The sequence below is a fragment of the Mustela lutreola genome, chromosome 8 (assembly GCF_030435805.1).
Source record: "Mustela lutreola isolate mMusLut2 chromosome 8, mMusLut2.pri, whole genome shotgun sequence".
NCBI lineage: Eukaryota > Metazoa > Chordata > Mammalia > Carnivora > Mustelidae > Mustela > Mustela lutreola.
The window spans coordinates 103,537,056-103,603,066 of NC_081297.1; the positions used below are offsets into that span (position 1 = coordinate 103,537,056).

At 41.9% G+C, this 66,011-nt stretch overlaps 2 pseudogenes; both read left to right on the plus strand.

The window, feature by feature from the left end:
- Nucleotides 1-11,179: 11,179 nt before the first annotated feature.
- Nucleotides 11,180-11,911, plus strand: LOC131839815 (cell division cycle-associated protein 3-like; annotated as a pseudogene).
- A 32,217-nt stretch (nucleotides 11,912-44,128) lies between these two features.
- On the plus strand, nucleotides 44,129-58,990 carry LOC131839816 (mitochondrial import inner membrane translocase subunit TIM14-like; annotated as a pseudogene).
- The last annotated feature ends 7,021 nt before the right edge of the window (nucleotides 58,991-66,011 follow it).

Genomic DNA, 66,011 nt, shown 5'->3' on the forward strand with positions numbered 1-66,011 from the left:
TCTGCTTTTCCCTTCTGCATTAAAAATGCACCTGGATTGGGGCACCTGGGTGACTCAGTCAGCTGGGCGTCACACTCTTGATTATGGGGTGGTGAGTTCAAGCCCCATGTTGAGCTCCACACTGGCCATAGAGCTTTCTACTTAAAAAAAAAAAAAAAAAAGAAAAGCAGCACATGGATAAAGAAAAGCTACCCAATAGGGTCCTGAGTGCTTTACAGATTCTCTCAAATCACCATTAAAACTCTATGAGGTAACCCTAGTCAAACCCACCAAACCTAGACTGGGTTTCATTCTATAGGATACCGAGCCGCCCTCCTCAAAACAGTCAAAAGTCATGAGAAAAAAGATCAAGGAATGGTCGCAGACCAGAGGAGACTGGGGAGACAAGACAAAGGTATGTGGTGGGGTTTCCTGGATAGATCCTGGAACACAAGGAGGCGGATGGACAAAAACGGGGAAATCTAGATGGAGCCTGGAGTTTCATGGTAACTACCAATGTCAGTTTGTTACTTGATGAATGTACCAGGAGAAAAATGTAATGGAGGAAAGTGGGAGAGGGGTATTCAGGAAAACTTTGCACTATCATTGCAAGGTTTTTGTGAGTCTAAAATTACTCAAAGTTCATTAGGAACGTAGGTCCTGGGACTGTGTTACAGGGAACAGTCAAGTAGATTACCTCACTCACCGTGCGGCAGCTCTGAGTCATCCCAAATGACCCCTAGGACAATTTAAAGAGGATCCCATGTGATTTGCTTAATCTCTTAGAACTCTGTATTCTTTAATCTTCAAAACTTTGGCAGTATTATTACATTTTATAGACCAGGAACTTAAGGCTTGGGCAGCCATTCCACAGCGCGCCCAGAAAACCAGTAACTTCATGCTCAGAGCAACTATTCCCAGCCTCTCCTCAAGTTCTGTTTGCTCACTTTCCTGATGGAGCCAAGATTTTCATGGTTTTTACTGTGAGGGTCAGTACAGCTCTGGTGCAATAAGCTGGACACTAGTCTCTCCTGTGCATCTCAAATACCAATAATAATAATAATAAATAATAATAATAATAATAAATACCCATTGGGTCAAAGAAATCAAAGAATACGTATTGTTTGTATTTGTCGCTGAAACAAAGCCCATAATTTCAAGTTCCAGGAGGAGTTTGTAAAACATGCAGTTGCAACTTTTTTTTTTTTTTTTAAACTTTAGCAGCCCTGTGTTTAGAGAGGAAAGATTTTGTCGTTCCAAAGTTCTTTGTAATTCTTTATGAATTTTTAAAAAGATTTTATTTGAGAGAGAGAGATGTACATGCATGTGCACAAACAGGGGTTGCGGCAGCAGATTGAGAAGGAGAATCAGGCTCTCTGCTGAGCAGGGAGCCAGCCCCATGTGTGGCTCCATCCCAGCACCCCGGGGTCATGACCTGAGCTGATGGCAGACATTTAACAGACCGAACCATCCAGGCGCCCCTCTTTGTAATTTTTTTAAACTCAAGGTGCTTATAAACTTGACTTTTCTTAAACACATTTGTCTGCCTTCTATTAGCTGTATACAGAATAAACATTCCAGAGGCTCACTTCTTTTGCTCTTCAAATTCAAATTCTAATTTCTATGGAAACTTCAGAGAACTGTTGTTTTTTTCCCATCGCAGAAAACCATTCACAGCCACAGCAATACTTCTTTGAAGTTCAAGTTAAGAGCTAGTGTTTACTTTCTCCAGCCACCAAGTGAAACAAACCACCATTAGTTCTTGGTCAAGAGACTTGAAAGGTTTAAATGTGACCACTTGAGGCCACCAAGAGAACAAAGCAGTAAACTTTGACCTTCTCTCCTCTAGGTCCACTAGTCTGTCCCAGGGCTGCACCCATAAAACATCTCTTCCCTGCAACAGCTTACCTGCGGCCAAGGTGAAACGAGCGGGTCTACTCTGCCACCAGGTGAGCAGCATGAGCTGAAAAGCAGAAATACATCCTAGAGGCTCCCTGGGAAACACCAAGGCCTCTACTCAAAGATTAAGGTTTTCTTTCTTTGAAAGAAAGGTTATTTTTCAATAGTCCTGATGGTAACCCTAGAAGCAGCTAATGTGTCTAAGACACCTACAGATGTGCCAAGCTTTTGCTAAATGGTTTCATTCAGATGATCTAATTAATCCCAAGGACTACGATCTATATTTTACAGGGGGAAGAAATAGCCAATGATCTTGAAGCTTCATTCCTTGGGGCTCCCTCGATATGGGAGGTGGGGACCCCAGAGCTGGGGAAAAGCAGGAAACCCTAGGAAGGAGAAGCCAAGCTCCAGGACCCCCACTCCTAACTTATGCAGAGTGCTTCTCCTTTCTCTATTCTGCTTTGTAAGCATAAGTGGAAACTGCCCTTTAAAGAAAGAGTTCCGAGATCGGATAGGTAGTTTTATGGGTCAACTTGGCTGGGCTCTAGCTATTTAATCAAACACTAATCACACGCAGGTATGGGTATGCAGGGAGAGAGAGAGGGAGAGAGAGAGAGAGTGTGTGTGTGTGTATGGTTACTATCTATAATCGCTTGATGTAAGATTACCTTCAATAATGTGGGTGGGCCTCAAGTAATCAGTTGAAAGGCCTTAAAGGCAAAAAACTAAGGTTTCTTGACAAAGAAATTCTGCCTCCAGCCTTTTTGTCCTGCAGACTTTGGACTTGCCCACCCACACAATCACATGAACCAGTTCCTTAAAATAAATATCACCTTCTCAACACACACACACACACACACACACACACACACACATTCTTATGCGTATGTATCTGTATCTACTTCATTCTGTCTCCAGAAAACCCTGACTGGTCCACATGGCTTAAGTCCCTACAGCCTTGCTACTCGAAGGGTGCTCTGTGAGCCAGCAGCATCAGCCTCAGCTGGGAGCTTGTTAGAAATGCACGGTCTCAGGCTACACCAGATTTACTCCATCAGAAACTGCATTTTAACAAGATCCCCTGAAGAACCATATGCATGCCACATTCTAGAGTTTATGACAACATAAAGACCATAAAACACAATGCATTTTCCTGAATAAAATCTTCAAATATTTCGGCCTTGAAGGAGATGCACTCTGCACTTCTGAAAAGGAGTAAGAACATTGGCTTGTCTCTTTTGGGCTAGCTACCCCACTACTGTCTTGTGTCAATGTCATGGACTGAATGAACTTGCCAGTAAGCCTTCAGGCTACCAAGGGGTCATCAGCCCAGAAATAGGTCTATTTGCTTTAATCAAAGATACTGTCCTGGCTCTTATTGTATTCACATCCCATTTCTCATCCTCCCCCAAGGAAACTAAGCATTTCCTTATGCCTTTTAATTACTGGGAAAATAAATCCAAGTCTGAGAAAACTGCTGATATTCATTTTCTTCTAAAAAAAGATGCAAAACTAAAAGACAAAGACGTTGTGCAGGCTCAACCTCAGATGAAACCCATAAGATTTAATTTAGTTTTTTTTTAATTAAAATTCTGCCTGCCTCTTATCAAGCTTTGCACTCAATTACCAGGTGCTGGAGAAAAGGAGGAGATCATTTAACTGTTGTTGCTTAGCCCATTTTTCAGCCCTGGGATCCAACACACCTGACAAGTCCTTTCTGTCATTCTCTGCAGCTGGGTTTTACATTATCAGCAGGCAAACAAGTCACCACCTGCACCGTATAATATAACTCCGAATTATTTAAATCATCCCCTGCTTCTGCTAGAACTATTTTCCTAATTTACTTAGTATTCTAAATAGACGTGTGGGGTGCCATTTCACATTTTAAGAGCTGAAACAAATGATTTAATCTGGTAAGAGACAGTGAACACCTTTATCCTCAGGCAACACAGCAGCTCCTCACAGAGATTAGAACATTCTTAAAACTCCCTCTGATGCGCATAGGGCATCCTGCTTTCTGTTCTGTGTCCTGCCAGCTGTGGTTCTTTGGATGCCAGGAGACCAGGAGGAAAACCAAACCTAACCTACATTGAATGCTGAGTTCCTGTGGGTAAACCTTCTTCCTCTAGGAACCTGGTGGCTAGGTGGAAGCTAGGGAATTCCATTTTACATTGTCCTAAACATTAATGGTTCTCAACTGGAGAATATATAGCAGAATGGGTACTAAATGTTTTCTGAAATTGCAACAATATCTGGAAATTTTGGTTCAGTAGACCTGGTCAGGCATACGCATGTATGGCAGGAAGCTCTCCACAGGTAATTCTGATAGGTCCTCACCTTGGTTGGGTCCCTGACTTTACACAAGGATGCCACCTTGGCTACTAAAGGTTCTACATCTCATTCTGATGTTGAGGGGAGGGGGCTGGTAAGGAGATTTCTCCACATCCACAGGAGAATTCTATGACACCAACTGGGAGTCCTACAATTCAACTCAATTCTGACGTACTTGGAGATGATATCCTAACCCTCAGGTTAGAAAGTCAGTCCTTCAAGGTGGTCCTCCTCCCCAACCCCCACCCCCACCCGGCATCAGATGCCAGTCAGAAGTCTAGGTGGTTACCCGTACTTCTGACCAGCTGGCTCTAAACCAGATTCCCACAACCTCCTCTTCATGTTAATCCATCTGCTAGAGCAGCTCGCAAAACTCAGAAAAACATTGTACTTACCACATTACTGGTTTATTATGAAAAAATATAACTCAGAGACAGTCGGGTGGAAGAGATGCATAGGGCGAGAACAGGGAAAGCGCCCAGAGCTTCCATGCTCTCTGAGTGTACCACTCTCCCAGGACCTTCACACACGTTCAGCAGCCTAGAAGACCTTCACACCCTCGCCTTCTGGATTTTTATGGAGGTTTCATGACATAGCCGTGATTGATTGAATCCCTGGCCATTGGCGATTGGGGGGTGAGACTGAAAGTTCCAACCTCTGATCACATGGTTGGTTCTCCTGGCAACCAGTCTCCATCCTTAGGTGCAGGCCAAGTCACTTCATTAACAAAAACCCAGTTCAGGTGGAAAGGGGTTTGTTAGGAATAACAAGACGCATATTTTACCCTGAGGGCTCTGAACCAATTTCAGGTCAAGAGACCAAATACAACGCAAGATGCTCCCATTGCTCTTACTGCTTGAGAAATTGCAAGGGTTCTAGGAGCTGTGAGCCAGGAGCCATAGACAAGACCAAATGTATATATGAGAAACATAATTTGATGGTCTGGATAACCAAATATATATTTCTTTTAAATCACAATATCGCAGCTACACATTAGAATCATTTGGGGTGGAGATAGCAGATATTTAAAAATATTAATGATCACATTGTCCCTCAGATTAACTAAATCAGATGCCCTGGGAGTGAGCCCAGGCATGTGTATTTGTAGAGCTTCCAGGTGATTCCAGTATGCAGCCAGGGTTGACAGCCACGAGTTGAGGAATTCTTTATATCTCAGCTTCTCAGATTTGACCATGGGAAAGCTTTACCTGGAGATCTTGACACAATGCAAATTCGGATTCAGCGGGGTGTCTGGGGAGCCTGAGCGTCTGCATTTCTAGTAAGCTTCCAAGTGATGTTGATATGTTGATGTTGCTGTCCCATGGATCAAACGTTGAGTAGAAAGGCATTTCTCATAGTTGCTCATACCCACTTTGGTTTATATATATATTTTTAAAGATTTTATTTATTTATTTGACAGAGAGAGCACCCAAGCAGGGGGAGAGGCAGGGAGAGGGAGAAGGGGAAGCAGGCTGCTCACTGAGCAGGGAGCCTGATGCGGGACTTGATCCCAAGACCCTGAGATCATGATCTGAGCTGAAGGGAGACATTTAACCAACTGAGCCACCTAGGCGCCCCTATACCGAGTTTAATTTTAATTTCAGATAAACAAAGTTATTTTTTAGTATAAAGATGTCCCAGATATTGCGTGGAGTAGTCCTACACTAAAAAAATAATCCATTGTGTGTCTGAGACTCACATTTAATTCAGCATCCTATTTGTTTTGTTTTTGCTAAGTATGGCAACAGATTTCTTGATTTTTCTGTCTTGAGCGCAAAGTGTTACTTAGCCAAGAGTGACAAATGTCAAGAAGTTGATTTTACTCTATGACCGTGGTCCTTTATCTTTTCAGGATGTGGATGCCTGAGAATATGTGTTGTAGGCCATCTCTCCAGGAAGAAAGCACACATATGTTCATATTCTCAGTATTGTGCAAAGAGCTTCTGGGATTTATGGCACCTACCTAAATCTTGGGATCCACAGACCCTGGGTGAGAAAACCCATGTCCATCCTCTTGCTCAGAAAAATAAAGTTGTACATAATCACCTGTGTTTCCCAAAAAGATATCCTGTGAATTACTGGTTTCACAAAATATTTACAGATTTTGCATGAAAAACATCTTGTATGAAAAATGTTGGAAAGTGCAGAATTAAACGAAGTGAAGCAGGCTTCTTTTTTTGGAGGATCTTGCAAATGTTTAATATGCCATCGTGTTTTGGGACTCTCCCAAAAGGAGATCGTGTCTAGTATTTCCCAGATTTATACTGTATCTTATTCCTTGCAGGATATCCCCAAGCATTAGTAATATACTCATTGTGTAGTGTTGCCTAAATAAATCTGCTTCCTTGTTTCTCTTCTTAATATGAAAAGAATAAATGTTCATTATGAAAAGTTTGGTAAGTACGGAAAAATATAGTAAGAAAATGTTATTTAGAATTCGGTCATCCGGAGGTAGCCACTGTTAACATTTCAGCCTATTACCTTCTAAACTCTGAAGGTTTGCGGCTCAGAAAAGAAAGTTTTCATCAAGAAAGCAGGATTTTGGGGCGCCTGGGTGGCTCAGTGGGTTGCAAGCCGCTGCCTTCGGCTCGGGTCATGATCTCAGGGTCCTGGGATCTAGCCCCGCATTGGGCTCTGTGCTCGGCAGGGAGCCTGCTTCCTCCTCTCTCTCTGCCTGCCTCTCTGCCTACTTGTGATCTCTCTCTGTCGAATAAATAAATAAAATCTTTAAAAAAAAAAAAAAAGAAAGCAGGATTTTTTTGATGTAAGAAGGTAGTCTTGATGGGCTGGGTGAGCGAGGGTGGAGTAGAAAGAGATTTACTTATTTGAATGTTAATGGCAATAAATAGGGATCGGGAGATAATTTTCCAATTTAGTGGCTCCCACTGCAGATAAGAGACCATATAATTAGATTTTTAGATAGCTCCCCCAGTTGCTAAATTTCTGGTAAACACACTGCTGAGATCTGGCCCAGTTAGCCCAGAAATGCCTCCATAACTTCAGCTTCTAATCTATTATCATTTCTTGCATTTACCACTTACTTCATTTGATCTTGAAGGCAAACAGTATGGCTAGTTCAGGCAGTTGAATGTTTCGCTATAATTGTTAAAATGTAATTATATTCCCCATCAGTCACAAAGTCCTGATGTAATGGAACCAAATGAGAGTCCGTCTACCCCAGGGGCAGCATGCAAGCCAAAAACTGACTCTGAATGTTTGCCGTGAAGAAAGATGATTTACTGGGGGGCAGCACCCAGAACAGAAAGCTAATGAAACAATTGGGAACAAGTCGGGCTTTTTAAGCACAAAATTTGGGGCAGGGTTCTCTTGAGAAGGTGGTTGCCGCTGATTAGAGGCCAATGAGGTCATCCTAGCAGGTGCTCTGGGGCCACTCCTTTGGTCCCCCAGAGGCCTTTTGCGTCTCCAGAGACCAGGGATCTTGGGCACCTGGGTGGCTCAGTGCGTTAAGCCTCTGCCTTCAGCTCAGCTCATGGTCTCGGGGTCCTGGGATCAAGCCCCACATCGGGCTCTCTGCTCAGCGGGAAGCCTGCTTCCTTCTCTCTCTCTCTCTACCTGCCTCTCTGCCTACTTGTGATCTCTCTCTCTGTCAAATAGAAAATAAGTAAGTAAGTAAATAAATAAATACATAAAAAGAGAGACCTGGGATCTGGAAAAATCTTGATTCTTTATGTTAAGCTAGGGAGGTTGCCTTCCTTCAGGTTCCTTGGCCAGTCCAGCTGTGTCTGAAGGTGATGTGACCCCCAGGGTTCATTCTTTCCTCTGAACCGACAAGATGGACCCCAGCTTCAATAACATGCTTACATTTTTCCATCAACAATGTAAAAAACAGGTAATATCTTTACAGGCCTCCACAGCTGACAGTGTTACTAAGTGCTTTCCTGTGCTAGATACCCCTGGCATCTACTAGCTTCCCGGGGGCAGGAATGTCGGTGGGTATTGTCGCTTCTTTATTTTTTTTTTTTTTAAGATTTTTATTTATTTATTTGATAGACAGAGAGAGATCACAAGTAGGCAGAAGGCAGGCAGAGAGGGGAGGAAGCAGGCTCCCCGCTGAGCAGAGAGCCCGATGTGGGACTCGATCCCAGGACCCTGAGATCATGACCTGAGCTGAAGGCAGAGGCTTAACCCACTGAGCCACCCAGGTGCCCCCGCTTCTTTAACAGATAAAGGAGAACGTGTGATTCCTCAAGTCAGTTAGTAGTGGGGTTTGAGGGCCAAGTACCATCTCAATCCATTTCCTGTGGTGTTGCATCAAACAGCCAAGAGAACAAAATATGTGGCCTGTTTGATTGTGATAAAGACTTCAATATCTTTGTTATTAGGGAAGACAGAAGGAAAAAAATTTTTGGAGATTGGTAAGTATAGGCATTCCTTAAACATGGAATTTATTTTAAAGAGAACTTCGTGTTTCATCCTCAAGCTCAGTCTCATTCTTCTGCAGCAATCTGGGCCCCACCATGTATGAGTGTTCAACATCATGTGTTCTCAAAGCTGTAGGCACGAACTTGAACTAAATTTTAAAGCTTTGACTCGGTAGATGGTGGGCGCGTTCTGCAGGAAACACAGCCAGGCATTCTGACTGGCCGTTCTGTGCCATCAGCCACCACGCTATGGACACTCTCCAAGTATTCTTTGGAGACAAATCTTGGAGAGATTTTTTGCTTTTTGTATTTTTTGTTTGTTTGTTTGTTTGTTTCTGTTTTACTGTCTTTAAAGGAAGGATCTCCAATGAGCCTAATATTCATTCTGTCCTTTAGTCAACAAATCTTTACTGAGCACCTGCCAAGGACCTGGGGCACAGTAGGAAATAAGACAGCATGCCTGCACATAAGGACATTCTACAGAAAATAAGTAAGATAATTTCAGATAATATCTGCTGTAGAAAAAATGAAACAGGACAAAATGATGAGGTAGGTGACATGAAACAGACATGAAGCCAGGAGGCTTCTTTTTTTCTCTCCCTCCTTCTTCCTTCCTTTCTTTCTTCATTCTTTCATCCTTTCTTTCTTTCTTTTCAGGAGGCTGCTTTAAATCAGGGTTCAGGAAAGCCCTCCCAGAGATGGTATTTGAGCTGAAGATCTCAAACTTCCATAATGTTAATAGATGCTCCGGTTTGTTTCTAATTAACGCTCAACCCAAATGTTTCTACTTCATGCCATTTTTAAAAATGGCATATTTCCAAATATTTGAGATTTACTTCTCTTGGCAAAGTTTCTTTGTGAACAGTTCTGTATTATTTGATGCTTGAAAGGCAGGTTGGTAGACTTATTTTTATGAAATAGTCCTCTACTCCCCTTTTTCTTAGCATGTCTGTGTAGACAAACTGACCTTGAAAGTATGCTCGTTCCCGGTGCATGAGACTTCAGCTGGGCGTGAGAGGGCAGCAGGCATTCAGAGAAGGACATATAATTTTCCCTTTGTCTCCCCCATGTACAGTGGGAGAGAGGCTGGTCTCCACTCCTTCCCAACTCATTGGACCACCCTGCCTCTCTCTCTCTCTTTTTTTTTAAGTTTAAATTTTAATTCTAGCGAGCTAACATACAGTGTAATAACATGAGTATTAGGTCTACAATATAGTGATTTAACACTTCCATGCAACATGGATCACAACGAGCGCCCTCTATAACCCCCATCACCTATTTCACGCCCCCCCCCACTTGCCTCCCCTTGGGGAACCCTTTGTTCTCTACAGTGAAGAGCCTTGTTTCTTGGTTTGGACATTCTTTTTTCCCTTTGCTCATTCATTTTGTTTCTTAAATTCTACATGTGAGTGGAATCATGGGTATTTGTCCTTCTCTGACTTATTTCACTTAGCATGATACTCTCTAGCTCTATCCATGCTGTTGCAAAGAGTTCACTCTTTGTTACAGCTGAGTAGCTTCTGTTGGATGTACAGCACATTTTCTTTATCCATTCATCAGCCAATGGACACTTGGGCAGCTTCCATAATTTGGCTAGAGTGTCTTCAAGCAGCCCAGGAGCCTCAGAGCCCAGAGCTCTGGGTAGGAACACCTGGAAAATGCACAAATTTTGAGTATGTGTTTCTTTTTTCCTCAGGAAGATGGGAAATGTGTATATTACAATCATCTGGAGTTACCCTTTTTGATACAGACCTGTTCCATCACCACAGACTGTGTGAATGGGGAGGGACAAGGAGCCTGGGAAGGCTTTCAGGCAAACCTCATGACCCCCCCACTACTCACCCTTCTTGACAGTGCATGCAGGTAGTGGGCCAAATCCCAGTTGTAACTCATGGGTTGACTGTGATGAATTAATTATCTTTTATTCAAAAAGCGAGTCTTGAGTCAGAACACTAAACTCAGCAGTAGGGAATGGAAAAATAAATAAAACATGATTTCTGCCTTCAAGGGCACACAACTGAGTTGGCAAGGCAGTTTGGGAAACAGGTAAGTTATAATGAGGTGAGATAAGTAATTATGTAGAGTTTGGTTTCACTCAGTATCGTATTTCCTTAAAATGCGGTAAGATCTAAATGAGGATCCAAGGCGATGAGACTACTTAATAAAGGTTACATTTAAAAGGAATAAAGGTTTAATGAAGGAATAATCTGAGGAATCCTCCAAAAATGTTTAAGAAGGTAGGTGTAGACTTGGCAAGGCTCAGCTTACAGAATGTAGAAACTTCCTTATTGCTAGGAACTGTGAAAGGAGGTGGGGAAATCGTCCAGGCTGAAACCATCCATTCTAGGCGCATATTTTCCACCACAACCAAACCACTAATCCTTTACCAAATTTCATTTTTGGACATTGAAATACAACATATGGGGTTTTGAAACTCAGTGTTGGGAGTTGAAGCTCGAACTGCTGTGCACCCAAAAGAGGAACTGGGGCCCAGCCGTTCCTCCTCACCCTAGGCCAGGCCCTGCTCCACCTGAGTCCCCCTGGTTCAGATGGGCTGGGCCAAGTGTGTCCCAGTCACTCCAGTGTGACCTCTGGCTGGAGTGGTAGACCCCAGTTCACCTAGTGCCAGCGTCCTGCATGCTCCCATCCAGCCAGAGAGCTCACCAGAGCCAACCCTACAAGCAGGGTAGCAGCTGGAGGGTCCTAATTAGGCCAAGACCCAGATCCCTGCTCTCCTACCCTTGACATTGCATGGACACCTATGAAGACCAGCAGCGGAGAGCCCCCAAGCCGACTGGTGAACCGCTGGGTGAAGAATTTGAGACCAAAGCCCCCCACATGGATCTCTCCCCAGAGCCTGCTCTGCCTCTGCAGGCTACTTCACCTTCTAGGTTGGACTTGCCTCAGGCACCCAGTTTTCCTTTGAGGACCAGATGCCACCTGGGGGCCAGACTGAGCTTCCCTCCAAGCAGGTATCCTGCAAGGAGAAAGCAGGACAGCCCTCAGAAACCCCTTGGCCAGCCAGGGCTTGGATGAGCCCTTAAAAGACCCTGAGACTCCCTGATCATCACGTTCTGAGCCTAATAGGTGGATAGTGGATGGCAAGGCACTAGGGAGCTGTCCCCTCACCATAAGATAACTCCCCTGGGACTATGACACCCCCACAGGGGAAGCAGCCTTCTTCCTTGAGTGAAAATGCTAGGGAACGAAAGGAAGGGGCCATTCTGGGAACCAGATGACTTTTGAAAACTGGGGGCCAAGTATGGGAGCAGGACCAGGACTAGGAAAATCAGCACTTTCCAAGCTTGGTGGAGAACTAGAGGGCGCATAGCCCCAGCACTGGGTTCACAGGGGCCTCGTGATCTTGTGTCCTCTCAATCCCTTCTTTCCCTGGGTGACTAGAAAGCCTCGTTGTCTTCCAACCCCCAACCTCCCCCAAACTACCAACTCCAGGACTGAGCGTTTTCTTGGGCTTTCTTTGTGTCTCATGTGTTTCTGGTATATTAAAGGAGGTGGTTTTAAATGAAAAAAAGAAAAAGAAAAACAACATATAAACAGAAAAAAACTTGAATTTTATAGGAAAGTTGGCCCTATAAATTGTAGCATTGACGAGGACCTTAGAAATCTTCTTTTTATGGGTCCACTCCTTTTACTGCTAACACATCTGAAGCGCAGAGCTGAAGTGACTTGCTTAAGGTCACATAACTAGTTAGTAGCAAAGGCAGAAAGTGGGCAGTCTCCTGAATTGTCTAGTGCTACATTGCTGATGACATCTCTGAGTTAGCTGGAGATTTTTTTTTTTTTTTTTTTTTTAATTTGACAGAGAGAGAGAGTGAGAGCCATCACAAGAAAGCAGAGAGGCAGGCAGAGGGGGAGGGAGAAGGAGGCTCTGCTGAGCAGATAGCCCGATTGATTCTCGATCCCAGAACCCCGAGATCATGACCTGAGCGGAAGGCAGCCGCTTCAGCAGCCCACTGAGTCACCCAGGTGCCCCTGGAGATGTTTTGTTTTTTGTTTTTGTGTGTGTGTGTGTTTTTGGAGATGTTTTTATAGAAAGAAAAAGATAACAAAAAAATCCTTCTCAGCCCACCCATGTAGTAAGATCTAATCACATACAACAGACTGTTTAAAAAGAAAACGTGACAGACTCAGAGGTGTGCTAGAAAGTACTTGGCACCCTGTCCTGTCCACTCCCATCCCCTCCCGTCACACACGTTCCATGATCTTTGGCGGCAAGTATGCCCCTCCAGCCTGGCTATTCTTCCTTGGGATGGATGTGCTATTTATTAGTTACCTTTTTAGGGCAGCCTGGACTGACAGAGTCCCTATTCTTGGTTGCTTTTTCTATGTGGGAAGCTGTAAAGGGTCCAGTCAGAACTTGTAGACGTCACTGCAGAATCCCCCCCTTCAAAGGGGAGAGTCTTTGTTTAGGGCTTTGTGCACCAATGCATGCTGCACGTGCGCGCGTGCACACACACACACACTCTGTGCTATCCATACGAGCTGGATCAGTTTCTCACTAACCCCCTTCTCTAATTGGTTCTGGCTTGGGAGTCTGTGTGGTCCCGTCTTGTTCACCAAGGCCAGATTAGCCCCCATTCATCCTACATTCCAAAGGAAACCTCAAGCATCTCTTTTATATCCCTTCTACTCAAGGTGACATAATCATAAACAATCCTCTGTAAAATATTCCACAGGCCTACATCTGCTTTCGTTTCCTCATCTCCCAAAAGGAGGGATCATAAACAGAACTTCCAGAAATTTCTCTGGCAGCTGTTTGCATATATCACTACTTCACCAGTTCAGTCCCGAGGGTGTTTTCTACTGTCTGTTTATATTTGGGTTACCTAAGAAATAAATCCTTTTAATTTAAAAACAAATGAACAGTGAGTGCTGGTGAAGTTCTAGGCAGGACATAAATCTCACCAAATTGATTTTGTTCACTGAGAACTCACAAAAATGGCTTCAACCTCAACCATTCTGCTTATACTCTAGAACCATTTGGTAACAGCCACTAATGTTAAAGGATCTGTATATTTTTTCCCCAAGTGCCCTTATCGAAAACCAGAAAGAATTCTCTGCCTTTGCTTAACAAAGGTGAGTCTTTCCAAGGAAAATGTCTTTAAAAAGAAAGAAAGAATCCAGACAAAGGAAATCTTTTCTAATTATGAAAGGGATCTGTGACTCTGGAGATGGACTGGGCACATGCCTCAAGCCAACAAGAGTTGCTGCCCAGCGGGAGGCAATAATATGAGCTAATGAGAGCTCAGGGTGCCTGGTTCATCACAGCTTGACGGCAGTGTTGCCTGGAAGGGAGGTTCATCAAGGTGTGGTAAAAGCACTGATTCTGGATTCACACAGAGCTGGATCCCAATCCAGGTTCACCAGTCAGAGTCACTGTGAGGAAGTTGCTATCTTCCTGAAGATCAGATGGGATTACCGATATTACATTCTTCCTGGGGTCACAGTCAGGATTAACTGAGATGACTCAGGTAGCAGCACTAAAGACTGGTGAAGCAGGTCAGGGAGTGATCCTTGGAAACAAACAGAAGTCATCCGTAGGTAATGGAGAGCAGAGCCAGAATGCCCTGGGTGTGTAAAATGGCCGGGCATGCCTCACTTTTTAGCCAGCCAAAAAGTTCCTGGCTAAATTTAAGAGTTGCTCAATCAATTATAGACTTAAAGGATCATTGAGCATTCTTTGTTTCTCTTGGCAAAATCATGATTTGCAAAATCCTATTTGGCAAGAGGAATGTTCCAAAGTTTGCTCGTTCGTTCATTCGTTCTTTTTTTTTTAGAAAATTATTTTAATTGCAAAAGTTGGATTATGTGGACAACCTCTAGAGTTCCTTTCAGGTCACAGCATTCTGTGTCTGAGCATGGAGTATGTGGTAGAAGGAACGTGCTTGGGCATTGGTGCCAGATGGCCCTAGAGTAAGCCTGGGAGCCACCTCTTGTCACCTGTAACTTGGTCAAGGTTTGTCATCTCTCTGAAACTCCATTTTTTCATCTGTAATCATGGGTATAATGATACCCACCTTACAGTATGGCTGGAAGAATGAAGTGAGAATATTATACGCACAAGTGCCTGACGTAGGTAGGTAATGAATAAATAAGGACACCTCTACCCTTCCTCTCCAAAGTTACCCAGGTGGGTGGGCCAAGTCTCTATGGACATGACAAAGAGCTCTTCCTTAGGGACTGATAGCTGTGAATGAGGCTTTGCCACTTGAGCATAGTTTCTATGCAACCTATTCCTTAAGCAGTCCCTCGAAATTCTGTCAGGAGGAAGAAGGATGCGAGAAGTCAATGATAGAAACCTAGGGGCTGGGATTTTGGTCCCACTTAGCTGGCTGCCTTCAGGACAGGCCCCTACCCTATATCTGTCCAGCCACCTACCCATTCAACAAATACCGATGGTGCATCAATTCTGTGTTAGCATTGCACCTGCGCCAGGCAGACAACAGTGAAGAATCAGTGACCCCTGCCTTTAAGAGTTCACGGCCCCCTGGGAGAGACCGAGAAAGAGAAGTACACAGACAATTAACATACAGTCCCGTGTCATCAGAGCCAAGAGAGGGGAAGTATGAAACGCCATGGGCATGGCAAGAATGAGGCTGTGTGCTTCCTGGGAGGCTAACTTGACATTATTTTAAATGTATTAAGTGAGGGGCACCTGGGTGGCTCAGTGGGTTAAAGCCTCTGCCTTTGGCTCAGGTCATGATCCCAGGGTCCTGGGATCGAGCCCCACATTGGGCTCTCTGCTCAGCGGGGAGCTTGCTTCCCCCTCTCTCTCTGCCTGCCTCTCTGCCTACTTGTGATCTGTCTGTCAAATAAATAAAATAAAATAAAAATCTTTAAATATATTAAGTGAAGGGGATGGAAAAGTCGATTTTTAGACTGTTTTTTAAAAGAAGAATATAATAATGGGGTGCCTGGATGGCTCAGTGGGTTGAGCAGCTGACTTGATTTTGGCTCAGGTCAAGATCTCAAGGTCCTGGGATGGAGCCCTGCTTCCGGCTCCCTGCTCATTGGGGAGCCTGCTTAAGATTCCCCCACCCTCTCCCTCTGCCCTTTCTTCCTTCAATCTCTCTCTCTCTCTCAAATAAGTAAAATCTTTTTTAAAAATAAAAATAAGCTTTAAAAGGTATAATAAACCTGGTACATCTGTTACACCACTCAAGAAATAAAACACTACTGTGGGATGGGGGAAATGGGTTAAGGTGGTCAAAAGTTACCAACTTCCAGTTATAAGATAAATAAATAAGATAAATAAGAGAGGAAGTACAGCAGGATGACAGCAGTTAACAATACCATCTTATATATTAAAAATAGCTAAGAGGGTAGATCTTTAAAGTTCTCATCACAAGAAAAAAACTATAACTACAGAAGGTGATGCATGTGAACTAAACTGACTATGGTGATCATTATATAATACATTACCTACATCAAATCATTATGTTGTATACCTTAAGTTAACACAATATTGTATTTCAATTATATCTCATTAAAACTGGGGAAAATATCAGAAAACAACCCACTAGAAATACTGTTGAAACCTTTGTAGTCCTTCCTCCCCCATTCACATTTTTATACTTTTACTACAGAATTATGGATGTCATGATATATAGAATTCTTTAGTGAAACAAATATTAATAAAAGCTATGTTTAGGGACATTTACTTGACTTATACTAGCTGAAAGTCAAAGCAGATCAAACTTCTGAGAGATTTGGCAAAGCTTTTTATTTTTCACTTTTTTTTATAATTATTTCCCAAGTTTGCCTTTGGGTTTCTGAATCCTACATTTGGGGTGTGTGGCAGGATTGATAATTTTTAAAAATTTAGAAAACAGGATATAGGCTAAATCACCCATTCACTGTAAATATCACTATATATTATATTACTCGCTTTCAGAATTTCTCAATTTCAGAATTACTCAATTTCAGAATTTCTGCTGCCTTGACGGCTACTATAAAAATGTTCAGCAGAAATAGGTCTGTGCTAAAGAGGACAATTATTTATTTTTTAAAAAATATTCCATTCAAGGGGCACCTGGGTGGCTCAGTAGATTAAGTGTCTGCCTTCAGCTCAGGTCCTGATCCCAGGGTCCTGGGATTGAGCCCCACATCAGGCTCCCTGCTCAATGGAGAGCCTGCATCTCCCTCTTGTCTGTCCCTCTCCACCTGTATATTTTCTCTCCCTCTCGTTCATTTGCTGTCTCCCTCCTTCTCTCAAAATAAATAAAATCTTATAAAAAAATAAATAATAAAAAATTTTAAAAATAATTTTTTTAAAATTAAAAAATTAAAGTGTTCTACTCAAAAGCATTACTACAGCAGACATGCAACCAATTCCATCTCCCCAGGTATGTAACAGTTGAGTTTCCAGTACTGTTTTAGCACACACTTAGGTGGGCACCCTGGGAAGCTCTAGTTACGAGAGCACATAAGGGGGGGTTACCTTACTTGGACATAAAATTTAGGGATAGTTTTCTACCTTGCTGGATGGAAATGGAAAGGATTGATAGAAATGACCAGACCAACAGTTGGCAGTTGGAATGAGTGGGTATAGACACTCTTTCAGGCCCAACGAGAGAAGAATCAGAAGGGGGAAAGAGCATAGTATATTGGATTTGACATTCAGGATTGCCAAGGCATAGAATTGGAGGGGAATCGATAAGGTCTACACAAAAGGAGTCACACAATGCAGGAGAACCTCTGGCTGAATTTCCTACACTGCAGAATACGTTTATGGAAATTAAAAAGAGCATGCAAAAGTGCCCAATGGATAGAATTGACAAATTAATGTAGAAATCAAATGCATTAAAACTCTCAGCTTAATTTTCCCCTATTATTCCTATACAATGCCTCAAATGCACCATAATCTTCATTTAACTTCTTCCCCACTTATCTTATCCATCATTTATTTAATAATGGATCAAAACTATTAAACTAAAGAATTAAGTGTATTACATTACATCTCCTCATGATTCTTGGAAGAATGGCACTTTCGTGTCCCGTTGGACAGGAAAATGTATGTGACCTCAACTGTAACACTAAATACAACCCTGGAGAATTACGCTGTGGGAGAAGGTTGCATCTAAACAGGGATTCGAGGGTCACTGCATGGCTCAGTCGGTTAAGTGTCTGCCTTTACCTCAGGTCATGATCCCAGGGTCCTGAGATCCAGTCTCCCTCTGTCCACCCCGTTTGTGCACTTGTGTGTGTTCTCGCTCTCAAATAAAGAAATAAAATCTTTTTAAAAAATAAAATAATAATAATAATAAATATATATATCTCATATATAAATAATAAATAAATAAATAAATAAATAATTCTAGGTTAGATTGGCTAGAAGGCAAAAAATTTTAAGCAAGGGTTTGGGGTCCTCCACTTGGAACACTGGCCCTAAGGCATACCTGGATGGGGTGGGGTTGGGAGCGTGGAGAGGGAGCTGGAAAGGAGCAAGGAGGGTCACAGAGGAGGTTAGAGCCAGGCCTCCTTCCTGGGACAGAAGATCGAAAACCAAACATGGGCAAAAGATTCAGTCCAGTGTTAGACCTGCCACTCAAGTTCTGAACAGAAATTGGATCCCCAAGCAAGGGGCACGCAGACAGGCAGCAGCAGGAAGCTAGGCACCTGTTAAAAAATCACGACGGGGATTAGCCAGGTAACTCAACTATCCAAAACGAAGCAAAGGAAAAAACTGGAAATAAATCCCAGAGAGAAGCAGGTCTCTGGCAGTCCCTGGAGGTAGTGGGGGGGACAGAAGACGGCAGAGCAGAAGCCCAGGGATTATTCAGGAGACCCGGGAGGAAAGGGCTCAGCTGGGTAGAGGCTTTAATAGTATCACAGTTGTGCTGGCCGAGCTGCACTTCCCGGACCTTTGCAACAGCAGAAGCCACGTGGTCTATACACAGGGGAGAAGGTAACCTGTCTCCCAAAGTGCTTGAAAATAAACTTCCCCTCTGAGATATAAACACATTACATTAACTGTTCAGAGATATGCAGCTCAGAGAGACAAGATGGTTTTGAGGCCAGCAGGACTTGACCTGGGTGAGGGTTTTAAGAGGTCGAAACACATGTTAATACAAGGCAAAGAGCAGAGGCACTTCTTGCGTGTATGTTACACCAACTATACTTTCACGGATCACAGACACTCAGACACTCATCTCCCATGGAACAAACGTGCCCTTTCGGAGCTCAGCGGGCCAGTGGACACCAGGAACTACCACAAGGTGGCACTGCCTGCCACCCAATAATTTAGTTCCTCTGTGTCCACCCGGTTCCTCTAAAGATGGCTGAAATCACGGACCTACTGGGTTGCCTTTTTCTTATTACCCTATAAAATGAGTCACAATTGGAACTTGCCATAAAGGAGAGAATATGTTGGCAAGAAGGCTCAAATATCTAGTACCTTCTGTAGTTACACTTCCTCTGTAAAATAATAGATGATTATTCTTATTGATAATTTTCCATCTCTTGTAAAGTTTCAGTAAAATAAGGCACCACGTCTAGCTACAACCAACTGACAAGATCACACGCAAGGTCAGACCCTGGATCGGGGGAAGCCCATCAGGTAACCATTCCCCGGTCTCTTGGCAGGTTTCTGGCTTTTCCTATTTGCACCACTCTAGTTTTTAATCACTGTGTGCTTTTCCATTTGAGGTGTTTTCAAAGAATTTAAAACCACGTAGATGTACAGAGTGCAGCATTTTGAGACCCTTCGTGCCCCCCTTCATAAGGGAACAAGCGGACAGGAACATGGCTGCCAAGTCAATAGGGACCGAGTAACTGACTAGGACGTGCGTGGGCAATGAAAACAAAGGAGTAGGAGCCAAAAGTCAGCATCCGGAAGATCGAAAGCAAACACCAAAGTCAAGGAAAGGAAGAGGATCACAAGATGAAGACAACATTCGGGAATGGGACAGAGATGAGATGAGGGAAGCTGTTGGGGAGCTGATGAGGAGGACCTGAGAGGCTATTCCATCAATATAGGAGGATATTTGCACCCTACCTTAGGGAGTCGGCAGGTGTTGGGAGTATGTACCAAGCTGGCTGAAAGCTCTTGGGGCAAGAGGGGCTATTAAATTCCCGATTGACCACTTTCCCGTTGGTGGATTGGAGGGAGAGGAGCACTCTGCCAAAGCTGGCCACTGAGAGTCTGTTATGGGGCTAGGTTGAGGTCAGACACTGGCAGATGCCTGATCCTTCACTCCGGGGGGCCTGGAGGGGCCAGCTGACTTTAATTCTCCCTAAGTAGGTCGCTGTGTGCCCTTCTCTGGGTTCCAGCTGAGTAAAAGGTACAGCTGCCAGTATCATCCAGGAGCACGTCAATGTTGAAAGGCTGAACTGAGAAACAATAAAGGGAAAATTTCTAGCAGCTGTTGCTTCAGTCCACATAATGCACTCCCTCCCTCCTCTTGGGGTTACAACACCATCACCTCTTTTGTTGGGGAAATGCTGTTCCTTGATTCTAGGGGGTTTTGTGGGACTGCCAACCCTAGTCCTCTGCTGAACACCCAATTGTCCACAAGGTTGCGCATAACCAAGAATATGCCCATCTCTGTACTCACCACCTGGCCAGATGATTGGCCCAAGAAGTAGGCATTTGATTCAAGGTAGACTTTAGATCTAGATCTTTAGATTCTAGATCTTTCTCTAGAATTTGTTGGAGATCTTTTTTTTCCCCTTGGGTGGAAAGTTATAAGAATGTGACCCCAGAATGGCTGATGCTTCCATCCCCCACTGGATAGGGGCCTGGCCACAGTTTCCCTCCAGTGAAAGACTTGCCCCAGCTGTGGGGAGTGTTGTGGGACATCTTTGGTGATAGCTGGGGACATCTCTGGCTGTCAGCCTTCAGGAATTGCCTCAGCTACAGAAAACCTCCTTGCTCAAGGTCACGCCCCTTCCTGCACATTCTACCTCTGAAGACTGAGTGACCCCAGTAGTCAGGCCATCTCAATCTGATGTGGGACAATTCAGAAGGCCATTCAAACTCCACTGTTTCCTGTGGGGTCAGCTGCGGCTGCCACTGGGTCCACACCACAGGGTGGTTTTTCCCTCTGCCCAATCCTGCATCCTGCTTTTCCCTTCCCTATGTATTTATCCTGAGAGTACACCTTAATAAACATTCCGGGCATTAAACTCCCTATCAGGGTCTTCTCTCCAGCCTGCATCACTTAAGACATTGAGGAACTTGAAAGAATGAAGTCGACAAAGAGAATCTGAATTAGGGAGAGAGAACATGAGAACAGGTTGGAGGCGATCATTCAGGTGTCAGAGCTTTGACTGTGTGAGTCTGTTAATCCACATATGAGATGTTTTAAGACTGGTTTGACCTGAGGGCACCTGGGTGACTCAGTGGGTTAAGCCTCTGCCTTCGGCTCAGGTCATGATCTCAGGGTCCTGGGATCAAGCCCCGCATCAGGCTCCCTGTTCAGCAGGGAGCCTGCTTCCCCCTGCCTCTCTGCCCCTTGTGATCTCTCTCTCTCTCTTCTCTCTCTCTCTCTCTCTGTCAAATAAATAAATAAAATCTTAAAAAAAAAAAAAAAAAAGACTGGTCTAACCTGGCTTCTAATATTTGGAGCAGAAACAATCTCTGCTAATAAAAAGACCAACTGAACTAACCACACGGGTTTGCTTTTTTGTTTGTTTTTAATATTGGTTAAAAATAGATGACTTTTGGAGGGCATTTATATGATACTGTGTAAATTACTCAGCCTCTCTGGGCTTTGGTTCCTCATCTGTAAAATGAATACTATGTCTTATTTAACTGAACTATTGTGAGGATTAACTGAGTTAATACATGTAGATCACTTAGAACAATGCTGGCACATAAATCATCATAAATTGATGTGAAGAGGAGCCTTTCTCTTCCTTCTGGTACCAGGCCCATGCCAGTCCTGAACCAGGGACTCATGTAGATTCCTTTTGTGGCTGTGTATGCTGTTGTACAAGACAATGGAAATTATTTATCATGGGCCATCTGTGGTTGCAAACTCCAAAGGCTGTAATTGCAAGCCAGTAGCCCAAAAGAAGAAAGCCAGAAGAAGCTGGAATCATTAAAACTTAAACATGCTGGGGTTTCCTGGGTGGCTCGGCCTTCAGCTGAGGTCATGCCTTCAGCTCAGGTCATGATCCCAGGGTCCTGGGGTCGGGGTCAAGTCCCACATTGGGCTCCCTGCTCAGCAGGGGAGCCTGCTTCTCCCTCTGCCTACTATTCCACCTGCTTGTGTTGTTCTCTTTGATAAATAAATAAAAGAGTCTTAAAAAAAAGAAGAAGAAAAAGAAGAAAAAACTTTAAAATGTAGAAAAGGGGACATTTAACTCCTCAGACCTCTGCTGATGATGATGTCCCTGAGGAGGCATGATGAAGCCAGTCCTGCAGATGCTGGAAAACCTGCCAAAGGGATTCGACTCCTGCCAGAGAAGGGACCTACTTCTGTGGGAGCTTTCTCATGCAGGGGGGACGAGCAGAGGGCGAGTCACATTTTTTCTTCCAGCCCAGCTGTCTCCCTCTAGTTCCTCTGGAGGCAGAGCCCAGTAGCAAGCCAGCTGGCAAAGCCCAGATCAGTTTGCAAATCCCAGTGTCAGCTTCACAAGGCTGATCTAGGTTATTTGGAGCTGAAAGACTGTAACTGGCACAAATGTCAAGCTCTCATGTATGATCCCAGGTGATGTTTATGCTTTGAAGTGCTTACAAATCACTGGGAATCTGAGATGAAATTAGAAAAGCAAGCAGGGATAATGGAGGGTCATGGTAAGAAGTTTGAACTTACTCCCAGGGACAACAGAGGACCCCTGAAGAGTCTAAGCCCAGGAAACAACATACGGGATGATTTTTTTCTGGTGGCTAATCTTATCCATTGTGAATTGATTCTCTTTATTTTTTTAAGATTTATTTGTTTATTTGAGGGGGGGGGAAGAGGGACAGAGGGAGAGGGAAAGAGTCCCAAGAGGACTCCGAGTTGAGCCCAATGTGGGGCTTCATCCCATGACCCATGAGATCATGACCTGAGCCAAAACCAAGAATCAGACACCCAACTGGCTGAGCCACCCAAGTGCCCCCATTGTGAATTGCTTCTTACGCGCATCAGAAAGAAAACCACAGATCCAATATGGAGTCACTTATGTTAGGCCACATCACCAAACTAGGGCTTCCTACCTAACCTAATGGCCCTTTTAACCTCCACCAGAAATGTGGTCTCAACTGGCTAGTCAGGAATTTTCTGGTCAGCACCAGTAAGTTAACATGGGCCCTCTCTACCTACCAAAGGAAGATGAGGTAATTAATCTAATAAGACCTTTTTGTCCCCCAAGGAAGTTGACCTCACCAAAATAGCCTGTTTATGACTTCCTTCTCCTGTCTTCAAAAGCCTTTCCCTTTCTGTAGCTCTTTGAAGCTCCCCTCTACTTACTAGATGGGATGCTGCCCAATTCACGACTCCCTTAACAAAACCAATCAGATCTTCAAATTCACCCGGTTGAATTTTGTTTTTTAACAATAATTTTGCTCTCAGTATTACTTGATTCCCAATCTTGGGCATTTCCCTTAAGCCACTCTAGAACTATTATCCCTACCGGAGTTAGTGGCTCCCTTCAATGGGGGCTATATGCCTTTTTGTCATTGTTGCTGTTGTTTAAATGTTTGTATCTCCCCCTAGATTGTTAATACCTCCACAGGAATTGTGTTTTATTGATTTTTGTGTGCCTGCAGTCTAACATAATAAGTGTTCCTTAAAGGCTTAATGGAAGGATGAACTAGCAGGAAGGCAAGAAGAAAGAAAAATATAAATGTACTTGGAAACCTACACCTCCTAGATGCATAATGATTTCTCATGTGACAAAGAAATATTTTTAAACTGCAAACCATAATTATACATTTGATAATGTAGAATTAGCAGCTTAACGGTAGAACGGGTAAGTGAACCCTCTTTTTAATTACACATGGACATTTCCTAATACCTGTGTAATAAATTACTCAGATGGTGGCAACTCTAGAACATTAATATAAATTTTCTTAAATGACAAAAATACATAATAATTATGGGAAACCGCCAAAGTCACACTTAAATTAGCTCCTTGAAAGATATGTCCACCAGCGACACTCCAGGGCCCACACAGAAGTCATTCTGGGTTTTGCAGATTAAGACTAAATTGCTCCACTTGTTCACTCCTTCAACTCATTCTTTCTGACTCTTCTTACTCACAAAGTCTCCATCTCAGCCACCCCAGTCTGGCGGAAGTGTTGATTTTCCCAGCCTCCCACCTTGACTCTTTCTTTTCTTACATTACTTCTTCATAGCTCAGCCATTGTTTTTTTTAAAGATTTTATTTACTTATTGGAGAGAGAGAAAGAGCACAAGCAGGGTCCGAAGCAGAGGGAGAGGGAGAAGCAGACTCCCCGCTGAGCAGGGAGCCTCTCACGGGGGCTCAATCCCAGGACCCTGGGACCACGACTAAGCTGAAGGCAGACATTTAACTAACTGAGACACCCAGGCGCCCCCAGCTCAGCCATTCTTAACGTCCTCCTGACCTGACCCTAGCACCTCCCTTTCCCCTGCTTCCCCCCAGAGTGGCCCAGGCTCTGGGTCCCACCTGAACAGGTAACATGGCCGGTAGGTTGAGGTGTCACAGGGATAAGAACATAGTTTGGAGTTAAGTGGACTTGCGTCACAGCCTGCCTCTGCCACTTGCTTAGCTCTGTGACTTTGGGAAATTTACTCGTTACTCATTTTTGGTATTTTCTCCCCTAAAGTGGCAACCTTATTGGGTTGTTAGGAAAATTAAAATACATGTTACATGTGAAGTACCAAGCACAATGCCTGCTATCTTAGGCGGGATACTGGAAACTGGCTCTGAGCAGAGATGTGCGTGCAGCCATTTTATTAAGGAACGCCCCTGGAATCAATATGGGTGAGGGGAGAAACAGGAGTGGGCAAAGAAGAAGACTGGACTAGAGTGTGGTCACAGTAAGCCCTGGGGCTGGGAAAGTCCTTCAGAGTGGCTCTGCGTTCCACCCCATCGGCTAGTTGACATCCCGCAGGGCCGTTATGTGACCTCGCATGAGGTGACTGTCCTCTGTTGAAGGCAGTTCCCAGGGGCTGAAGGCTGTCCACTGCCAACAGCAGTCCCAGCAGCTGAGGGACCGAGCTCGGCTCAGATCTGAGTCAGGGATCTGGGCAGCGCAGCAGAGACACTGATAAAGGATGCTGCTAGAATACAGAAATGTCTGTCATCTTTGTCTCTGGCTGGATCCTGGCACGGAGCTCTTAAAGTTCTTGGCATTCCCTGAGTGATAAGATGTGTTTAATCGTTCCTAACAAGTGCTTTGATTGCACCTAAGTTTAGGCTGACAAGATGACTTAGGGTGGGACCACTAGGTCAACTTGATGGGGCTGGTCACCAGAAAGACCAAGTGATTTGAAAATTGCAACTTTGAGCTCCACCCGCCAACCCCCGCCCAGGGAAGATGATGGGGGTAGAGATTGAGCTTTATATAAAATTTCCAATGAGATTGGTGAACATGTTGAAGTGCTTGGGAGAATGGTGTGTCTGCAGAGGTCGTAGAAGCTGCAGGTGCCCCTACCCCTCACCTCATTCACATCTTTTGTCCACACGTCTCTGCCATTGGCTGCCTCTAAGTTGTAACCTTTATAATAAACCAGTAATCATAGATAAAGTGCATTCCTGAGTTCTGTGAGCAATTCTGGAGCCTGAGGAGGGAATCATGAAAATCTTTGATTTATAGCCCATTGGTCAGATGTCTGGGGGGCCCGCCATTTGCAACCGGTCATTGAAATGGGAACGATCTTGTGGGACTGGGTCCTTACCCTGGGTGGTCTGCACTAACTCTGAGCAGTCGGTGTCAGAATTGAATTGAACTGTAGGACGCTCAGTTGGAGTTGGAAAATTGACTGTCAGAAAAGAACACCAGGCAAATACTTGATCAATGGAGTTGTTCTGTAAGTCAAAAGAAAAATAAAAACAGTGCCAACACACAGTGGGCAGTCAGTAAATATTTCCCGAATGAGAGAAGGAGTGCTCACCCTTTGCCCCAAAATCTTGACTACAGTTGTTGGTTGGTGTACCCAGTTTCGATCTGCCTTTAACTATACTTGAACAGGATTCTTTAACTCACAGCTTTATGAGAATAGCAAAAGGATTAACAACTGAACCCTCAAAATGCAAAAGAGCTCTATTCTGGCACAGTTTTATGGATATGAGCTAACTTTAAAGTGTGTGTGTGTGTGTGTGTGTATGTTGTCGGAACTATAAATAACCCCCCTCAGGAAGGCATTGGTGAGATGGTTGGGGGTGGGGGGCTGGGGTGGGAAATATCAAGCAAGCCAAGGACCATGATTAACTCAACTCTACACCTGAGGCCCATGGCCTGTGAAAGGAAAACCTCTCGGTCCCTACACAATGCGGATCCTCTTCTCTGTTTAACCAGGTTGAACACCATCTGCTCACCCCCCCGGGCCTCCCTCTCTCCCTGTCAGCTTCTGAATGGCCAACTCCAGCAGCAGGGGTTTTGTGCACACAGAACGGGATTCTCAGTTTCTGCCTGTGATTTCTCAGACCTCACCCTTCAAGCGCATCATCACACTGAACAGATTTCTAGAGATTTGCATGGCTGCCGATGTCTTCCTGCAGATGCCAGCTGCTGCTGCTGTTGTGTGAAAGGCACACCCCTCTCTTGCTTGCCTCTGAGCTCTGCCTCTGGATTGCAGGGACGCTGCAGGATTTGACAGCTGCTCTGTCCTTTGGCCAGGAGGGTAGAGCTTCCTGGCGGCACACGGCCTACAAATGCTCCCCTTTGCCCCAGACTAAAAAGTTCCTAGGATCAATTCAATAGGTAACTAACAAGAAGATACAGAAAATGCAGCCCAGTGCCAAGGGCCTGGCTGGGGCTGGGTGTGATGGGCGAATGGCAGGTCATGCCTGCATTTTTATGTCTTCCTATAGCATCACCGTGGGACTCGAGACTAGGAACAGAGACTGAGAATGGACTCGGTGTTGGGAGTGACTCACTGAGCCTATCGGAAAGCCTGGGGCATTCAGACTCCATGCTGGTGAGAAATTCCAGATTGAAAGACTGCCCATGTTATTCAGGCTGAATGAAACACTTACGTATTCAGGAAAGGATCCATATCCCAAGGGAAGGACAAAGGCTTAACTAATTGGAGGTGCTAGGGATGGGGTCTATAGTGTCCAGAAGATGAATTTCAATATAAAATTATCAGGAATATAAAATAGTAATTTCATATACACATCGTATAAAAGCATGCTATATTTTTATCCATCTTTTTAAAGATTTTTTTAATTTTTTATTTTACAGATTGAGAGAGAGTGGGGGAGGGGAGCAGAGGGAGAGGAACAAGAAGACTCCCTGTGAGCACAGAGCACAGAGCGGATGCAGGGCTCAGTCTCACCACCCTGGGATCAAGACCTAAACTGAAATCTGGAGTCGGACACTCAACCAGTTGAGTCACTCAGGCACCCCTGTTTTTATCTATCTTAAATCTCCTACCTAAAATTTAAAAATTAAAATATGAGCATATTTTCCCTCCAGCTGACATTTCAAAAACAAACAAACAAACCAAAAAAAAAAAAAAAAAAAAAAAAAACCACTCTTCAAAAGAGCTGTCCACAGGTTGCCTCTGATTCCTTGCCTGCTATTGTCTTGTATCCATTCCGATCAGGTTTCACTTTCATCACTCTGATGAGCCCAAGGCACCAAAGACCTTTTTCTGGAAATGCTTTCTTTGTTTGGTTTCCAGGACCCTGAACTCACTTGGTTTTCTTTCATCTCCCTGGCTTTCCCCCTAGTCTCTTGCGGGTCCCATCTTTTCTTCTTATAATCCTACTGCTATGATGCTCTAGGGCTCCATCTGTCTCTTCTCCACGCGTTGGTTGTCTCATCTGATCTTGTGGCTTTATTTGCCCTATGACTCCCAACTGTATACCTTCAGCCAGTCTCTCCTCTCAACTCTGGACTTGGATACCCAACTACCTTCTCTTTCCCTACTTGTATGTCTAATAGATGTCACTGTTCTGCTCTCCCACTCCAACCCATCTTCACCACTAAACCCACTCCATCCATAGTCTTCCCATCTCAAATGATGGTAATTCCATTATTCCTAGTCATTTAGGCCTCAAAGCTTATAGTCATCTTTGACTCTCCTTTCTTTCATGCCCCACATCTAATCCACCAGGAAATCCTATTGTATCAACTTTCAAAATATATCCAGAATCTGATTGCTTCTTCCTAGTTTCATTCCTAACTGCATGGTCACCATAATTTCCTCCCTTAGTTGTTGCTATTGGTTCCTAACTGGTCATGTCACTCCTCTGTTCAAAATCTTTTAGTGGCTGCCTATTTCTCCCTGAATAAAGGCCAAAATACTTTCAGTGACCTACCAAACCTTATAGGATCTTGCCCAGTTTCTGCTGATCTCACCCTTTATTTTTCTCCCTCTCATTCACTCTTTTCCAATTTTTTTTTTTTTTTTACTGTTCCTTGAACATAGCAAGCACGCCTCTACCTCAAGGCTTTACACTGGCATTTCTTCTCCCTGGAATGTTCTTCCCCACATCTGCATGGCCCACCCCCTCAACATTTTTGAGTCTCTTCAAATGGCATCTTCTCCATGAGGCCTTCCTTGAGAACCCAATTTAAAACATTCATACCACACCCCTATTCTCCCTAGCATTCCCAGTCCCCCTGCCCTCGTGCTCCTTACCACATTCTAACACACTTGATATCATAAATCATTTGCTGTATCTTGTTTCCCCTATTTTGTTCACTGATTACCAGCACCTACAGCAGGGTTGGCAAATATTAGGATTTAGTCAGTATTATTGGATGAAGTATACTAGTTACACAATTATACTTAATTATTAAATTCCAATGCAATTATTTTTACAGAACCAATAATTCCATTATTATATGGCATAGTTTAAATATAGTTACATACCGTCATTAACAACTAATTATTTTCATTAATTCAATATCAATTCACTGAAAATCCTATAATCCTCTTCTGTAGATTCCCAAGTACCTGTCCTTTCTAAGCATGCACAAGGGAAATTCCGGATCTGTACCCAAACATTGTCTGTATTCTAAATCATAATAACCAGCCTTTGTGGCTCAAACACTGGAACAATATGGCCACACAGAGGGTTGTGGGATCAGGTTGCCACGGTAACCTCTACTTCCATCTTCTCTGAGTTTAATTGTTCAATGCTAAAATTGCACATTCTCGAGTTCAGCATGCTTCCACTGTGCCAGGCCTTAGCTGGCAGGAAATTAAATGACAGAGTTATTATTCACCATAATTACTTGCTAATGGTAATTTATATTTAGAAATAGGAGAAAATATAGACAAAGGATATTTATGAGAGCTTTTCAATCCACCTAATGCTGTTGAAGTATTGGTATTAGCTTTGCATGTTGTGGGGATATGATGTTTATGTTCCTTGTCCCCTACATGCACCATTCTGCCCCATAATATACCTCTACCTTTCAGTTTATTTTGCTCCTATGTAAGATAACTGGACTTGCTTCCTTGGCCTCCCATTCTTTGGGAGACTCAAACAAAGGAAAAAGTTGTTGGAGAATATATGATTGACATAGTTTAAGTTGTGGATAGTAATGATCTAGTTATTAAGAGGAAAATGAAGCAAGAAAAAAATTGTTTTATTTGGGAAAAGTAAGATAATCATCATTTAAAAAATAGTAAATCTGTAGTAGGTCAGGTAGTGAAAATTAATGGCAACTTTTTAATATAACCTTTTCCATTTTCAGAAATATAACTGTAACCTTTATAACTAAGTACGTTTCCTTAATAGTGGAATGAAATTATCTCATTTTCTAGTTTTATCTACGATTTTCAAATCAGCTCCACCTTTAAGCCATAATAACCCCAAGCCTTAACAGTTTCTGGAAGCCTGCATCAAACCGTGACAGTGGGCATGGAAGGGGAGGAATGCAGTTGTGAAGGTATTTATCTATGACATGGAATCACCTGTGAGTGGATACAGGTGTGGAGAGGAGGGACTAGGTTGATTGTCAGATTTCTGACAGGAGCAAGTGGGTAGAATTGTAGCTTGGCACTGCCAATCACTGAGTGAAGGCATCTAACCCAGAAAAATTTTGCAAGAAGATGGAGGGAGATCCCATCTGGGGCACGTGGGCTGCGGGGTGAATATAGCTGGTGGGCAGTGGTGCAAGCCAGTCCCACGAGAGGCTTGGACTGGACCGGTAGATGGAGAGTGAACGGGGCCCGCCACAGAGGCCAGTCCAGTTTCCAGAACTTGTGAAAATGATGACTGGGGACCCAACAAAGGCTACATTTTACTCTATTGTATTTCCAAACAAACCCTGCAAAGGATATACACCTATTGAGGTTACACGGACATGGGAGTGGACACAAGCAGACTCCCTGCTGAGCAAAGAGCAGGACACGGTGCTTGATCCTGAGACCCTGAGATCATGACCTGAGCTGAAACCAAGAGCCAGATGTTTAACTGACTGAGCCACCCAGGCACTGAAAATTAGGTCTTTTTAAATATAGATGATTTGCCTTTGAATATCAAAGAAAAGGTGTAGGACATTGAAACCATCAACATGTAAGTTTAAAAGAGTAAGCTCTTAACCCCCTTGCATTTAAGAATCACACCGAAAGCTTTGCAGAAAATATTGATGTCTAGGCCAATTACATCAGAACCTCTAAGGGTGAGGGGCACCTGGTGGGTTCAGTTGGAAGAACGTGTGACGATTGATCTTGGGGTTATGAGGTTGAGCTCCATGTCGGGTGTTGAGATTACTTAAATAAATTAAACTTAAAAAAAAAATATCTCTTGGGATGGAAGCCCAAGCTTGAGTATTTATTAAAGTTGCACAGCAGATTCTAGATGCAGCCAGGTATGACAACATCTGGATTAAGCTGCAAAACAGGATTGTGTCTAAAAAGATCATTCCATTGCCTTTTCTCCTCCCCGTTCCTTTACAGATCAAGTCACCTTGACACAATTCCAAAGCATCTTATACCATTCTTTCTAACCATCTGAAATTATTTATGTGTGTATCCGTGTGACTTTTCCATTAATGTCTCCCCCGTTAGTCAGTGAGCTGGGGGATGACAGGGACCCTGATAGCTTTATGCACTTCACTGAGCTCCCAGTACTGGCCTGGCAGAGTGTAGTTACTCAATAAATATCTGTTGAATGAATAAAACAGTATCAAAATGTTTACAGGTTAGATGGTGGGTATGTTTCACACTGGGAAATAAATTTTGTCTCTTCTCTCCCAAGATAGGTCAGACTCGTCTGAAGGGAGACACGGAGCCAAAGGAGCCACAATCAGGCAAAAGGCTGAAGCTGGAAAAAGCAAAGAGGAATGGAATACACATTCACAAAAAGCCTGCTAGAAAGCCAGGAAGGACCTAAATAAAGCTTCAAATTCTAAAGACAAGAATGAGAACAACTGAAGTCTGGGCTTTGCAAAATGACACAGGAAGCAAGTTCAGAGGGAAACACGAAGAGATTCTATCCCCAGGGCTAAGACCTTTTACTGATGCCCAAGGCCAAGTTCCTGAGAATTAAGGGCACCTATGCTGTCCAGACAAATTCCAAAAGGGCCCTGCAAACCCTGAAATCCTATGACCTTATTTAAAGGTCAAAAAATTGGAACCACTATGAGAAAGTGCAACCTTTCGTTTCATGAATAGAAATCCCAAATCAGTGAACTGATGTTATGTTTGTACCTTCCCTGCTTCAAGAATCTACATAACGAAGGGAAAGAGGGTTTGAAATTAATAATAAATATAATGCCTTATTTAAAGCATATCTTGAGTTTATAATAGCTTCCAAAAATACAGTGTGGAAATCTAAGTGTGTTATGTAACCTTCATTTCTAAAATGACTCAGACATGTGATTGATTTAGTATTTAAAATAGTCAGTGGTTCAACATTTCAAAGGTTGATTCTAAACACATTCACGTATGGCTGCAGATATTGCCTATCTAGATATAAAAACAGAACTCACTAGAGTTTGCCAAGGACACATGAAGAACATCCCACAGTCTGTAAATTAAGGGAGTTTGTTTTTATCTTGCTATAGTCATTTACTTTCTCATTTAAGACGTCCATTGGACTGGGGTCATTTGGTATAAAACCTTATAAGTAAAGGAAGAAATTAAGCAAAGATATTTGATATAAAGCTTTAGCAACTGTTTGAAAGGGGGCAAAAGTATAGAAACCCATTTTGTGTAAACAACTAGAAGTGAGAATTCTAGGTGAATTCTGAAAGGTAATAAGTAGTATCATTTTCTGAGACCTTCATTGTATAAACTATATTTCTAATGTCATGGAATTGAAGCAGAGACAGGACTTTACAATTTCCAACTGGCTCCAGAAAAGCTGTTTCCAAAAAGAAAGATTTTCTCAGGAAGTATGAATTCTGTCTTTACAAAACGATTTGAAATCAAGGCTGGGAATCAATGAAGCACATCAAAATGGATACCCAGGGCAAGTCCTTTAATCAACAGAAAGGTAACTGTACAAAAAGCAGGTAGGCAATGTTTTCAGTCCCTTGAAATATTTTTAGTAGTATACAGTACACCCACGCAGGGAAGCATTTCCCCCTTATACCGCAGATTTCTTCTCACAAAAAGCTTTCATAGCGAAGAAAGTGAAAAAATGGAGCATGTCTTTCTCTTGCGGGAGTCCCCAGGCTGTGTGGAAACATGGCCGCCGTTCTTGTCCCCCAGCATGATGTCACTTGAGCCTCTGCTGCGAAGACTTCCTCTGGTACATCTTTCTGAGCCTGTTTCTTTGCTGCTGTCTGAGCCTTTCTCGAGACAGGAACATCCATATTCCACCTGCTTGTTGCCTGCTCTGCCAATTTGCATCATTTTGTCCACCCGTGACTTGGCAGTGTGACTCCCATCCGGCTTCCTGAGCAGCTCCATCAGCCTCCTGGCCATGCCAGAGCCCACAAGAATCGGCAGAAGACAGTCACCACCAGCAGAGCCTGGGATTCCGATGTTCTGCATAAACCTCTAGGTAATACCCTCATCATCTGGTCCCAAGCTAGACACGACTGAAGAATAACTGGGCAACACAGATGCTGTTGTTAACTGAGAATGAGAGAGGGGGAAGTGACACAGAAGTCCCAGGCATATATCTTACTAATTATTTATCTGCTGCCTGATTATTCTTACAAAAGAGAAAAGTAGCTCCTTGGTGTGAAAGGGGACATCTGACCTTAGAGACTATTGGGAGTCTTGGGTCTCCCCTAGACCAGCTATGTGATCTTGGGAGGTTGTAATTTACTTATCTATACCGAAGTTCAGCATTGCTGGGAGAGTTCAGAGCTGAGACAGGAGGTGCTTATGTCCCTCTCAACCATCTCAGTGGCTTGGTGTGGAGTTGCTCCAATTCCATCTTCCCCAGGGCCCTCCACTCTAGGGCTCCCCAGCCCTCTCCTAGCTCCAATTTTCCTTATCGGACTTAGTACCTAAATATTCATGATACCTTACAGGTAACATGATACATTACATACTTTACACAATACCTGAGAAGTATTCATGACCTGACTCAACAGGGTTCCTACCATGTTCTGGAGTAAGCAAAATGGGTACATTCCCTGAACTCATGGATTTACAAGTCAAATTAGAGAAACAGACATTAATCAAAAATAATAGTGATGAATAAGTCACAAACTTGGGAAAGTACTATGAAAAAGAAGTGCCACTGGAGAGAATTCCAGGGAGACCAAGGTTTCAAGGAAGGATTTCTCCAGGAAATGATCGCCAGGCAGGGCGTTGCAGGACGAGAAGGAATAAGGCAGATGAAGGGGTCCCTGGGGAGGAGGTGGCTAAGAGTGTAGCATGAAGAACTAAGAGAAGCCAGGGTAGCTGGTTGGCTTGGAGACCATGTTTGGGATTTGGGCTCTATCCTGAGGACAATGGGGAATCATTGAAGGGTTATAAGAAGGCTGATAGCAAAACCAGAACCGCATTTTGAAAGACACGCTGGGTGCTGTGTGAAGAATATATTGGACATATGGAAGAGTAGAAGTGGAGAGATAGTCTGGAGGCTGTTGCCATGATCTGGGTAAGAACTGGTAACAGCCTGGCTAAAGTGGTGACAACCACACACAGAGCTGGATACTGGGGTGAACACCACATGCCATGTCTGTCTCTTCATGGAGCTTATGGGGAAGACATTAAACTAGTAAGCACAGTGGAAGTGAGTACAATAGGGGGTAGAGAGTTCTATAAGCGCACTTAGCAGAGGTTCTAGAATCCTCTGCTGGTACTCCATCCCCTCATGGGCCTTTTGGCTGGCTTAAAGAGAGTTCTTCCAAGGACAGAGCTTATCCTTGAATCCCAGGTTAGTGGTTCACTGATGATAAATCAGCTAGTTGTTGACTCACGCCTGGATTTCTGACTCTTTTTGGATTTTACCTTTTTGAAAAGTGTACAACTGCTAAGCATCAAACTGGTTCCAATCCCTGTGCCTGGGTTCTTTCCTTTCCAACCCCAGGTCCAGACTAGAACCCACGGAACACCTAAGCTTTTCAGTTAGGACCTCACTCTCAGTAGGTGTGACCAGATCAATATCCCCAGTACCTGATCCACCCCAGTGCAGGATTCTGTACACATGTACACATGCACATACAACAAAGCAAAAACTCACTTCTAGCAATGGAAATTTCTGGAAAATGGGGAAATTATACATGGTCATCTTGGTAGATTAATGACCAGTTTTGTTGCATTATTTTAGCAGAATGCTAAACTTTCTCCTGGTTAGACCCCTTCCAAATCACCCTGGTTCCCAAAATAAAGGATCCACTCTCCTCTAGCTATTCTTGATGAGGCACTTTCATTAAAAGCCATTAGTTCCAGGATGCCTGGGTAGCTCAGTTGGTTGAGTGGCTGCCTTCGGCTCAGGTCATGATCCCAGTGTCCCGCATCGGGCTCCCTGCTCAGCGGGGAGTCTGCTTCTCCCTCTGCCTCTGCCTGCCACTCTGTCTGACTGTGCTCACTCTCTCTGACAAATAAATAAATAAAATCTTTTTTAAAAAAAGTCATTAGTTACATTAAACACACACACATGCACACACAACAAAACAAAAACTCACTTCTAGCAATGGAAATTTCTGGAAAATAGGGAAATTATACATGGTCATCTTGGTAGATTAATGACCAGTTTTGTTGCATTATTTTTATCCTGGTGAGAATGTTATATGAACTTTGTTAATGCACGTAAAAGAAAAGAGACATTACATTTGAAAACCACTCATACAAAATATTTATTGATATTCTTTTCCGAAGTAGGTCACTTTCTGAAAAGACTGAAATCATTGTGGCTTTCCTTTTAGATTTCAAAGTGTGAAAAAAAAGGAGATCCTGATAAAAATCCTGACCTCATGAAGTCAACTGTAAGAAAGGCATGAAAATAGAATTTTAGAGTAAGTAGTTAATTATAAAATTCCACACATAATAAAAACAGTTGTGCATGTTTAGTAGTGTATTGTGGAATAATAATTCCACAATTTGCATTGGTGGTACATTAACCAATTCAAGCAAACTTAATAATGACAAGCTTCAAGACAAAAGTAAGAGTCTGGCTCACTTAGAATAATGACTAATTCGTAACTGTAATTAACACCTTGGAAGTTCTCAACAGAGAAACTAGCTGGATGTGTAGCAGTGATGTCATCAGACTGTTTATGTCTGGGATGAATTGCATCAGTGATGTGGGGCACAGGGTACCAAATCTCTATTTTTAAAAAAAGAAAAGACAGGTTTTTTGAAACTAGGATTGATATAGTGATTTGTCTTTACAATATAATTGAATCGTTTTTTTTTCAAAACTAGGACCCCTGCTTTCCCCATTGAACATACTACCATCTTTCTTCTGATTTCTTTGGGAAACTAACAAAAGACACTTGGGGATCATAAACTGTAGCTTCTACTTCTGGCTCTCCCTCTGATCTTCCATATGATTGTAGAGCATTTCATGTAAATAACTTCAATGTCTGAATTCAAATTTGGTTTTTAATTTATACTCAAAGACCAGGAACACCCAGGTGTTACTGAAATGACTGTTGCGTGGCTAACGATTTTTCCACATTAGGCACAAATAAAGAACTGCCCTTTGGTTTGTGGTTACAGTAGCTCTTCACAGGACCTGCCTCTGCAGTCTGCAGGAGAGCACTTACCACTCTGATTGCCTTCTCCACTCTCAATCACATGGCCTGCCACACAAGGCATCACAATCTGTCCTTCAAACAGACCACCAAGTGGCTGACTGAGTTAAACATTCATTGCAACTAAACGAGATCATTGCCAGGCAAGGTCATCAATTGTTGGGTAACTAGCTGCCACAGTGGCAAAACCCACCAAATGGCAAAACCCACAGTGGCAAAACTCACCCACTTTTGATCTGTTGAAATGGCAGCAGTTTTTGGTTTGGGAAGAAGCAGTGTGGGGTGTGGAATAAGGGTTAGTCTGGAGTCAGCTCAAACTGTGTAGGACTTTTTACTGAGCCTCCTATCAGCTGAATTGTCTTGGACTGTTTCTCAATCTCTTTGACCTTGAATTTCCTTATCTGTAAAATGAAGACATAAGAAAAGTCTACTTTGTAGACTGTTGCAAATATTTCAGATAAATACATAAAATTCTATCACAGAGACTGTTACATAGTAGGCACTCAGTTAAAGGTAGCTACTTTCTGAGAACCTCTCAACCCATTCTCCCATTGCTGTCAGGTGATACCTTCCTCAAATACTATTTTTATTTTGCCTTTTTCTATTGGCAATCTCCTATGCAAACATGCCTGCCCTGTCCATCATTCTCATACAAATGGTCCTTGCTTGTTCTTGCCTAGGTTTTCCCTAGCCTGGAAAGTCCTCCTCTTTTGCCTCTGTTTATCCAAATTGTTCCCATGTTTTTATTTGTTTTTTTAAACCCAGCCCAAGTCTTAATTCCTTCTTTAGTGGAAGCCTGACTCATTGACTTCCCACTCTGTTTGGAAATGGCTCCTGCAGGCTATACTTCACTCTAACTCATACCAAGATTTCTTCCGTGCTAATCTTTTTTCAACAGCAAATGGTAAGGTCCTTGGTATGGGGATGGTTATTACAAATTATATCTATATCTACCATGGTATTCAGTCTAAAGGCGACCTCATAATAGACTCTCACACTTCTGTGTACAGATACAGCATTGTCACCTTCATGTTAATTTTGCTTAATGAGTCGTTACCTGTAACAGTCATGCTTTTGTTGGACCCAGAACACAGCTTTGAATGAAACAGAAGTCAAATTAGTTTTAAAATCTTCCTTAGAATTCAATTATAGAATCACAGAAACACCGTTTTCAAGCTTAAGTGTCCTACAGAGTTATCTAAATCTGATCCTTGTTATTTTACGGTTGAGAAAACCGAGAAGCATAGAGATGAAATGACTTGTCCACCATACCCAGTTCGTGTGAGATCCAAAAGGGCAAGTTGGTTTCCTAACTTCCAGGCAGTGACACAAGAAGGGGACAGTCCCAGGTATGTCTAGCACTGAGATGTACACACAATTAAGCGGGTACTCATGATGGTGAATTGAATGTGTCAACTTGACTGAGCCATGGGCCGCCTGGGTGTTTGGGTAAATATTATTCTGGGTATGTTTGTGAGGGTGTTTCTGAATGAGATTAATATTTGAATTGGTAGAATGAGCAAAGCAGCTTACCCTCCCCAGTATGAGTGGGTCTCATCCAATCTGTTGAGGGCCTGATGAGAACAGAAGGTGGAGTAAGGGAGAGTGTATTCTTGGCCTGTCTTCAGGGATGTTGGTCTTCTCCTGACATTGGGCTTGAACATGGAATGAAACTTGGACCATCAGCCTCTTGATTCTCAGGCCTTTGGATTCAGGCTGGAACTGCACCATTGGCTCTCCCAGGGCTTGAGCTTGCCAGCCACTATCTTGGGACTTCTCAGCCTTGATAACCACAGGAGCCAATTCCTTATAATAAATAATATATATAATCTCCTATTGGCTCTGTTTCTCTCTGGAGAACCCAGACTAATACAGTACTCAGCAATGAATGTCAAGGATTGACATTTTCACAGCTCAATAGTGAGAAGGCCCCAGACTTGTGAATCCCAACACCCTGGAACTGAGTCCTGGTTCTGATTCATGCGTTTTCCACAGAGCCACGTAAGCCGTCTGAATCTCAGTCCTCCGGTTGTAAAATAGAAAAAGGAAATGGGGCTTGGTGTAGCTGCATGGAAAACCATATCGGGGAAAATGGCAGGAGAGGAGAAGCCTGAGAAGCCTCAGCAAGCTGGAGCAACCAAAGTAACAGAGGGAAAGTTCCAGTCACAACACCAAGAAGCACTCCACTGAAGAAGAAGCTGCAGACCTCCCAAAAAAGCCTACAAAGATCTCCAAGTTTGGATTTGTCATAGGCAGTCACATGGCAAAGAAAGTCTTGGCCATAGCCATCAAATTTGGATCAAATAAGCCTAAAGAAACTGTTCCAACTCTTGCCCCAAAAACCCTGTCAGTAGAAGCAGCTTTTAATGAAGATGAAGATAGTGAACCAGAGGAAACGTCTCCAGAAGCAAAGAGGAAGATGAAGGGATTGGAAGGGATACACAAACTTCAGCAGGACCAAACTCCTTCAGGAAAGGAAAGCATGGTTTTTCTGAAAGCCAGAAGCTATGGAAGCAAAATATAAAATCTCATCTTGGAAATGTCTATGACCGAGACAATTAAATGAGACGTTTTGAAAATGAGGTGTGGGGTGAGTGTAAAGTTAAAAGAAACAGTTTCCTTTTTTTTTTTTTAATAAAGTATCATTGATTTTTTAAAAGATTTTATTTATTTATTTGGCAGACAGAGATCACAAGCGGGCAGAGAGGCAGGCAGAAAGAGAAAAGGAAGCAGACTCCATGCTGAGCAGAGAGCCCAGGACCCTGGGTTCATGACCTGAGCCAAAGGCAGAGGCTTTAACCCACTGAGCCACCAGGTGCCCCAAACAGTTTCCTTTTTTAAAGAATGTTAGAAAACTATATTTGGAGCCACCTTTTTTTTTTTTTTTTTTTTTTTTAAAGATTGATTGGTTGCGGTACCTGGGGGCTCAGTTGGTGAAGCACCTGATTTCAGCTCTTGTCATGATCTCAGGGTCCTGAGATCTCAGGGTCCTGAGATCAAGCCATGCATCAGGCTTTGCATTCAGTGGGGTGTCTGCTTACCCCTTTGTCCCTCTCTTTCCTTCCGCTCCTCCCTCGCTCTTTGCCCCTCCTCTTGCTCATGCGCGCTCACGCGTTCTCTCTCTCTCTCTCTCAAATAAATAAATAAATAAATAAATAAAATCTTTAAAAAAAAAATCAAGTGGAGCACTAATAAATGAGAGCTTGAAATTAAAAAAGAAAGGAAGAAAGAACAAGGAGATGGGACTAGACATACATTCCTTTCTCCTTACCAGGTTGGTACCAGCCTCCAAAGAGATAAAGGATATAAAGGTATTTTACACTTAAAAATTATTAAGGTGTTGTCAGCTTTTCTGAGTGACTTTTAAAATATCACAGGAAGGCTACACATAAATGCTGTTGGCAGCAAATTCAAATCAGATTTGTGGGTCTAAAAAATATTCTGGTAGCTTGCTTGTTCCATCTATTTTCCTTCAGGAGGAGCACCTTGAAGCCATTTAAGGTCTTAAATGGCAGAAAGAAAGAAAGAAAGAAAGAAAGAAAGAAAGAAAGAAAGAAAGAATTTAGAGCCTTTTGTGTATAGAAGAATTCTCTTGTCTTGGGGAGGAATATCCACAAATGCTTGGGACATTTGCCTAAGTGCAAAGATAAGCTTTTAGAAAGGTAATGGTAAGTTTTCTGCTAGGGTTTTCTGCTAGAGTTTTCCTTGTTATTTTAAAGAGATAAGATATTTTTGTAGCAACTGTTTTCATTCTAGTTTATGACATTCTAAGGCATCTCTAAAATCTCTAAACCAATTACTTTTTACTTACTTTATGGTTAAAAAAGAAGTAGAGCTCACAGAGTATTTTTAGCAAACAGGTAAGATCAAAGGGTCTCAAGGTCAAACTAATCATTTGTTTGATTCCAAGAACACTGAGACTTACAGCTCGATATTGGCTAAATAGCCGTTGCAATAGAGTGCATGCAGAACAGAAACAGCAGGCAACAGAAAGCACCAGAGTGGAGTCAGAGTTTGGGGAAGGACTGGACTAAGGTCCACGACATCTGTGGCCAATAGAAGTAAAGAGTAAGTGAAGGTTTCCTAACTGTAGATAATCCAGACTTGGCTGGAGAGCACAGTTCTTGGAAACTACCAAGTGAATTTCCAGGAATCAAGTGGCAATAAAGAATGCCATCACCAGAGAAATGGGTGGTGGATAAGGAACATCTAGGGCAATGATTCTCAATTCTGGCTGTACAATGAACCGCTGGGGAAGATTTTTGCTTAATCATAGTATCAGTCTATCACCCCTTTAGACTCTTATTTATTTATTTATTAAAGATTTTATTTATTTATTTGACAGACAGATTACAAGTAGGCAGAGAGGCAAGCAGAGAGAGAGAGAGAGAGGAGGGACTCGATCCCAGGACCCCGAGATCACAACCTGAGCTGAAGGCAGAGGCTTAACCCACTGAGCCACCCAGGCCCCCCTAGACTCTAATTTAATTGAGAGTCCAAGCACTCCCCGTTTGTGTATGTGTGTATGTGTGTGTGTGCATGGTTCTGTTTTAAAGGTTCTCAGTTAACGTTACTGTGTAGCCAGCACTGAGAGCCACTGGTCAAGGTTAGTTGCAATTCCTAAGAACTAACAGGCTTAATCATCACAGTTACAAGTGTTTAACTGCTATGAGTAGGCTCATCCCTTCTCTAGGACATTCCCTTTCCCAGACAGTTACTCTAATAAGTTAATATAAAGGTGCTGTTGACTCCACTAAATTAAGCACCATCCTTGCACCTGGGCAAGCAGAGCCCGGAAGCGGGGCCCCATCCTTCCTCTTTCGTGGCAGCACCTTCCTCAAAATTTTCTAGACCCTGTTGCTGCATGGAACCCCAGGCTAGACCAGGATTTGTGTGGATCCTAGTCCCCATTTCTATAATTTGGGGCACTCTTCAGTACCATATCAGAGAGGTTGGCCAGGTGCCCGGAAGAGCTCTGGTATCTGTACCTTTAGAGTCACCTTAGAAGCCCATGGATGGCTCCTGTTCCAAGAGGACAAATAGTAACCATATGGCCTACTGGCCAGCAGACGTCTTTTCCTCTTGCAATCAATTGGGCCACTGAAATGGTGCTGACACACTGATACCAAGTGACGCAGATTGAGCCATACACCTAGGAATGGTTCTGCCCAAGAGAATCTTAACTCATTCCCTTGAAATAAACCCACGTATCTTTCTGAGATCCCTTATAGTTTCTCCTTTTCCCAGCCTCCCTCCAGCCAAATTCCTTCTGGTATCTCATCTCTGTAGAGTCTGGATTTCTTGTCTCTAAATCCCAGTGTTCTCATAACTGAGGCACTAATTCCAGCTAATGACTATCTTGAATGCCAACTGTATACAAAGACCTTCAGATAATGGTGAATTAAGTCTTGTTGACTGAGTCCCTTAAGTCCTAGATATCCAGGATTGTGGATTCAGTATAAACAATTGTCTAATGATATTTCCATACTCCCCTCTCCTGTCCAATCCCTTTTACCTCCTTCTTCCAATAAGCTGATGTCCCAAGTTCAGTCTTGAACACATGTGTCCGGTGCTGGTTCCTGTGTTCAGACTTGCAGGCTTAACTGTGAATCTGCTTCCATTCTGGTTCTGGCCTCTAGACTACATGGATTGTCCCTATTGAAGACCATAATTATGACAGATGCTGTACAATTCTTGCTAGAGCAAGAACAAGCATCCAAATATGGACAGTTCTGGGTTTCCCATAGCAGGTAATAAAGGAAAAAAATGAAATAACTGTTGTTGTTGGTTGGTTGGGTTTTTTTGCTGAAATTACTGGTATTTGTAGAAGTTATGGCCCAAGGTAGTGATGACAGCAGGAAGCTTTATTAGTCATTTACTCAAAAATAAGTTCTGATGCTGAAAAAAAAGAGAAAACTTTAGTATTTACTGACTGCTTACCATATTCCAAGTACAGCCCCATGAGTTGGACATTTTATCATTATCCCTATTTTTCAGATGAGGAAACTAAGGCAAAGAGAGGCTAAATAATGTGTGTGTGGTCAAACGGACCATCAGTAGTAGAGCTGAAGTAGGAGACCCATCTTTCTAACACAGAGGCCTGCCTGTTAACTCCTGACGAGATTAACTTGAAAGATTTAGTTATTTATTTGAGGGAGAGAAAGAGAGTGGAAGGGGAGGGGCAGAGCAGAAGTCTTCAGCAGGCTCCTCGCTGAGTGTGGAGCCCAACACCAGAGCTCTCTCTCATAACCCTAAGATCATGACCCTGACTGAGATAATGACCCTGAGATCACGAACTGAGGCCAAACCAAGCATCAGATGCTTAACAGACTGCACCAACCAGGCACCCCCCCCCCTTATGAGTTTTACTGTAAAGAGGCAACTTTCCTAGCACTTATACCAAATAAAATGAATATTTGAAGGATGGTACTTTCCTTTTCTTCTTCAATATGCAAATCCATAGGGTCAGTGAGAATTCTCAGTCAAGAAAGAGTCTAGTGATACATGGAGAAAAATTAAGAATGAATTGTGCATTTAACTAAGAAAATTTCTTTTTTTTTTTAAGATTTTATTTATTTATTTGAGAGAGAGACAGGGAGAGAGAGCATGAGTGAGGAGAAGGGCAGAGAGAGAAGCAGACTCCCCGTGGAGCTGGGAGCCCGATGCGGGACTCGATCCCGCGACTCCAAGATCATGACCTGAGCCGAAGGCAGTTGTCCAACCAACTGAGCCACCCAGGCGTCCCTAACTAAGAAAATTTCTGATAAACATTAGTTTTTTATTATTATATAGAGATGTTTAAAATATATATTAATAAATTCATATGTGTGTCAGATGTCTTATTGTTCTGGCAACTAATGCCTATTTAAGGCTCCCAACTACTATTCTGGTAGGCTTGCTTCTGACAAAGAAATTCAAGAATGATATTGGGGTGCCTGGGTGGCTCAGTGGGTTAAGTCTCTACCTTGGGCTCAGGCATCTCAGGTTCTGGGATCGGGCCCTGCATTGGGCTCTCTGCTCAGCAAGGAGCCTGCTTCCCCCTCTCTCTCTGCCTGCCTCTCTAGCTACCTGTGATCTCTCTCTCTCTGTCAAATAAATAAACAAAATTTTTTAAAAAATTATATTAGGGGCACCTGGGTGGCTCAGTGGGGTAAAGCCTCTACCTTCAGCTCAGGTCACAATCCCAGGATTCTGGGATGGAGCCCCGCATCCGGCTCTCTGCTCAGCAGGGAGCCTGCTTCTCTGCCTGCCTCTCTGCCTACCTGTGATCTCTGTCTGTCAAATAAATAAATAGAATCTTTTTAAAAATTATATTAAAGCATATTCCCATCTTCCTTCTTCCCTTACAACTACTCCCCCATATTATCCTCCCACTTGAACTTGGAATTAATCAGAATGTATCTAAATTCTAAGATCAAGTAGCAATGGAAAAAGTGACTTATTTTTCCAAGTCTGAAAGCCTGACGTTTATCTTTCCATCTACGGTAGCACATCCGGTCTAAAACAGACTCCCTCCATGATTTATTTATGTAATTGAAGGATTCTTGAGAATTCCCATTACTGAATAGTCAATTAGGAGTTTGTTATTTTCCTAATCTAAAAAATTGCATAGTGGAACATTTAAACAGACTGAAGGAGAAGAGTGTCACTAAAGAACACTCTGTGGTAGATTTTAGATGATATCATTCATTTAGTAACATGAATCAGCACAAGAATCACTTTGGACATAGCACAGAGAAAAAACACAGTAGCAACAGGACTGTGATCTTCTTATGGCTGGTACCTAATAGTAGGTTGGTACCAATAGTAGTTGGTACCTAAACATGTAGGTTGATTATTTCTGAATGAATGTGTAATGTTATTATATCATTTCACTATTATTACTATGTCTATTATTATTTTATTTTATTATTTTTGAGGCAAATATAAATATTTTATTTGATGTTTCAAGGAATCTGGTGGATTTTTTTGGAAGTCATTTTTGATGGACGTATCATTTGAGAAGGATGATTTTATACACTTCTGGGCTCTGGCCAATATTGATTAAGCCCGCTGATAACAATTGAACTACTACTTTGAGGTGGTTGCTAAGCAAGACTTTCCTTGCGCTACATGCATATGCACTCTGTGTCTCTTACTGCCCTCTATTGGCTGGAGAAAGATGTGCTGACTTGAGTGGAATTGTTGGTTCCTGGACCTCAAATCTGTTTCCAATAATACATGCGCAAGGCACTTAATACAGGTTACCCTCCAGAACAGTCTGGTCTTAAGAATCGACACTAAGATTAATTGGCACCTACCACAGAGTATGATGGTGTGTGAAAACCCCGAAAATATTTCTAGGGATGAATCCAAAACACCGGCAGATGCATTGTTTCCGACAAACTCCTCATCTTGCAAATACGGTGTAGAAGCTAAACTCCGCATGAATCGGAGTTCAAAGTTTGTGCTCATCCCACATCACCATGCTGCTTCTCTTTCATATAATTAACGCAGCTGTGAGGTCCATCTACCACCTGGTTTCTTCTGTCTAGAACTCTTTCACATTTCTAGATTAAAGAAACAGCTTTGGTAACTACACATCTTTCATAGTGGGATGCCACTAAATATTTTTTAACACTAGTAGAACTACAAATAGGAGATTATAAAGAGGTAACAATCAGGAAAATAAAGGGAGGAATAGTTAAAAGTGGTTATCTGGTGGAGTGGGGCTGGAAATGGGGAAGAAGGGGGACAAGAGTCTTTTACTTTGATTTCAGACTCTCTTGTACTGTTCAATTTTTGTACATGTGTATGTATCAGTTTTATAATTATCTTTCTAAACTTTAATTCTTTCATAATTAGTGTAGTTTGGAGACACCAGAAGAACGATTTCTGTGCCTGGGAAATGGTATGGTGTTGTGGTAGGTGTATTAGTTAGGGTAAGCTAACTGCTATAATAAATTAATCCCCAAATGTATAATGACTTAAACACCATATAAATTTATTCTCTCTCTCAGAACAAGACAGTTCCAGGTGGTTGATTTGGGGCTGGAGGAGGAGGAGGGAGAGATGGTGTGCTGCATACAGTCGTTCATGGACCCAGAAGGCAGAGGCTCTGCTATCTTGAACATATCATTTCAAAGGTCACCTGAGAATCAACATCAGGAGAACAGAAGGGGAAAAAAACATGGAAAAGTATGAATGGGAGGATACTTTGGGGCCAGGTAGTGGTACACATTACTTCTGCTCACATTCCATTGTTGGAACTCAGTCAGTTGGCCACACCTAACTGCAAGGGAGGCTGGGAAATATGGACAGCAGAATGCCCAGGAAGAAGAGAATGTGGATTTTTGGTTAGCAACAGCAGTTCTGTCACAGAAGATAATCATACTTACTTCAAGAGTTCTTGCTTCTGGGGGACCCATAGTCATGTCTAAAGATACTTGAATGAAAGGTTTCCCCCAAAAAGAAGATGTAGAAGATGGTTTGGGCACATCTCCTTAGCCCACCTCTGATGTCCGCTGAAATTGAGCAAACCCCATGCTCACTGCCAGTGTCCCACATTGACTGCCCTATAACTCTTAGCTCTTCTGCCTCTGGGGTTTTTCTGAAGCTACAAGAGTTCCTTTTTCACTTGTGCAGAATAGCCCAAAAGTACAGGGGAATTAACATCCTGGGGACAAACCTCAATCAATTGTGGGCAGAGTAGGTGGGCTCTAAGAAACATAGTACATGGATTTTCAGAAAGTTTCCACTACAGTTGAGCCCCCATCACTCAGTGGTAACCAAGCCAGTAATAAGCCATTTACTGACTTTTTCATCCTGTCCTGCAACACCCTCTCCTTGCTCCTCATTCCTGCTTCCTTAAGTCACTTGACAAATAAACTAACTGAACTCAAGTCCTGGTCCAAGGCTCTGCTTTAGGGAAGAATGACCCAAATTAAGACCAAAGAGGTAAATCCTTCTCCTGGCTTCTCAAGAAAGGGAACTCTAGGAATTTAAGAACCTACTCTGAGGAAGGACTGGGGAAGGATTTGTTCTCTATTTTAGAGTCCTAGGCTAGAATCTGCTAGAAGGTGTTGCTGGTGCAGCTTCGAAGTGTCCATAACAGATTCCTGGCTTCCAAACACTTAGTAACATTCTCTCAAAGTGGGAATTGCACACTTGACAGAGTAAGGCTCCCTCTGGGACTGCAAGAGCCATAGTCTAGGTGATTTGTTTGCAAGAAACAAAACCTCTCAAGGTGGCTCAAGGAAAGAATTTCATTATGAGAATTCGAGGGACTTCCAAGGAACTCAATGCAGAAAGTACAGTCAGGTCTATGATAACCAGAAATCGCTGAGCAGCCTTTCTCCTTCTCTATCTTTCTGGGGACAGTGTGTTCTCTCAACTCTGCTGTATGTCCACTTCAGTCTCTGGAGTCTGGCTTCTAGGTAAGGCTTTTAGTTTCTGCTCTTCCATAGCATCATTTTTTTTTTTTTAAGATTTATTTATTTGAGAGAGAGAGAGGGGCACATGCATAAACAGTGTGCCTGACTTGGGGAGGGCAGAGAGAGAAGGAGAGAGAGAGAGAAGTAGACTCCCCGCTGAGCAGAGTCTGACACAGGGCTCAGTCCCCCAACCCTGAGATCACGACCTGAGCCGAAACCAAGAGTCAGATGCTCAGCCAACTGAGCCACCCAGGCGCCCCCCATAGGGTCTTAATTCATGTGGCTTTGCATCAAAAATGCATCAGCCATAGCTTAAATGCTGTCTAACCATACTTAAATGCCTTTCCCTGCAGCTGGGGCTTGGTGTGTGGGAGTGTTGAAGAGATGGAAGTCAAACTAGAAAAAGAAGTTGGTCGTGGCAGGGAAATTAAGATGGATATAGTTTTGAGGTGGAAACTATGGGACAGAATGACCTCAGAAGAAGGGATAAATCTTCTGCATTTAAGGCCAAAGCAAGTTAGAAAGGGAGCCAGAGAAGGTCTAAGTGTGTCTAAGGTAGAAGGCAAAATTAAGGCAGAGCTGGATAGTGAAAGGAACCGAAGCAAGTTACAGCACAAGTGTTAGGAGAGCTGTGGGGCCATGCCAGGAAATGTATATATCTATAGCTGCAAGTGATAGAATGCCCAAGTGTGGCTAAAACAATAAGAATAATTATGTCACGTTAGAAACCTGGGGATGGGTTGTTCTAGAATTGAATAATAAAGAGTTTGATGGTGTCGGGACTCTGAGTTGGCTTCTCTGTCATTCTCTGGGTATTACTCTAAGACTGCCTTAATACCAAAATATCACATGCTCCTATGTGCAAGGCAGAGTTTTTCTTTGAAAGACTCCCTCTTATCAAGGAATAACACCTTTCCCAGATGTCTACAGCATGTCTCCTCAGGTACCATTGCTTAGAATGGGGTCACATACTTAGTCTCTAATCAATTACTTGCAAAGGACAATTTCACAACAGCAGGGACTTGACCTGTTTTATTCACTGTTGTATCTCAGAACTGAGAGTATATTTGGTATATAGTAAGGGTTCAATAAATATTTGCTGAATGAACGGATTACCATGACTGACTTGGATCAATCTGCAATTCATCTCCTGGGGCTGGGGCCATAGCACATCTTCCCTGAGCATATTCTGACCCATAACTATACTTCATTTGGTTTTGACCCTTGTTTCACACCATCCACAAGATGGATTGTCCAACTAAATAAAAAGGTAAAGCAAAAAAAGTTACAGAAGAAAACATAGAAAAATATGTTAATGACTACAGTGATCTTTTGATGTATCAACTTGACTAAGTCATAGTTCCCACTCATTCAATCAGACACTAATTTAGATATTGGCATTTTATAGATGTAATTAAAGTTCAAAATCAGTTGACTTTAAGTAAGGGAAATATCCTAGATAATGTAGATGAGTCTGATTCAATCAGTGGATGGTTTTAACAGGACTCAAAAAGCATGATTATAAAAGAAAAGAACATGATAAATTGCACTTCATTAAAAATGCCATTAAAAGAATAAAAAGCAAATCACACACTGGGAGAAGTTATTCCCAACACATATTTCTGACAAAAGACTTACGTTCAGAATATGTAAATAACTCCTACAACTCAAAAGAAAAAAGGGGTGCCTGAGTGGCTCATTCAGTTAAGCACCCAACTCTTGATTTTGGTTCAGGTCATGATCTCAGGGATGGAGCCCTGCATTAGGGTCTGCACAGGACATGGAGCCTGCTTAAGAGTCTCTCTCTCCTTCTACCCCTTCCCCCACAAAAAAGAAAGGGAAAAAAATAGAACAACCCAACCAAAAGTGGACATACAACTCCAACAGGCATTTCACAAAATAAGACCACCAAACATCCAATAGGCATATGAAAAAGTGCTCAGCAATACTACTCATTAGGAAAGTGTAAATTTAAAGCCATAATGAAATACTACCAGACAGCAACCAGAATAACTGGGTTAAGAGGACTTACAGTGCCAAATGATGGCAAATATTTGGAAGAACGGAGATTCTTTACATTGCTGATGGGAGTGAAAAATGTTGTAACTACTTCATAAGCCAACTTGACAGTTTCTGCTAAAGCTAAACACTGCCAACCCTATGATAGCAACTCCAGTTCTAGGAATTTACTCAAGAGAAAGGAGTACTGATGTCCACAAAGAATGTGCATAAGAATGTCCATCACAGCTTTATCTGTATTAGCCAAGGTGGAAACAACTCAATGTCAATCAACAGAAGAATAGATAAGTAAGTTGTGGTTTATGCATGAAGTGAAATACTACATAGTGATTAAAAGAAGAGAACAGGGCACCTGGGTGTCTCAGTGGGTTTAGCCTCTGCCTTCAGCTCAGGTCATGATCTCAGGGTCCTAAGATCGAGTCCCACATTGGGCTCTCTGCTTGGCAGGAAGCCTGCTTCCTCCTCTCTCTCTCTGCCTGCCTCTCTGCCTACTTGTGATCTCTGTCAAATATATAAATAAAATCTTAAAAAAAAGAGAGAGAGAAGAGAACGGACTACTGGTACATGCAACAACATGAAGTATCTTACAAATATTAAACTGAGTGAAAGAAGCCAAATTTAAGAGAATACATACTTGTATGTTTCTACTTCAAGTTTAAGAACAGTCAAAAACTAGTAAATAATGATAGAACTGAGAATACTAATCACCTCCCCCATTGTTTTACAGTACAAATGTAGAAGAAATAAGAAGGCATCTTTTGAGGTCCTGGGAATTTTCTACATCTTGATCTGTGTGATGACACAAGTGCATGTGTGTACAACAATTCATTGAGCTATGCGCTTAGGATTGGTGTTTTTGAGTATATGTATTGTCCTCCACAAAAGTTAAGAAAGAAAGAAAGAAAGAAAGGAAGGAAGGAAAGAAGGAAGGAAGAAAAGAAAAGAAAAGAAAAGAAAAGAAAAGAAAAGAAAAGAAAAGAAAAGAAAAGAAAAGAAAAGAAAAACCCACTGGGAGTTCTATTCCCAAGGAATATTTGGGTAAGCAATGGCTATACCCACTTTAGGCAGTCTGAGAACAGAGGTTCCTACTCTTCTTACAATATCTCAAGTGCATTCCCTACTTAGCCTCCAAAGAAAGAGGGTTTCAGGAGCACTCTCCTAGGACATCTATCTAGAAAGCTGGTGTAGTTAGAGTTCTGGGAGCTCAGAATTCTAGTTACTATTCCTCCAATTGTTACTTGGCTTGGTGCAGTGGTGTATAAAAGGAAAGCAAAAGGATCAGATGGGATTTCTTCAAATTTAAACCAGTGCCTAAAATTCAATTTCATGAACATTGTAGGAGGCCTGGGTTTTTACTGTCAGAACCAGTAAAGAAGATAGATCTGGAGACATCATTATTTATGGTCAGCACAAATATACACAAATCTCAGTTGGTAACTGGGGGTCTTCCTTTCTTCCTGTTAGTTTCATGCTAAGACTACATTGAAATTTATAGTTTCTAAGGTTGGTACCCAGGAACATCTCCTCATGTATTCCATTTGGCTAGAAGGCTTAATTTAAATAAAGCAGCAGGTAAAGACTTTCTGCTATCAAAATTATGCAAAGCTTGTTCTAAATTACTTCCTTCAAAATATAGAGCCATCTGTTTGTTAAACATTCCACTTAAACTTTATGCCTATTTCTTCCTTAAAATATGTCAGACTGAGGATTTCTGGATTGATACTTTATACAAGATTCAATAGCATTGCAAGCACAACTACTCTACTATTACTTAATGGAAAAAATTATTGAAAATAATAGGTGAAAGGGATTAAAAGTACACTCCTTGTGATGAGCACAGAGTAATGTATAGACTTGTTGAATCATTATATTATAAATCTGAAACTAATATGACACTGTATGTTAATTATACTTGAACAAAAATATATGTAATGGGTTATTAGTGACCTCCCATTCTTGAAATTAAAAAGTATGACTTTAAAACTTAAATAAATGAATTACAGAGTTGATTTTTCCTGTTTGCCCTTCCTCTTTTCTGACTTTAGTCCTTTACTCTAGGCAAAGCTTCCTGAACACAGTATTAATTCCTAGTTATTGATTTTTTTTAAAGATTTTATTTATTTGTTTATTTAATTATTTATCAGAGAGAGAGAGTGCACAAGCAGGCAGAGGCAGAGAGAGAAACAGGCTCCCTCCTGAGCAAAGAGCTCAATGTGGGACTCCATCCCGGGACCCGAGAACTATGACCTGAGCCGAAGGCAGAGGCTTAACCGACTGAACTACCCAGGCCTCCCCTAGTTATTGACTCTTAACAAAAGCTGCATTTTAACATCTCAGCAAGAGTCAGTATCTGTCTTCAGATAGATCTATCTCCTGGAAAACCAGATAACTATACTGAAGGGCCTAAAGCAGGATGACATTTTTCCTCCTTCCCATACTTTCCTTTTAACTGTTCTTTGTATGATAGAAAACCATTCAGTGATCTGGCTGCATTCCCTTCCTGCTGGAGACATGAATTAGGAATGGCTTTCATGTTCAAAAATGAGCTTGCCACAGGAGCATTATGTAGCTTTTTCTCTGTCTGTGGTGAGTGACTGGAAAAAGCTTCCTTGAAAATCTTCCATGCTAAGTCACTTTGCCTACATTCTATGATTTTTAAAAAAACACCTTGAAAGACTTTGATTTATTCACTTACTGAAGGCTCAGAATGGGATCCTTAAGAAAAATTCTGTCTTGGTTATAGGTACTCCCTTAGTGGACCTTTGAAATGAGGAGGGTGCAGCAGATCGTATTTGACAAAAATGGCTACAACAATACTTCTGGTCCCACATGCTCTTCCAAACCCTGCCACTTCCCCATCAAGGTCTCTTGGAGTCTATTTCCCCTGCTCTTGAAACTGGGCAGATTTTCATGCATGCCTCAATGAATAGAATGCTGTAGAAATGACAGTGCATGACTGACTTCCAACACTAGGTCAAAAAAAGATAACATGCCTTCCATCTGGTTCTCTCTCTCTCCATCTTTCTCTTTCTCTCCCTCTTCCTGAATCCCTGGGTAAGAAGTCCGGCTATCCTGAACTCATGCTCTGGAGAAAACATGTGCAGAGTTGAGCATAAAGACTTGCCCACGGAGCCTCACTATTCTAGCCCCCGCTCATCAAGTCTTCTTAACCTGGTACCAGATGGGTGAGTGAACGGGCCTTCAGATGATTCCAGCCCCAGTCACTGTCTGTAACTATATGAGGAAAGCTGATCAAGAACTGCCTAGTTGAGCCTACTCAGCCCCTATAACCATTAAAGATAATAGTAATCGCCATTGCTGTCTTAAGCCACTAAGTTGAAAGATAGTTTGCTAGGCAGCAATAGATAACTGGAACAGAGTGTAGCTGATCGACCATCCTGAAGGTTTTGGTTAGATACCTCCATTTTCATAAAAGCTTGTAAAAAAATCTCATCTAATGATGACAGTATATATTGCTACTTTAAATGAATGACATAGAACAAGGAACTTTCAGGCCTTGAGAGAAGACACAAAGTCCAATGATCTGCTCCCAACCCTTGTGAAAGGTCTGGTTCAGAGAGGGGATCTCAGTGGGGAAGTGTCTGAAGGACTTGAATCCTCTGGGTTTCCTAGATGTGTTATACTTTTGATTTAGCTAAAATTTTAGAAAATTTCAGTCTGACACCATATTTCCTTGATCTCCTATAAAATTACTTCTGTGAGTTGCACTATAGGACAAACCTCAGGTCTTCGTGCTATAAGACACAATTTTTAAAAAGCCCTATAGGATTTGCTGTAAGAATGTCATTGAGGACACAGTTTACTACATTACTCACTGTCCCAGATATAAACCTTCACACCAGAAACTTATTTTAGAGCTAAGTTCTAAGAAAAGCTTGAAAAACTAGAATGTTTTGCCTTTGTTGTCAAGAGAATCATTTTTGGTCTTCATTTTTTTTGCAGAAAACTCAGCTCTGACCCTGTGGCTCGGATAATTACACGGAGCCCTATTGCTTGCATACTCGTTCTACTCCACTGACTTGTCTTTTCCTAATGCATGTTTGTAATGACCTGGCTTTATTTATTATTTATATTTTCTACTTGAACATATGTATTCTTATAAGCTTTTGCAAATCCCTTGTGGAACAAGACATAACAGAAATAAAGTGAGAAGTAAATGAATATATAAGTAAATTACCCTTCTGGGACATCACCAAATTATAAACCTTCCACTGGCTTAATGATTCATCCATTTACTTCACAAATATGGATTGAGCATCGGCTAGGAGCCAGGCATTGTATTAGGGAGGGTCAGAGCTGAAAAGATCTTTAATTTTTTAGAAGATTTATTTATTTATTTAAGAGAGAGAGAGAGAGAGAATGGCAGGGAGAGGGAAAATCAGAGGGAGAGGGTAAGAGTCCCAAGCCGACTCTGTGCTGAGCATGGAGCCCAACTTGGGCTCAATCCTAAGACCCTGAGATCATGACCTGAGCCAAAACCAAGAGTCGGTCACTTAACCAAACCCTGCCACCCAGGGGCCCCTGAAAAGACTTTTTAAAAAACCACAGTCCTTGCCCTCGGGAAATATAATGCTTAAGGGGTTCAGAAATTTGGGGCCCAGTAGCAGCAGTCAGCAATTTCAAATACTGACCTCTTTGAGGTTCTGTTGGTCATCATAAAGCCAGAGCTCTTAAGCTTTTTGGTAAATAAGTCCAGGGGCTGGGGGGAGGAAGGGAGGGCTTTGGGAAGGTGGATAATCAATGAATACTCACCTTTAGATTCCTGGCCAGGAACTTGAAGACACCACTATCTCAAAAACTTCCTGTTTTGGAGAAATGGTTGGCAACATTTGCCCCTCAGATCCCAATCGCCACTTGTACACTAACCGATTGAATTCTCCCCTGTGAGACCAACACTTGTAACTCTAGTTTGTGACTTGGCTTCTGGTTTCCCTTCTTTACTGAGTTTCTGATGCCTACTCAGGTCATCTATCTTTCTATCATCTGGGTAAACTTTTACACCTGTCTCCCAGGACACACCAAGGTCCTCCAGCTCTGCAAGTTCTTGGCTTCTCCGGCCAAGGATGGCAATAAATCTGATCTGCCTTGTCAACCTTGAGCCTTCACTTTTTGACTCATTATTTCTGACAGCGCTACCTGAATGCCTTCATTTTGGTCTTTGCCCTTTCTTGCCAGCAGGGGGCTCTGTACTCTCGTGTCCAGGAGTCTTCTTACCAGTCTGGGTACTTTGTGGTCTTTTCCTAAAAGAGCAGCCCCTTCTTATCCCAACAGTGGGTAATGCGGTTACTAATCCTATTACCCTAGAATCTAGATTCCAAAGAAGATGCTTGATTTGCTAATGCAAATACTTATAAGTATTTTATAATTAAATAATGAATCTCTTCTGGCCTTAGGAAACTCCCAGTTCTGGGTATTTAACAATGAAAATAAGCCTGTTTTTCTACAGCCCTTCTCTATGGAGTTTGAACAAACTGTAGTACTCTGAGATAAATTTAAATAGGTTAAAATATGCTTTTAAAAAAATATTCATATGCTGCCTTCCTTTTATCTAATAAGAGATATGTGACCTCAACTAATTTCCTAGGCAAATTGCTTGTCAAAAAGGGTGAGTGTGGGCACCTGTATTGCTCAGTTGGTTAAGTGTCTGCTTTCGGCTCAGGTCACGATCCTGGGATCCTGGGATCGGGCCCTGCATTGGGTTCCCTGCTCAGTGGAGAGTCTGCTACCACTACTTGTATTCTCTCTCTCCCTCTCTCATTCACTCTCTGTCCAATTAATTAGTTAATTAATTGAAAAAACATGTGAGTGCTCTTCCTGACAGAGTCTTCATGGCTGCCATTTTTTTCTCAGTGGAATGGAAAATGGAAATAATATTCTCCCTTCCACATAGAAAAAAATCATTTAGGGGTGACTTTAGTTATTGTCCACATCATCAGCCACTGAGCACTCTTTGTTTAATGATTACTTAAAGAGTCAGCTGCAGAATGAAACCACATTTAGGTGATGATGGCCCTATGACTTCAACACAAAACCTGAAGGCTGAAGCCATCCCTCATCAGTATGGTACACTTCATCCTGCTTAGGCCTCTGTTAACACCATCTACCCTCCCTCCCTCTAAAGTTTTGTCCAAGAAATATCTGCCTGTAAGAATCATTCACCCCAGTTTGGCTGCTGTTTTGAAGGATGAGGTTCGAAAAAGGCATTATTTTACATCCTCCTGTCCACCTGGTTGTGCGTAGTAAGTCTTAGAGCAAGACCTTCATGTTGTGCTTCTGCAGAGAATAAGTAGATCTATCTCATAAACAAAGCGTATTTTATCTGCAACTCTCCGCATTTCTCTACCCAGAACACATTCTTTCACAGCAGCTGCTTCCACATTTGCTATTTACCCATACCTTTAAGCACTGCCATTACCACCACCTGCTCCCCCCATGGCCCTCCACCCCGTGGCCAACTGGCCAGTACTTATAGAAGCCATTGACAGAAGCTTGCAGGAAATCTACCTATCTGTCAAAAAGCAACATTTTACTGCAGTGAACACAAAAGAAATGTATTAAGGGGAGAACAGCATCTAGCTATTTTTCTTATGCAAATATATCATCTGCTCAGCTAAAAATGAGATGACCAGCACTGGGGTTCCTCCAGGTCTGGAAAAACATTGACCACATAGCCTACTCTTATCAGTCAGAATGTCTTCTATTGCAAGGGATGGAAAATTATTTAAATGATTTAAATAACAAAGGCAAATTAGCTCATAACTCATGTAACTCAGAGGTCCAGAGTGAGGCTGGCTTGAAGAGGCTCAAAGCTGCAGTGCAACTCATGTCACTAAGGACTGGGTTTCTCCCTTGTCTCCACACAGTGTTCCCCTCATTCTCAGTCTCTATAGCAGGGCCCTGGGGTAGTTCTAGAATCCTCTCATGATAATGAAATGACTGCAGCAGTTCTAGCACATTCCATCACACCGCACCATCCAGCCAGATGCAAATAGTTCCTGAAAGAATGAGAGGCTTTCCTAGAAGTCCCAGCAAACATTCCTTGGGTCTCATCAGCTGTGACTAAAATACATGACCAACCCTGAACAAATAATGTATCTAAAAAATGAGATAGGAGCTGAGGAAAGAAAACAAGATGAAGACTGGATTTGGGGGGTAATGGAAACAATGTCTATAAAAACTTCCTACACATGTGCATTTACCCTGTCTTGCATAACTCCCCACACTACTTGATACCAGTGAGAGAAAACTTTGTTCATCTTAAATTGATGTAATTTTTCTGTTTTCAACTCAGGTGACCACTCTCCCCAAGTTAGCTCATCCACTGCCAAGGCCTTAAATATCTTCCACATGAGAGTTGACTATCAGAGCAGTACCTTCAAGCCAGGAAGTTTCTCCTGAAAGTTAGAGATATGTTCGACTCAACTGTCTATCTACATTTGTTTTGTTCAAAAACATTTCAAACTCTCATTTAAAAAAAAAAAAATCCTATCTCTCAGAGATACATACTGAAATAGTTAGAGAAGAAATGATACGACATTTGGGATTTGCTTCCAAGTCCTCCAGTGGAGACAGGAAGTAGCTCAGGTTGAGCTGAAATAAAATGAAATGGTAGCTGTTGAAGCCAAAGGTGAGTATGCATGAAATTATTATATTATTCTTTCTGCTTTTGTGTATGTTTGATGCTTTTCATAAGAAACTTCCTAAAGGTACTTCAAACTCAGCCTGTCTGTGAAAGTTGAGATATAGATTCAGCCACACAAATAGAGACCAAAAATAATACTGGCTCCACAGAAGAAAAGGTTCTATTTCTCCTCCATGTAAAAGTCTGATATATCACTCCACAGTGTCTGGGACCCAAGTTCCTCCCATCTTATTGCCCCACTATCCATCGTATGGAGTTCTTTTGGACTCCATGGACCCAAGTGGTTCAATGTCATCACATTTTGAGCAGCAAAAAGGAAGAGAGGAAGAGAATATGCCACTCCTTTAAGAGTTCACCCCAGATGGGGCACCTGCGTGGCTCAGTCAGTTAAGCTTCCGATTCTTGAATTTGACTCCGGTCATGATCTCAGGGTTGTGAGATGGAGCCCTACCTCAGGCCCAGTCAGGTTCCGTGCTCTGCAGGGAGTCTACTTCTCTCCCTCTCTCTCTGCCCCTCCCCAGGCGCGAGCATGCTCGCTCGCTCTCTCGCTCTCTCTCTCTCTCTGTCATAATTAAATAAATCTTAAAAAAAAAAAAAATTGTTCAGCCCAGAAGTCATGAACATTACTCCCACTCAGGTCCCATTGCCCAGGACTTAATCATATGAAAAACTGAGCTGAAATCAAGCTGGGAAATTTATTATCTTTCTGGAGAAACATGTGCCAGGCTAAAGACTTCTAATACCAAGAAAGAAGAGAGAAAGATATTGAGGGGAAACTAACAGTCTCTGGCACATTTTCCCCACTGAGTCTCCCGAACTTCCTCTCTAGGGAGACAAACCACCAAAGTTCCGTCCAGTTTCTGCATCCAGCTCTGGGTAATTCTCAGTCCTCTTTATCACGGTCCCGTCATGGTCCGGTCGGCTATAAACTAAACTATAAACTAAAAGACAAGAGGGCTGCCCTCCAATCTTCCTGTTATAAATTGTAGAGCAGGAATGGGGTAGCCAATATGCACATACACTTTAAATCTAGTTGAAAAAAGGAAGAATGGGAAGAAAACAGCAGCCTCTAGTTCATACCAATCATCAAATCCCATAGAGCAGTAACTGCAAAGAATTCCTACCCTACTAGTAGAGTTAAGTTCTGAGGTTATCCCTAGGAACATCTGGCAGTTGGTATTCTTGTTGCCTGGGGGTGGGCCGTAAGGGGGGGCGGTCAGTGGAGACCTCTCTCCCTCTCTCCCTTCCTCTCCATGACCCCAGTTTTTGCCCTACAGGAGGTTCTTCTTGTCCGATTGTCTCCAGTGCCACCCCTGAAATACAATTGGCAGAATGTGCCCTACTTAGGTCTCTTTAGTTTTCAAAAGGGATTTCTGCATACAGGAATGGGGGCTTTTGTGCAGTAATCAAACAGCCTGGGGGCACCTCAGTGGCTCAGTGGGTTAAAGCCTCTGCCTTCAGCTCAGGTCATGATCCCAGGATCCTGGGATCAAGCCCTGCATCGGGCTCTCTGCCTGCTTCCTCCTCTCTCTCTGCCTGCCTCTCTGCGGACTTGTGATCTCTGTCAAATAAATAAATAAAATCTTTAAAAAAATAAGACACAAACAGCCTGTGGTTTCCTCTAGACATTTAAGTCTACAGACTGATCTTTTATGGAAAAAACATGGAAATAGACTCTTTCCTAAAGCCAGGCAGGCCTATTTCAGACTTCTGACTTCCAGTACTCTAAGAAAATACATTGGGGTTGTTTTAAGTCACTAGGTTTGTGGTCATTGGTTAGAGCAGCCATTGGAACTAATACATGAGCCTTCTATTTATTAACATAGGGAAGCTGTGATCCTACTGAACCGAGGGGCGAGGAAGGTATGTTGGTGGTGCCTCAGCTCCAGACGACCTGAGCACACCTTCTCGGGCAATATGGAGGTACATGCAATAAAGCCTGCATTAAGAGCTTCCAACCAGGTATATAGACAGGCCCAGACTGCAGGCTCTTCATCAGATCTTTTTTCTCCCCTGTTCTGTCCCTGGCTTTTCAATTCCTGGCACAATTCTCTGACTTCTAATATCTGCCTCTGACCTTCACCCTCAGTCTGAAGATCCAGAATTCTCTTCTGCAGCTCACTCAGCTTGGCAATGCATATACCTCTGTGTTTGACATGCTCCCTTGATTCCTGTGACATTTACAATTTCAGGAAACAGACCTCTCCCCGCAGCCCGCTGGTGCTTATGACTTAGGGAAGCAGGGATTCGAGGAAGAACAATGTTGTGATTGGGGTATCATGTTATGAAAGACTTTGCATCAAATAAATCACAAATTTGACCCATTAAGTATAAAAAAATATATAAACAACTAGAAAAGCCTGTAGCACCTAGAAATTGTAATAAGCTGTTCAAGTATTATAAAAGAGAAATAAATGTCCTATCTGCATAGATTTCCTAAGAAGACCAACTACACTATGAAGAATATAATCAGAACATTCAATTCAACATTATTAAATCATACATTTGACTTACCCGGGGCAAATATGCTAATTATATACATTTTAATAACTAATTAGACATTCAATTAATGCCTTGCTGATGACATCCTTGTATTTATAATAATTTCGATGGAAAATCCAGGGGATCCGAATGTCATTAAAGATTATTCTAGAGAGGCGTGGAATGGGCAGCCGTGGCTTTTGGGCTGGGACGAACTGCACTCTCCGTGGAGACCAGGGAGCTGAGCCAGAGCTGTGGCCAGTACAGTGGGAGCAGCTGGACTGATCACAGCTGCCACTGGATTTGCAGGTCATTATATTTTCCAAGCCATGAAACATATGAAGCCTCAAGTAAAACAAGTTTTTAAAACAAAATCTGTCTTCAGTGGTGGCTATCATAAAGGTGGGTTTGAACCCAAAATGATGAAACAGAAGCAGCATTAATAGTAGGCATAAACCCTACTGCCAATAAAGGGGAAATAAGAGATGCTCATCAATGAATTATGCTTTTAAATCACCCACACAGGGTTGGATCTCCTTATTTTGCAGCCAAAATCAATGAAGCTCAAGATTTACTAGACAGCCAAGCTAAAATATGAAGTAATCATGTGGTGAATTTTAAGTTCTTGTTAGTTTATGTATACAAGTGCCAGCTTTTATAACAAAATGCCTCAAAGATACATGCTTTAAAAAAATTATTCTGAAATATGATTATTGTTATAGCAGCTATAAGCGAAACAACTTAATACCATGAATAATTTAAATATTCAACAAGAGAACAATAGCTAAGATGGTTATGCACAGCCATAAAATATCATTTGATCATTCAAATTTATCTTTAGAAAAATATCTAGTAATATGAGAAATAGCTAATTTTATAGTAAATGAATAAAGCAAGATGGGAAATGATATACGGTATCATTTCAACTTTGTAAAAATATGCATTGAGAAATAGGGTAAGGTCACACAAAGGTAATATATACCCATAAAAGTGATATAAAAGGATATTTATTGATATAAAAAGACAACATTATATCCTTGGGTGAAAAGGGGGCACACATCATGACACCATTTTTTAAAACAAATGTATATTTCTACATGTGCATCAGAATATCTGGAAAGATATACATGAAATGTAATAGGATTATCTCTAGTTATAATGCTAATTTTTACTTTCCCCTTTTTACTTTTCAGCATTGTCTACATTTTTCCATAATTACCATACATCAGTTTCCTATGGCATATAAAAAATACACAGTTACTTCCAGTCAGGGAAAGAAGCAAAGGAAAATACTCAAAGAAAATACCCAATATGTTGTTAGTAGTTGCCTCTACACAGTGATTCTTCCTTTTACTTTTTTCTTTTTTATGCATTCCAACATGAAAGAAGATACATCACTAGGTACAGATTTCCAGTTATAGGGTAAGTAAGGACTGAAGATGTAATGTCCACGATGACTAGAGTTAACACTGCCTCTTGGTGTATTTGAATGTTAACAGAGTAGATCCTAAGAGCTTTTTTGTTTTGTTTTGTTTTAAGATTTTATTTATTTATATGACAGAGATCACACGTAGGCAGAGAAGCAGGCAGAGAGAGGGGAAGGGAAGCAGGCTCCATGCTCAGCAGAGAGCTTGATGCGGGACTCGATCCCAGGACCCTGGGATCATGACCTGAGCCGAAGGCAGAGGCTTTAACCCACTGAGCCACCCAGGCAACCCCTAAGAGTTTTTATCAAAAGACACAAACACTGCTTTTATTTTTTTAATATCTATAAAAGATGGTGGATGTTAACTAAATTTATTGCGGTAATTATTTTACAATCTATGGAAGTCAAAGTATGATGCTGTACACCTTAAACTTACACAATGTTGTATGTCAATTATATCTCAACAGAACTGGGAAAAATAAAAAAAGAAAATACTTTGCTGTCTTTATTTTTATTAATTGTTAAATTCTCTTAAATTTTCTTGTCTGATACTAACATCACTATGCCAGATTATTTTCAGCTACTCTTTGCTTGTCACATCTTTTTGTATCCATTGATTTTTAACCTGTGAGTCTTTGTATAGGTGTGTCTCCTATGTGATGTCAAAATCATTTTGATTCTGATAATCTAGGTCTTTTAATTGATGAAGTTTTTTAACATACATTGTTTGTGTCCTGTTGTATTTGGACATAAACTACTATCTTGTATTGTGTTTTCTATCTATACTTCTGTTTTTCTTTCTTTTCTCCATTCCTGGCTCCTGTTAGATGAGCAAAAAATTTCCATCTCCCCACAACCTTTCTGGTTCCTGATGTGAAGGCTATAGATCATGTTTCTCTGATTTGGGAGGCCAACTTTAACTTTTTAAATAACATATCTAGCATATATAACAATTCAATATTTTTTTTCTGACAGTGTCTGAAGTTATTCAATAGTTCTTTTTAAAAGATTTTATTTATTTATTGAGCGAGAGAGCATGTGGGAGAGAGCACGAGCAGGATGAGCGACAAAGGGTGAAGCAGACTCCCCACTGAGCAGAAGTCTGATTCAGAGCTTGATCCTGGGACTCCAGGATCATGACCTGAGCCAAAGGCCAATGCTTAACTGACTGAGCCACCCAGGTGACTCTTTAATAGTTCTATCATACTCCAGAACAGAATCTTAGCACAGGCTATTTCCAGCATTCCAGCTTTATCACACTGGCTTTTGCCCACGTTTATTGATTCACAGTGGCAATACAATAGCCCTAACTCCATTAGGTATCAAGTTTACATTCAAAACAGTAAAAAGGAGAGGGGGAGAAAGATTATAGCTATCCCGTTTATTAAGAAAGCAAAAGTTTTCCCATATTCTACTGTGGAAATTTCAACTAAGTTGCATTGGCCAGAACCAAGTCATGATCCTATCCTTGCTGCAAAGGAAGTTAGGAAAACTAAGGCAACAAAGTGTTTGCCAATAGATCAGGATTCTAGTCTTACTTTAGGCAAAACTTGAATACAGCTCTTAAAGGAGGAAGAAAATGCATCCCTTATACCATGACCTGGAGCAAATCACTTTCCTCCATTGTAAAATTAGCACATTGGATTAAGTTAACTATATTGGATATTGGATGATGAAAATTTGCATAAGGATAATAATAGCAGAATAGAAGATATTTGAGAAACATTGAAAAGAAGCAGAGCCTGGGTAACTCAGTCAGTATGGCTCTTGATTTCAGCTCTGGTCGTGATCTCAGGGTTATGAAATCAAGTCCGCTGTTGGCTCATGCTCAGCTCAGAATCTGCTTAAGTTTCTCTTTCCCTCTCCCTTTGCTCTTGCTGCGCTTGTGCTTCTAAATAAATAAATAAATAAATAAAATCTTTTTAAGAAAAGAAATATTTAAAGGAAAATTCAACAAGTCTGAGATTGAATGAACCTAGGCTTTTCAACAATTTGTAGGCTTTCAACAATTTTTTTCAACAATTTGTATTTTTTCCCTTTCATTTTTGTTTCAACACTACCTAGTAAACACTTATATCTCAATTCCAGTTTATTTCACTTGCTTATTCAAAGATTTGTGTGGTGGGACCAGCATTGTTTTACTACCAACCTGTTTAGCATTAGGTTTCTCCTTCTGTGGGGCGGAAGGAAGCAAGCAAGCAAGACAGACAGACAGACAGACAGACAAGCAGAAATAGAAAAAAAGGCTGGGAGGGAGAGACTTGGATTCATGGGTCCTTCTTAGTTCTGAAATTCATTGACTCTTTTTTTAACAATTCAATTCAGCCAATATTCATTAAATACCTTATTCAACTAAGGCATTCTTCCAGATGCTATGGGAATATAAAGATGAGGAAAATGTGTTCCTTGACCTCAAGGAATTCAGAGTATAGAAGGTATGATATAAGGGTTTGTCATCATTAGTATCACTACTACCATCTTCATCACCTATGTTCTTTTTCTTCAGACCTGCTTCCTCCAAGGCCAATCTTAACATTGTTGGAGCCTAGTGTAGAGACAGTTTGTAACTTCACCCCCAGTATTTCTGTTCCTGGATCCATGTCGTTGGGGTTGTTTCTTGATGAAGGGAGACAGGGTACAGAAAAAGGAGTGAGTGGCAGAATTAGCTTCATTTTAGGAGTCTATGATAATGAGACGAGCTGGGGATACAACAGCCTGCCAGTCAGAACCCAAGCTCCTTAATAATAGCTTACTTAATGCATGAGATGAAACATTTCTTCTTGACTTTGAGTGAGGAGAAGACATTTTTAAAAACTGGTAATGCTCACTATTGAACAATTTAATCACTCAATTGGCCATGTGGAAAGCTTAACCAGAGTTGACTAATACATTTTAAATCTTATCTCTTTTGAGCTTAGAATTTAGAACAAGGCTGGTTCTGAAGTAAGCCTGGCTTAGAAAGAAGCCTTCTCCAAAGTCCCTGCTCTCCAAAAAGGTGGATGACAGCTTTTTGATACCACAGGTGAACATCTACGGGAGACAACATTCGCTCATTTCTATACTTTCTGTGCTGGGTATTCTCTTTGCTTCTCCAGCTCTATTTACCACCCTTTCCACCCTGCTCTCTGCTCTAGTAGGTGACCTTTATTGGCCATAACAATGGTACCTCCTCCCCTCTGACTTCCAGTTGAGCTGAACCAGTGGTAGGCCCCACCAAGAGATCTAAGGTCAAGGGAGATGTAACATTAGAATTTATTTTCCAAGATCTCTCCACTGTATGCATGAAGGCTACAGCTGATTCAGGCAGTCTTCTCCAACAGCTACAAATCTCTCTCTCTCTCTCTCTTTCTCTCTCTGAGTTTTAGTAATTGGTTTTTCCTTTTACCCCTCAGACTTGCCCTACAGTGCTTCATCATCTTCTGTTAGTTTCTCTTAACCCTGTCTAAACCCCCATAAATGGTTACTCTATTACATATTCCATTTCCCCACTGAGTGTACCATCTCTTCCCTGCCAGGTTCTGACTGACACATATTCCCAGAGATTCCAATGTAGTATCTGTACTTCTAAGGATTATCAGCTCCCCCATCTCTCATACTGTATATATACTTTCTAATTTGAGTTGATGCTTATAAAGCATGTATCTCAGGGGCTGGCGCATAATACTATTGCTCAATAATTGTTGGCTTCTTTCCATTCCTCCATTTGAGGTAAATACTATCATCTCTATTTTTTTCAACAGGTCCCATTGAAGTTCAGTAACTCTTGCCCAGAATGGCACAGTTGAGTCTCAAATGACAGAGCTGGGTTTCAAACCAAGATCTGTCACACTACACCTTACCATGCCACCTCTCACTACATGATAATGAATTCTTATTAACATTTGTCTTACTCATTCCTATTTACTACAGTAGCACCCATGCAGTAGTTGCAGTAAAAATATTTTTTGGATAGGAGAATAATAAATTCTGTCATCATCGATACATTTATTTAGTTGCTGTGTAAGTTGTTGGGAAAAAGGGTTAAGATTACTAATTTTGAGTCTCATTAGCTCCATAAAAAGCAGTTTTTGAGGTTGCGTGGGTGGCTCAGGTGGCTAAGAATCTGGCTCTTGATCTCAGCTCAGGTCTTGATCTCAGGGTCCTGAGTTCAAGCCCAGGTAGGGTTTCACGCTGGGCATAGAGCCTACTTAAAAAAAAAAAAAGCAGTTTTTGATATTGAAAAATGCTTTCACGCATATTAATGTTATTGTATTTTGCTGAAGTCCAGCTCTTCACATGGATTTTATATTTCATCTTCAGTAATTTCCAGAATGAATCATTCAAAACACAAAGATAAATGCATTTTACATAGCACAGAAAAAGATCACTTGTATCAAACAATACACCTTAAAACCATGATGAGAAATGTCTGTTTTTTAAACACAATTCACACAAGTGCTGAAAAATAGTTCATGGCAAACTACAGCTTAGCCTTCGAATGTTTTTATTTTTCAGTCAGGTGTGTGACTCATTATTATCACAGGTTTCTAAATATCAAGTTCCATCCTGAGTCCAAAGTATGGCTAAACTGCATTAAAAAAATCTTAATTTTAGGCTTTCTATTTTTTAAACATTTAATTTATCATTATTATTATTATTATTATTATTTAGTAGGGCATGGAGCCCAACATGGGGCCTGAACTTACAACCTGAGATTGAGACTTGAGCAGAGATCAAGAGTTGGACCCTCAACCAACTGAGCCATCAGACGCCCCTACTATTCTGGGTTTTTTTTTGAGTAAGCTCTATGCCAATGTGGGACTTGAACTCACAACCCCAAGATCAACAGTCACATGTTCTACTGACTGAGTGAGCCAGGCATCTCTATGCTTTCCTATTTTTAAAAATAAAGTTGAAATTCTGTTGTGATAATAAAGTTAATAAATACATGCTGTAGCAATATTAAAAACAGAGAAATGTATATATGAGAAATTAAAATACTCATAATCCCATTATGAGTTCAAATATTAATATATCATTAATATCATTCAAAAATGATATTAACATTTGAACATGTTTCTATGCAGTATTTTGTCTGTACATAATTGAGATGAACTTTTTTTTTGGCCAGTAGCTAATCACCCTGGAAGTGTGTGCATGACCTTGTGCTATAATTTTTTTTAAGATTTTATTTTTTCATTTGACAGAGAGAGAGAAAGCACGTGCATGACCAGGGGGAAGGGCAGATAGCAAAGTAGATACCCCGCTAAGCAGGGAGCCTGATGTGGGGTTTGATCCCAGGACCATGGGATCATGACCTGAGCTGAAAGCAGATGCTTAACCAACTGAGCCACCCAGATGTCCTGACCATAGGCTATAAATTTAATGTTGCAGCTCTGGACTTTGAATCTCAAGGGAATGTATAAAAAAAGAGCAACACTTCGAGTTGGTACGAGGTGACTGCGCTTAGTCAAAGATGTGGCATCTAGCAATGAGCTGAGCAACCATTAATGGTGGAGTTCAGTAAAGTGACAGCAAAGGTCTAGCAGCAACAATGCCAGCAGTAGCTTCCTAAGTAGTTTATCTCTGCAGCATGATCCTGACTTATTTTGCCTCCTTTGGCTTCTGCCTATTTTCCAAAAGGGGTTCTCAAGGCTTGAGCCAATTTTCTGAGTTCACTGATATTCTCACAAAGCATATCCTTATTGTTTAGGTCAATTTGAGTTTTGTTTCTTTTACTTACAGCCAAATGCAATCCAAATGATACAAAAACAGGGTAAATACCATATACACAATGCCAATGATATGCCAATGTTATACAATTTATGACTTATAAAACCTGTACTTTTATACGGTACCGTTGAAAAGAATTTGGTAACAGGAAGTGCACTGTTTGAAATGTGGAACTGGGGGCACCTGGATGGCTCAGTCACAGAGCATGCGACTCTTGATCTCAGGGTTGTGAGTTCAAGCCCCATGTGCATGGAGCCTACTTAACAAACAAAAAAATGTGGAACTGACTGATTCAAAGAGCGGCAATCAAGGGTGTAATGCCCCATTTCTTTGGCATTGCAATAAGTCTTTCTTATTTAGCCATAGCAAATTGGTTTAACTAATTATTTGGTTTAAACCCATTGGTTTAAGTAATTATTTCTGGAGAGTGCATATGTATTCATTGGGATATGGAGAGATAGCAGAGTATATATTTTTAACT